This window comes from Serinus canaria, chromosome 22, assembly GCF_022539315.1.
Source record: "Serinus canaria isolate serCan28SL12 chromosome 22, serCan2020, whole genome shotgun sequence".
NCBI lineage: Eukaryota > Metazoa > Chordata > Aves > Passeriformes > Fringillidae > Serinus > Serinus canaria.
The window spans coordinates 3,493,065-3,562,187 of NC_066335.1; the positions used below are offsets into that span (position 1 = coordinate 3,493,065).

At 53.9% G+C, this 69,123-nt stretch overlaps 3 protein-coding genes across 3 annotated transcripts; all 3 read right to left on the reverse strand.

Moving 5' to 3' along the window:
- Positions 1-10,366: 10,366 nt before the first annotated feature.
- NKX3-1 (NK3 homeobox 1) lies at positions 10,367-14,644 on the reverse strand. Its single transcript, XM_030230511.2, has 2 exons — positions 14,353-14,644; positions 10,367-10,749 (listed from the first exon to the last, which is right to left on the reverse strand). Exons 1-2 carry the CDS (start codon positions 14,642-14,644, stop codon positions 10,367-10,369), a joined length of 675 nt encoding a protein of 224 aa, XP_030086371.2.
- Positions 14,645-17,609: 2,965 nt separating this feature from the next.
- Positions 17,610-19,608, reverse strand: NKX2-6 (NK2 homeobox 6). The gene is made up of 2 exons (XM_050983073.1): positions 19,503-19,608; positions 17,610-18,145 (listed from the first exon to the last, which is right to left on the reverse strand). Exons 1-2 carry the CDS (start codon positions 19,606-19,608, stop codon positions 17,610-17,612), a joined length of 642 nt encoding a protein of 213 aa, XP_050839030.1.
- Positions 19,609-31,781: 12,173 nt separating this feature from the next.
- On the reverse strand, positions 31,782-45,093 carry STC1 (stanniocalcin 1). The gene is made up of 4 exons (XM_009097700.4): positions 44,904-45,093; positions 41,669-41,811; positions 39,386-39,597; positions 31,782-32,904 (listed from the first exon to the last, which is right to left on the reverse strand). Exons 1-4 carry the CDS (start codon positions 45,019-45,021, stop codon positions 32,634-32,636), a joined length of 744 nt encoding a protein of 247 aa, XP_009095948.1. The 5' UTR covers positions 45,022-45,093; the 3' UTR covers positions 31,782-32,633.
- Positions 45,094-69,123: the final 24,030 nt, after the last annotated feature.

Here is a 69,123-nt window from a genome sequence, read left to right on the forward strand (position 1 = left end):
AGCAGTTCCACACCTGCAGGGCCCCGCTGAGAGCACTTTCCCTGCTCCCGGCGCGGCTCCAAGGAACCAAATCCCGTGGCCAAACACAAATGTTTTCATTCCCTTTGCGGCCGAGCGTGGCGGGATCGGCCGGGAGGGAGGGGAAGGAGCGGCCGGAAAACTTTTCCCGGCTGGAGCCCTCCAAGACAAACAGGGCAGGGAAGGGGGAGCCGAGAGGGGCGATGGTTGTTGGGGCGATGTTGGGGAGATGTTGGGGCGGTGTTGGGGAGATGTTGGGGCGGTGTTGGGGCGATCTTTGGACGATCTTTGGGCGATGTTGGGGCGATGTTGGGGCGATGTTGGGGCGGTGTTGGGGCGGTGTTGGGGCGATCTTTGGGTGATGTTTGAGCGGTGTTTGTGCTGCTGCTCCGCAGCCCGGAGAGAGCCGCGTGTTTGATCGGGTGGGAATTCGGGGCTGATACGGGATCCGGGAGTTAGGGGTGATCCGGGAGCGGGAGTTGGGCTGCTCCGGCCCGGGACTTCGGGGCTGATCCGGGACCGGGAGCGCCCCGGGATGGGCTGGAACGGCCGGGGGAGTGGGGAAGGGTCCCTAGAAATAGCCCTGGGAGTTCCTGCCCTCCCTGGGAATGGGATCTGGTCTTGGGAATGGGATCCGGTCTTGGGAATGGGATCCTGTCAGGGAATGGGATCCTGTCAGGGAATGGGAACCTGTCCTGGGAATGGGATCCTGTCCTGGGAATGGGAACCTGTCCTGGGAATGGGAACCTATCCTGGAAACGGGATCTAACCCTGGGAAAATGATCTGGTCCTGGGAATGGGATCCAACCCTGGGAATGGGATCTGGGAATGGGAAAGGGATCTGGAAATGGGAATCTGTCATAGGAATGGGATCCAGCCCTGGGAATGGGATCTGGGAGTGGGATCCTGTCCTACCACTGGGATCCTGTTCTGGGATCCCATCCTGTCATGGGAATGGAATCCATCCAGAAAATGGGATCCTGTCCTGGGAATGGGATCCCTTCTGGGAAAAGGGTCCAGTCCCATCCTGCTCAGCTCCTGCAGGAGGTGCCACCCGGCTGTGGCACTTGGTGGCACCGCTGTCCCCTCGGGGCCGGGCAGGCTGGGCCCTGGGAGCTAACGGGACACTTGGAACCAGGACAAATCCATGGTAAATGTCCTTGGAAAGGTTTTTGTGGGATTTGTTCATCCCAGACATCTCAGGAGCTCCTTGGAGCCACAGGATTCCCTGAGGGAAGGTCTGGGGGGGGCAGGATTCCCCAGGGCTGCTTCTGTCGGTCTGGGGGAAACAAGAGGGGGAGAGCAGGGAAAATGGAATAATGGCTGCAAGAACTCCAGGCTTGAGGGGTGGAAGGAGGAATCTTGGAATCTGGGAATGGAAGAGCCCTGATTTTACCCCTTCAGCACCACAGGCTCTGCAGGACAGGATCCCATTCCTAGGACAGGATCCCATTCCCAGGGAGGATCCCATTCTCAGGGCAGGATCCCATTCCCAGGACCAGATCCCATTCCCAGGGCTGGATCCCATTCCCAAGACCAGATCCCATTCCCAGGGCAGGATCCCATTCCCAGGGCTGGATCCCATTCCCAGGACAGGATCCCATTCCCAGGACCAGATCCCATTCCCAGGACTGGATCCCATTCCCAGGGCAGGATCCCATTCCCAGGGCTGGATCCCATTCCCAGGGCTGGATCCCATTCCCAGGGCTGGATCCCATTCCCAGGGCTGGATCCCATTCCCAGGACAGGATCCCGTTTCCCTTTCTCCTCCTTTGAGCTCCCACTCCAGCCTCTGGATTTCTGGGAGATCCCAACTCTTCCATGGCAAACCAAACTGGGAATACCTGGGAACATCCCCCTGGAATCTCTGGGTGGGAACCCAGGGCTGGAGGGGATGTCTGGACCCTGCTCTGAAGTTTTACCACCTTTATTATTTTTTGAACTCCAGCCTTCCCCAAAACCCCTGGATGAGATTTTTGGGACAGCCAAACCCGGCCCAGCTGCACTTTGCTGTTTGGGGCAGCAAAATTTGGGATGCAGCTGGATGAGGGAGCAGAGGGATGCTCAGCAGGATGATCCTGGCAGGGCCAATCCAGCAGGAAATCCCAAACCCAGCCCCGGCTGCGGGGCCAAATCCCTGAGGATCCTGCGTTGGAAATCCTGGAATCAGCGCTGGGAAAAGCCCTCGGTGGGAACAGAAGCGGGAGGATCCTCCCCCGCCTCCAGCGGCATCCAGCGGGAAATTCCCGGAGCCTCCCTGGTGTCCTTGCTGTCCCTGGCAGCTCCCGGGCCCGAGGGAGAGCCCGACTCCCCCGGGATCACCCAGGGCTGCAGCTCTGCCTGGCAGGGAGGGAAAAATGGGAATTTCAGGGGCAGGGATTGGATTGTGAAATCCCCAGGGCAGAGGGAAGGGTTGGGATCGGGGTGGGAAACAGCCCCGGCTCCTCAGGGGGGTCTGGGGGGAGAGAGAGCCGGGTCCTGGCTCCCAGCCTTCATTCCCAACCTTTTCTTTAATTTCCACCCCTTTTCCTTCATTTCCACCTTTTTTCCTGGATTTCCACCCCTTTTCCTTCATTTCCACCCTTTTTCCTTGATTTCTGTCTCTTTTCCTTGGTTCCCACCCCTGTTCCTTAATTTCTCCCCTTTTCCCTGGAATTCCACCCCTTTTCCTTGATTTCTGCCCCTTTTCCTTAATTTCTACATTTTTTCCCTAATTTTCACCCCTATTCCTTTATTTCCACCTCTTTCCTTGATTCCCAACCTTTTCCTTAATTTCCACCCCTTTTTCTTTCATTTCCACCCCTTTTCCTTAATTTCTACAATTTTCCCTTTATTTCCACAATATTTCCTTATTTTCCACCTCTTTTCCTTCATTTCCACCTCTTTCCTTGCTTTCCACCCCTTTTCCTCGCTTTCTGTCCCTTTTCCTTAAGTTCCACCTCTTTTTCCTTAATTCCCACCCCTTTTCCTTCATTTCTGCCCTTTTTCCTTAATTTCCACCCTTTTTTCCTTGATTTCTGCCCCTTTTTTAAAATTTCCACCCTTTTTCCTTCATTCCCACCCCTTTTCCTTGCTTTCCACCCCTCCCTGTCCCCATTCCCAGAGTATTCCCAGGTCCTTTTATCCCTCCCTTTCCCATTTTGGGATGAGGGACACCCACAAAACCCCAAACCCACCCCAGACCCTTCCCTTGGCTCCGAGCTCGGAACATTCCCACACAAATGCCCCAAACCCCTTTTCCCATAAAATTCCTTTACTCATCTCCCAACTTTCCCTCCTGGCAGCGACCACCACAAATTCCTGCTGGCTTTGGAAGCACCTCCAGGGATTTTTCCCAGGATTTCTCCCTGCTTTTTGCAGTTTTTTGGGAATTGAGGTGCCCAGGTTGTGACAGAAGAGGAGGAATTCCCCTGGGGTGTTTGCAGGGGTTTCCCATGGGAATGCCACCCCCCAAAGCTGCATTTCCCACCTCCCCAAGCCCCTTTTCTCCTTTTTCCCCTTTTTTCTTTGTGGAAATCTGCCTGGGTGATTGTTCCACTTGGATTTTCCCCTTCTTCCCTGAATCCCTTTGGCTTTGCTGCTTCCCAGGGTGGAGGAGGCCCCAGTGGATCCATGAGGAATTCCCAGGGGTAACAGGAGCTCCCACCACGGGAATGATCAGCCCTGGAAATCCCTGAGGGATCTGGAGAGCTCGAAATCCCCGTGGGATCCTGGAATGGGTTGGGTTGGAGAGACCCTAAAGCTCATCCCATTCCCATGGGACACTTTTCCCTGTCCCTGGGGCTCCTCCAGGCTTTGGGCACTTCCAGGGCTGGGGTGTCCTCGTGGCTCAGCTTCCCTCTCTCCTGGGAAACACCCCCACATCCCGGAGGGGTCATTCCCATTCCTGAGAGATTTCCTGCTCTTCTGGGGAATCATTCCCACATCCCAGAGGGGTCATTCCCATTCCTGAGAGATTTCCTGCTCTTCTGGGGAATCATTCCCACATCCCAGAGGGGTCATTCCCATTCCTGAGAGATTTCCTGCTCTTCTGGGGAATCATTCCCACATCCCAGAGGATTCATTCCTGAGAGATTCTCCATTCTTCTGGGAGAGCACCCCCACATCCCAAAGGATTCCTCCTCATTCCCAAGAGCTTTCCTGCTCTTCTTCTGGGAAAACACCCCAAAGGATTCCTCCTCATTCCTGAGAGCTTTCCCATTGTTCTCTTAGGAAAACATCCCTACATCCCAAAGGATTCCTCCTCATTCCTGAAAGTTTTCCTGCTCTTTCTTGGAGAACATCCCCACATCCCAAAGGATTTAATCCCATTCCCAAGAGCTTTCCTGCTCTTCTTCTGGGAAAGTATCCCAAAGGATTCCTCCTCATTCCTGAAAGCTTTTTCCCACTCTTCTCCTGGGAGAACATCCCCACATCCCAAAGGGTTCATTCCCATTCCCAAGAGCTTTCCCTCTCTCCCCTGGAGGATCCCCACATCCCAAAGGATCCATTCCCATTCCCAAGAGCTTTCCCTCCCTGCTGCAGCCCCGGGGGTGTCCCTGCCCTCCCCACCCCTCCCCAGCTCCATCCCAAACCCGTTCCCAGGGCTCTGCCAGCCCTCCAGCCGAGCCTTCCTTGGCTCCGGTCCCAGCGCTCCTGCCAGGAATGCGGCTCAGGCCCTGCAAAGGCTGCTCGGCAGCTCCATTGGCCGCAGGCAGCCTCCTCCCTCCCTCCGTCTGTCCGTCTGTCCGTCTGTCCGTCTGTCCGTCCCTCCCTCCCTCCCTCCTTCCTCCCTCCCTCCCTCCTTCCTCCCTCCCTCCGTCTGTCCCTCCCTCCCTCCCTCCGTCCCTCCGTCCGTCCATTCGTCCATCCTCCCTCCCTCCCTCCCTCCCTCCCTCCTTCTGTCTGTCCGTCCCTCCCTCCCTCCCTTTGTGTTTTTTGGGAGTTTTTGATCCCTTAAAGGAATGATTTGGCCCCGAGCAGGGCAGCGCTGTGTCAGCTCCATCCCCGGGATAACCCCCAGGATCAGGAGGGATTTAAAGGACATTTTCCCTTCCCACCTGGGCCCAAACGGGAATTCCGCTCCCTCAGGCCCGGCCCCCCGGCTCTGGAGTCAGCTGTGGGATTTTCCCGGTCCCCATCAATCAGGGGGATCTTTATCCTCTGGGAATGATCGATGCCTTCACATTCCCCAGGGATTTCCTTCTCCAACCGACCCTCCCTTTTTGTGTGTCCTGTTTTGTGCTTGGAGAATGAAGGGAAAGCTGGCTGGAAGTGGGATTTGTGTCCATGGGATGGTAGGGGAGGAGGGAGGGCAGGGCTGAGGCAGCCGGGGGGTTCCTCCCAGCAGAGCCGGGGCTGATCTGGGGCTGCTGCCCCATCCCCGCTCCAGCCGGGCTCATCCCGGAGTTCCCGGCAGGATCCCACCTGCGTTTGCTGTTTGCCCATCTCGGGGTGCAGCCGCATGGGGGAGCAGGGGGTGCTCAGAGGATCCAGCAGGAATTCCCAAACCCAGGCTGGGCCCGGGGCTGTCCTGGGACAAACCATCCCTGGGAGGAGCTCTGCCCATCCCCCGAGGGGTCTGCAGGGCTGCCCTGGGCTCCATCCCCTGCTCCCTTTCCCATTTCATTCCTGCTTTGGGGTTTTTTTGGTAATTTTGGGTTTTTTTCATTTACAGAATAGAAATTGAACCTGGGAGCAAGGCAGGGATTGGGGTTGATTTTCCATCTGGGAAGAGCAGCAGGAGGGAGGGAGGGAGGGTGGGGACAGCCGGGACCGAGGTCAGTCCCTCCCCACCCACCCCACAGTGAGGATTCCCAGGACAAATCCCTGAATTTATGGTCCTAAAAAAACCCAAACCTGCCCCAGTCTGGGATTGCAGCACTGTGGGAAGCAGGAGCAGAAATAACCAGGATGGGGCTTCCAAAACCCGGGATGGTGCTGGAATTGTGGGGTTTGGGGGTGGTCAGGAAAGAATTTCCCTTAGGAACTCCAAGTTTTGGGGAACAATCAGCTGGAAATGGGATCGGGGTGCTCAGGGATGATTTTGGCCCGGCTGGAGCAGGGGTGGGGCAGGGTTGGGTGCTGAGCACCTAAAGATGGGGATGGATGAGGATTTGGGGATGAGTCCTCACTCAAACCTCACTCCAGGGAGTTGTGTCCCGGTTTTGGTGCTGCTGGGGGTCACTCACAGCACGAGCAGGGATGGAAAGAACCTCAAACTTAGGATAAAAACCCCAAACCCGGGATAAAAACCCCAAACCCGGGACAGAAACCCTCGGCAGCCGCTCCTTCCTGGCCCAGCTCCTGCAGGTTTATTCCAGAGGGTCCCAGGGCGGAGGGAACGGGGCCAAAACCAAGGACAAAACCCGAGATTAAACCCCAGATAAACCCGAGATCAAACCCGAGATCAAACCCGAGATAAAACCCGAGATAAACGTGAGATAAACCCGAGATCAAACCCGAGATAAAACCCGAGATAAACCCGAGATGAAACCAGAGATAAACGTGAGATAAACCCGAGATCAAACCCGAGATAAAACCCGAGATAAACCCAGAACTGGGGGGTCTGGGACCTCCAGCACCGCCAGGAGATTTGGGCTTGGAGCCCCCGAGCAGGAGCAAAAATCGGCTGTGGCAGAGACCTTTCCCCCAAAGCCCCCAGGAAATCCAGCCTGGAGCTCATTTTTAGTTCAGGTCTCAATTTTAGTTTAGATTTTAATCTCGGTTTAGATCTCATTTTTAGTTCAGGTCTCATTTCCAATTTAAATCTCAATTTTTAGGTTAGATTTTATTTTCAGCTTAGATTTTTATCAGTTTAGGTCTCATTTTTATTTCCGATCCCATTTCCAGTTTAGATCTCATTTCCAGCTTAGTTCTAATTTCAGTTTAGATCTCTAGTTTAGCTTTATTTTCCATTTCCAGTTCAGATCTCATTTCCAGTTTAGGTCTCATTTCCAGTTTAATTCTAATTTCAGTTCAGATCTCATTTTAGTTTAGGTCTCATTTCCAGTTTAGTTCTAGTTTTCAGTTCAGATCTGCGATCTAGTTTAGATTGAATTTCCAGTCTAGATTTATTTCCCAGTTTAGATCTCATTCCCAGCAAAGATCTCATTTCCAGTTTAATCCCCTTTTCCCAGCCCAGTCCCTCCCAGTTTAACGCTCCCATCCCAGCCCGTGCGGTGCAGGATGCTCCGAGATGGTTTTAGCTTAAACTCGGTGTCCAAGCTGGGTTTAGTTTAAACTCGGTGTCCGTGCCTGTCCAAGCTGGGTTTAGTTTAAACTCGGTGTCCGTGCCTGTCCAAGCTGGGTTTAGTTTAAACTCGGTGTCCGTGCCTGTCCGAGCTGTTTTTGGTTTAAACTCGGTGTCCGAGACGGTTTTAGTTTAAACTCAGTGTCCGTGCCTGTCCGAGCTGGTTTTAGTTTAAACTCTGTGTCCGTGCCGGTTTTAGTTTAAATCCGGTGTCCGTGCCTGAGTGAACTGGGTTTAGCTTAAAACTCGGTGCCCGTGCCTGTCCGAGCTGGCTTTAGTTTAAACTCAGTGTCCGTGCCGGTTTTACCTTAAGCTCGGTGTCCGAGCCGGTTTTAGCCCAAGCTCGGTTTCCGAGCCCGTTCCAGCCACCCCGAGGCTCCGGGAGTGAAACCCGCTGGCTCTGGGCAGGCGGTGCCCGCGGGCTTTGGGCAGGAGGTGCCCGCGGGCTTTGGGCAGGCGGTGCCCGCGGGGTTTGGGCAGGCGGTGCCCGCGGGCTTGGGCAGGCGGTGCCCGCGGGGTTTGGGCAGGCGGTGCCCGCGGGGTTTGGGCAGGCGGTGCCCGCGGGCTTTGGGCAGGCGGTGCCCGCGGGCTTTGGGCAGGCGGTGCCCGAGGGGTTTGGGCAGGCGGTGCCCGCGGGGGAGACACGAAAGGATTTTTTTGAGGCGAATAAAGGGATTTTTGTTGTTGCCAGTGGATGAGAGCGGGTATGGGAACATTTTGCAACAGCGAGAGGAGATGTCCTTCCCTCTGTCCTTCCCTCTGTCCTTCCCTCTGCAGTCCGGGATCCTCGGGGGGTGCCCGGCACTGGCAGAAAAGTGGAGCTGGAGATAGGAAAAGTTACATTTCTCCAGAGTTTCTTTCCCGAAAGAGGCGATCCCCAGGCACGGCTCGGCCTCCGCAGCGCAGAAATTCCGATAGCGAGAGAGAAAAACTCCCCGCTCCTGAGCCCGGCTCTCCTCCACTCCCTGCCCTCCCCTCCCCTCCCTGCTCTTTTCCCCCTGGAATTTTTGCCTCCTCGGCCTGGCAGCTCAGAGGGTTCGGCAGATGAAAGAGAAATCCCAAAAAATCCGGTGGGAAAGGGGAAAATCCGGGCAGCTCCTTCCCGTTCTCTGCTGGCTGCGTTTTCCTGCTCCAGGAGGGAATGTTCAGTTTCATGGCAAGAGCAGGAATCACAGGAACGCTCCTGGAGCTTCCCAGGGAAGAAACCTCGGTGGATTTTAACCCCAGGAGATTAAATCTGCACCAGCAGAGTTTGCTGAGTTACTCCAGCTGAGAAAATGCATTTCCAGCTGGGAAAAATTCCATTAAAATTCATTTAAGGAAGAATTCCTTTAAGGAAATATTCCTTCGTATCCAAATTTAAGGATATTTTCCATCTAAAAAAAGGAAACAATAAATGAAAGCTCCCTTTCTTGTGGAATTGATGAGACTTTAAGTATAATTAGTTCTTGACATTTTGAATTTTTGCTGTTCTGGAAGTGCAAATGGGAAATTCCCCCTAAAAATGACTCCTTGGGATCAAGCTGTGGCTGTTGCGGTGTCCCAGCGCTGGGAATTGGGCGGATCCATGGAATCCCGGGGCTGGAAAAGCCCAACCGGCCCCCCCAGCTCGCAGCCGCGGCCGGGATTTGCTGCTGTGCCAGTCCCGGGAGCGCTCGGCAGGGCCAAACCCGGATATGCAAAGCGCGTCTGTCACTGCCCCATTGTCCCTCAGGGTGGCACCGGGGCACCTCCGGCTGGGGAAGGGAGCTGGGCACTTCCAGGGATGGGGCAGCCACGGATTCCCCGGGAATTCCCAGAGCGCTGCAACCCAACACTGAATTAACTGATATTTAATTTGGGTTGGTTTTGGTTATTTCAGAGTTAGTGGCCAGAGCTGCCACTGAAATCCCATCCCTAATCTGCTTCAGGAAGAGCAACACAGCGTTAAACCACACCAAATTTAGGGAAAAAATTACATTTTCCACCTAAAAATGAGGTTTCTACCAGGAGAGGCTCCAGGAATTGATGCAGCACAAGCAGGGCAAGCAAAGCCAGGTGATCTCAGCTCCAGCCTGGATTTGAGCACTTCCAGGGATGGGGCACCCATGGATTCTCTGGGAATTCCCAGAGCGCTGCAATCCAACACTGAATTAACTGATATGAAAAGTTTGGTTTTTCTTTGGTTATTTCAGTGTTAGTGGCCAGAGAGTTTGTGCTGCCACTGAAAATCCCACCCCTAACTGCTTCAGGAAGAGCAACACAGAGTTAAACCACACCAAATTTAAGGAAAAAAATTACATTTTCCACCTAAAAATGAAGTTTCTACCACGAGGGGCTCCAACTCCATCCAGGCCAGCTTTGGGCACTTCCAGGGATGGGGCAGCCACGGATTCCCTGGGAATTCCCAGAGCACTGCAATCCAACACTGAATTAATTGTTATTAACATTTTGGGCTGTTTCTTTGGTTATTTCAGTGTTAGTGAGGAGCAAACTTTGAGCTGCCAGCACTGCCAATCCCTCTGCTCTGAAATTAAGGAAAAACTGGATATTTTCCTCCCAAAAACCAGGAGAGGCTCCAAGAATTTCCCAGGGCAGGCAAGGCCAGGTGATCTCAGCTCCAGCCTGGATTTGAGCACTTCCAGGGATGGGGCAGCCATGAATTCCCTGGGAATTCCCAGAGCACTGCAACCAAAAACCCAATTAATTGATATTAAATTTTGGGCTGTTTCTTTGGTTATTTCAGTGTTAGTGAGGAGACAATTTCACGCTGCCATTTACAAAATGCTGTTACCTTCCCTCTGGATTTATGAAAAACCAGATTTTTCCACCTAAAAAAGCCATTTCTACCAGGAGGGGCTCCAGGAATTGACACAGCACAAGGAGGGCAGGCAAGGCCAGGTGATCTCAGCTCCAGCCTGGATTTGGGCACTTCCAGGGATGGAGCAGCCACGGATTCCCTGGGAATTCCCAGAGCACTGCAATCCAACACTGAATTAATTGTTATTAACATTTTGGGCTGTTTCTTTGGTTATTTCAGTGTTAGTGATGAGACAATTCCACGCTGCCACTACGAAACGCTGTCCCTGCAATCCCTCCCCTCTGGATTTTTGGGAAAACCACCTAAAAAAGCCATTTCTACCAGGAGGGGCTCCAGGAATTGACGTAGTAGAGGCAGGGCAGGTAGGGCCAGGCACCCCTGAGTGCCAGCAGCGACATTCCCGGGAATTCTGGCGCTTCCTGGCGCGAGTCCAAGCGGCTCATGCCGGCCACCACCTGTTTCCTCTTGGTCTTGTACCTCCTGTTCTGGAACCAGATCTTCACCTGGGTCTCGGTGAGCTGCAGGTGCCGCGCCAGGTGAGCTCTCTCCGGGGCTGACAGGTATTTCTGGTGGCTGAATTTGCGCTCCAGTTCGATCACCTGGCTGTGCGAGAAGGCGGCTCGGGAGCGCCTGCCCGGCCGGGGGGGCGGCGGGGCCGCGGCGGGGCCGCGCTCGGCCGGGAACGGCTCCGGCGGCGCCTCTGGGCAGGGAAAAACGGGAAAGAACCGCTGGGAAAATCCGCGTTTGGACACGAATCCCCACCTGGACACGAATCCCAACTGGGAGAAAAATTCCTGCCTGGACACAGATCCCCGCCTGGACACAAATCCCAACTTGGAAAAAATCCCCTGGACACAAATCCCAACCTGGACACAAATTCCCACCTTGGAGAAAAATCCCCACTCGCACAAAAATCCCCACTTGGACACAAATCCCCACCTGGACACAAATTCCTGCCTGGACACAAATCCCTACTTGGACAAAATATTCCCATTCAGAAAAAATTTCTCACTCGCAAAAAAAATTCCCACTGGGACAAAATATTCCCACTTGGATAAAAATCCCACCTGGACACAAATCCCCGCCTGGACACAAATTCCCACCTTGGAGAAAAATCTCCACTCGGACAAAAATTCCCACTTGGACAAAAATTCCTGCCTGGACACAATTCCTGCTGACACAATTCCTGCCTGACAATATTCCACCGAAAAAAGTTCTACTCGGAAAAAAATCCACGGACAAAAATTCCACTGTCCTGGACACAAATCCCTACTGGACAAAATATTCCCCGAAATTCTCCTCGGAAAAAATTCCCACTGGGACAAAATATTCCCACTTGGATAAAAATCCACCTGGACACAAATCCCCGCCTGGACACAAATCCCAACTTGGAAAAAATCCCCTGGACACAAATCCCAACCTGGACACAAATTCCCACTTTGGAGAAAAATCCCCACTCGGACACAAATCCCCACTTGGAAAAAAATTCCCACTCAGGAAAAAAGTTCCCACCTGGACAAAAATCCCAACTTGGACAAAAATTCCTACTTGGACACAAATTCCCACTTGGACAAAAATTCCCACTTGGACAAAAATCCCTACTGGACACAAATTCCCACCTGGACAAAAATTCCCACTCAGAAAAAAAGTTCCCACCTGGACAAAAATTCCCACTTGGACACAAATCCCCATCCAAGACAAAAATTCCTGCCAGGACAAAAATTCCCACTAGGAAAAAATCCCCACCTGGACAAAAATGTCTCCTTGGACAAAATATTCCCATTCAGAAAAAAAAGTTCCCACTCGGAAAAAAAATTCCCACCGGGACAAAATATTCCCAATTGCACAAAAATCCCTCCTGGACAAAAATCCCCAACTTGGACAAAAATTCCCAACTTGAACAAAAATTCTCACTTGGACAAAAATTCCCACTCGGGAAAAAAAAAAAAAAAAATCCCTCCAAAACCACTTGGTTTTCCTCCTTTCAGAGAGGAAAAAAATCCTATTTTCTATTCCCATTTTCCATTCCCTTTTTCCATTCCCATTTCCCATATTTCCTACGTTTTACTGTAATGGTGTGAGAGTCACTGTGGGGAGTTTTCTCTTCCTAAATCACAGGTTTGAATTCATATCCTCCAGAATTCCATGGGAACAGGGAACCAAGAGGTGGATGGAAATAGGGACAGGAATAGAACAGAATAGAATAAAATCATCAAAAATGGAGATTTTCCAGTGCTGGAATAGGAACAGGAACAGGAACAGGAACAGGAATAGGAATAGGAATAGGAATAGGAATTGGGTAGGATAGGAATAATATCCCCAGATAAAATATGATAGGCTGGAATAATATTCCCAAATAAAATAGGATAGGATGGAATATTATTCCCAAATAAAATAGGATAAGATGGAATAATATCCTCAAATAAAATAGGATAGGGTGGAATAATATCCTCAAATTAAATAGGATAGGATGGAATGGAATAAAACCCCAGGATAGGGTAGGATAGGATGGGATAGGATAGGATAAAATCCCCAAATTCAATCGGCTAGGATGGAATAATATTCCCAAATAAAACAGGATAGGATGGAATAATATTCCCAAATAAAATAGGATAGGATGGAATAATATCCCCAAATTCAACAGGATAGGATGGAATGGAATAAAATCCCAGGATAGGGTAGGGTAGGATAGGATAATTCCCCCAAAGGGATGTTTTCCAGTGCTGGTGGAGGTTTCCCTAAATCCCAAAGTTCTGTTATTATGTCCAAAATGGCATCAAAGGAATTTTTTTTACAGGATTCATATCAAGCCCTGCTTTGGAATATCTTCCCTGTGGGAAAACCAGGATTCCCAAAGGAGATAAATCCTCAGGCTGCTCAGTTCTGGGGCAGAGCAGGGAATGAATTCCTGCCTTTTCCATCCCAGAACTCCGGGGCAATGCCAGAGGTTTTAGGGCACTTTTAACCCTTTACATCTCAAACTTCAGACCTGGCCTGGGATCTCCAGTTATTTCCCGAGGGATCACCAGAGCCAGCAGCCAGGAAGGTGCTGAGCTCCAGGGAAGTCTCACCCACAGCAGCTGAAACCCTCAGATAATTTATTTCTGGAGTTTAATCCCTTCTGGAGCATTATCCCAATGGAATCAGCCAATTCTTTTGGCTTTTGGCCATTTCTCCCTTCATTTTCTTCAGGTGTGAACAGAAGCTCAAGAAAAACCCGAGGGATTGCATTCCTAATTTTGTGAATCCTGGTTGTCTCTGGAATCCCAGAGCTTTTATGTCGGAATTTCTGTGGATAGAACTGGGCTGGAAAGCCAAAATTCCCCCGGCAGGGCTGTGGGAGCAAGGGCCGGCGCTGGAGAATTCCAGAAGGATCTGGGGCTGTTCGAGCTCGGCCTGGGGTGTTCGGGCAGGCAAAGGCTGAGTCCCCTCTCAGAGATCTTGTCCCAAAGTCCCGTGTCCCACTGGGATTTTGGGGTGCTGCTGTTCCCCCCCTGCCCAAGGTGCCTTTTCTGGGATCTGTGTTAAAGGGAATTTTTTCCCAAGCTTTTGTGGAAATGCACCAAATTGGGGTTTTTAGCAGCGTTTCAGGCAGATTTGGAGCCTGGAGCCCTTTGGGGCAGCGGGGAAAGGCTCTCCCTCAGTCTCTGAACTCCTCACTCTCCTCTGCTCCAACTCCGACATTGCAGGAGTTCAATCCGAGAGTGGCTCCAGCAGCTGGGTCTGGATCCTGAGCCACTCCCTGATCCATCCCTGATCCATCCCTGATCCAGCCCTGATCCAGCCCTGATCCAGCCCTGATCCAGGCACAACCATCCCTGATCCATCCCTGATCTATTCCCTGATCCACTCCCTGACCTGTGCTCAGCCTTTCGTGATCCATTCCTGATCCATCTCTGATCCAAGTACAGCCATTCCCGATCCATTCCTGATCCATCTCTGATCCATTCCCTGTCCCAAGCACAGCCATTCCTGATCCATTCCTGATCCATTCCCTGATCCATTCCTGATCAATCCCTGATCCATTCCTGATCAATCCCTGATCCATTCCCTGATCCATTCCCTGATCCATTCCCTGATCCATTCCCTGATCCATTCCCTGATCCATTCCTGATCCATTCCCTGATCCATTCCTGATCCATTCCCTGATCCATTCCTGATCCATTCCCTGATCCATTCCTGATCAATCCCTGATCCATTCCTGATCAATCCCTGATCCATTCCCTGACCCAAGCACAGCCATCCCCGCTCCATCCCCGCTCCATGCCCGCCCCAGCGCTCCCCTCCGCCGCTCCCCCGTTACCTGTCTCGGGTCCCTGGGCTGTCCCCGCGGCTCCGGGGGGATGGGGACCCCCGGGGAACCCTCCCGGGCCCCGGCTGGCCCCGCTGCTCTCCTCGCTGGCCGCTCCCAGCTCCGCATTCCCTCTGCTGCCGGCCCTCTGGGGCTCGTCGCAGAGGATGTCCTGGATGAGGAAGGACGTGCGGGGCCGTGCGGGGCCGGCCCGGGGCTGCGGGGCCGGCCCGGGGGTGCCGCTCATGGCCGGGGGGGTGCGGGCCGAGCTCTGCCGCCGTCCCGGCCGCGCCCCGCCGCTCATGCCCTGCTCCTCCCGCTGCCCGGCGCTCGCTGCCTCCCCGCCCGGGCCGGGCCCGCATTTATCCGGCCCGGGCCAAACCTCCCGGGGCTGATTGGAGCGCCTGGCGCGGTCTACGCCCTCCGGCCGCCGCTCGGCTCCCGCCGGGCTCGGGGCGCTGCCCTCCCCTCCCGCTCGGGGCGTCCCTCCCGCGGATCTGGGGGTCACAGCCGCCCCCTGCGCCTCCCTCGCTTTCCCTGCTCACAGATCCCCCCCGGAGCTGAGGACGAGGACGTGGATTTTGGGATCAAATGGGTTCAGACTGGGTTTTTTTGGGACAGCATCCTTGGAGGATGATCTGCATCCACCGCCCCGGTCCCAGCTCTGCTTCCCTCGCTTATGGGAATGGTTTCCACCCCTGAGCTCTTTTTGGGAAAACGCTGCTTCCAGGGGGAAAAGCAGAGAAATAAAAGGGTTGGGTGGTTTTTAGATTTATTTTGAGGGTTTTCCTCAAACGCCTCCCCTCTGATGCACTCCGAGCGTGCTGGAAAGCGGGGAAAGGTCAAAGCTTTGCAAAGCCGCTCCAAGGAGAGCTCGGGGGTGGTTTAAAAGCCGGGGAGAGCAGCTCCAGGGGCAAATCCTGGCGTGGAAAAGGCTGAAAGTTCAAACCTGAACCTCAGACCAATCCCTCAATTCATTTAGGAAGCCGGGACACCTTTAACAGCAACGTCTCGGTCACCCAAAAGGAGCAAATCCTTCCCAAATCCAAGGAGCACCACGAGGGGAGCCGCCTGCTGGAGCGGATTCTGTCCTGAGGCTCCGACTGAATTGTGGCTGTTCTTGCAGAGTTTCTGCTTGGAAAACGACCCCAACAGCCTCGGGACCTCCCAGACGTGGGGAACAGGGGATTAAAAATTCACCTTGAGCCATCCCACGGCAAATCCACTCCTGGGGAAGGTCCCGTGGGAGCTCTGGAGATGCTCACGAGCAGAGCCCCTGGGAACTGCGGGCAGCTCCTGTTTAAATAAATCTCCAAATATGAATTTATCAGTGACCCCCTCCGGCTCTGCTGCCTCCAAGCCCCTTTTCCTGCTGGAATATCAGCACCGATGCCTTCTTTCATTCCCAAACCCAACCCCTTCAGGCGGGCCTGGGTTTTTTTTTTACCATTAAAAAGGGAAACAAAAGATTTCCCTCAAATCCCCTGAGGACTTTGTTGATTTTACGGGAGGTGTTTGGTTACAGCCGCCCGAAGCCGCCAGCGGTTGTGCAAACGTGCCCCAAACTTGGCTTTTCCAGCCCTTTTTCCTTCTGCAGCCTCTGGTTTGGGAATTATCCCCCCGAGCTCCGGAGCTCCAAGAGCTCAGCCTGGGTTGAGGCAGAGAAAGGGAATTTGGGAAGAGTTATGGAAGAGTTGGGAATGTCCTAAGCCGGGAGGGACCCGCAGGGATCATCGAGTCCCAATCCCGGCCCTGCCCTGGGCAATCCCAACGATCCCACCCCGTCCCTGGGGGCTTTCCCGCAGCTCCTCCAGCTCTCACCATTCCCATTTCCAGGCTCTTTTTCCTGAGGGAAGCCATTTCCTTCCTGATTTCTGCCTTTATTTGGGGGAATTTCCTGGGATTTGTGGCTGGATCTCCAGGGAAACTCCCGGTGTTGTTGGGGATTTCAGGCGAGCCCGAGCACTGCGACCCCGGGGCTTCTCCCAGGGCAGGGAAAAGGGAATTCCCTGTGGAAATGCAGGGAAAAGGAATTCCCTGGGGAACTGCAGGGAAAAGGAATTCCCTGGGGAACTGCAGAGGAAAGGCATTCCCTGTGGAACTGCAGGGAAGAGGAATTCCCTGTGTAACTGCAGGGAAAAAAACCCTGTGGAACTGCAGGGGAAAGGGAATTCCCTGTGGAACTGCAGGGAAAAGGAATTCCCTGTGGAACTGCAGAGGAAAGGAATTCCCTGTGGAACTGCAGGGAAAAAAACCCTGTGGAACTGCAGGGGAAAGGGAATTCCCTGTGGTATTCAAGGGAAAAGAGAATTTCCTGTAGAATTGAAGGGAGAAGGGATTTCCCTGTGGAATTGCAGTGAAAATTAATTCCCTGTGAAATTGCAGGGAGAAGGGATTTTCCTGTGGAACTGCTGGGAAAGGAATTCCCCGTGGAACTGCAGGGAAAAGGACCTTGTGGAATTCCCAAACTTAGGCTCCAAGGTGATTTTTGCCTGGATTATTAGGGTTTGATTTGATTTTGATTTTTCTTTGGCTCAGGTTTGGATGCTCAGGTGCAAATTGCAGACGGCAAAATTCAAAACACAAAGTGAGAAATGACAAGAGAGGGAAACCACAATTTCACCGATTAGTTTTTACTTGCAAATAATAATAACAGTGACAATAATATTAATAATAAAGGCAGAAATCCATACCTGTGCTGGGACTTATTAAGAAAAACAAACCAGAAATAAATCTAGAAATTACAGGAACACAAAGCATTAAATATTGTCAATAATAATAATAATAAAAAGCACAGGGATGTGCACAGCCCCTGTTTTCCCGTTATCCTGAGGAAGGAAAAGTCCTGGTGACATCCCGGGGGAGCAAATCCCTCTGGAGCTAGAGCAGCCAGACTCCAAATTATTGTTTAATAATAAATAATTTATAATTGCTGCGTGCCAAAAGTCACTGTGGGGCTGTGGGGCAGCGTTCCCCTCCCTCTCTCTTTCCAGGGATTGCTCCGCTGTCCGGGCCGGCAGAAATCCCTTGGATGCGGCTGCTGAAATCCTTTGGGCTGGCAGGAATCCTTTGGGATGCGGCTGCTGAAATCCTTTGGGCTGGCAGGAATCCTTTGGGATGCGGCTGCTGAAATCCTTTGGGCTGGCAGGAATCCTTTGGGATGTGGCTGCTGAAATCCTTTGGGCGGGCAGGAATCTTTGGGATGCGGCTGCTGCCCGACCAGGGCTCGGCTCTGGAGCATCGGGAGCTTTCCCGGTGCCTCTCCCCCCTCACCTCCGGCTCCCGGCGCTGATTCCCGCGGGCAGAGCCGGGCGCTGGCGCTGGGCACGGCCGGGGGTGGCACCCGGCGACACCGCGGGGTACCCGCACCCCGCCCCGCAAGCGCCGCCGCCGTGGCAGGAGCTGTAGGGAAAAGGGCCGGGAATTCCCCAGGGAGCCGGGAAGGGCCGGGAGCCCCCCGGGCAGGGTTTGCCATCCCGCACCAGCACCGGCACCGCCACCGTGCGCGGGGGCAGCGCGGGCACGGCGGGCGCCGGGCAGCGCTCCTGCCGCTGCCGCTTGCTCTTGTAGCGCCGGTTCTGGAACCAGATCTTCACCTGCGTGGGGCTGAGCTGCAGCAGCCGCGCCAGCTGCTCCCGCTCGGGCCCGGACAGGTATTTCTGCCGCTGGAAGCGCCGCTCCAGCTCCAGCACCTGAGCCTGCGAGAACAGAACGCGCGGCTTCCGCCGCTGCCGCTGCCCCGGCGCCCGCCGCGGCTCCCCGCCATCCTCCTCGGCCTCAAAGCTCGGGGCGAGCAGAGATTTTCCTGCGGCAGGGAGAAAAACAAAGCAAAGTCAGACCCCAATCGGGCTCCGTTCCCAGCCGGAGGGAGGGATCAAATGGGGAATGGCATCCCTTGGGAATAGGCTGGAGTATGGCTGACGGTTCAGAAAGTAAAGGTTGATACTCGGTAAATTTAATATGAATTTTCCCGTGATATTTATTGAGAACTCAATAAAATTCCTCCCCCCCTTTTTTTAAAAATTAAGCTGTCACACGAATTCTGGATAAAATCTTTTTTCCCCCCCTCCTAATGACGCCTCTGATGTTTTGGGGCTGCCCCCGTTGTCCGAGGGACACAAAGAAAGGTTCGAACATTCCAGAGCCCAAATCCCCTTCCCCACCATCCTGCTGGGGAACCCCGACCTCCGGCAGGATCTGCCTCCAGCTCCAGGAAAGGGGAATCCCACATTTCTCTGAATTTCGTCAAAACAAAACCCCCGAAGGAGCTGGGAGCGGAGGAGGGAAAATCGTTAAATCTGGGGGGGTTTCCTGGTTTTGGGGGATTTCTGATTTGCTGGGAATTTGTGCGGCAGAGGAGCAGCCGGGATCAGATCCGGCTCGGGCTGGGATCCGCTGGGATACCCCGGCAGGGAATTCGGGAGTTCCAGGGGGTGCTGAAGGCTCTGGAAGGGCTGGAGGGGACAGAATCCTGCCGGGGCTCCCCTCTCCCTCTCCCCGTCCCAGTCTGCCCAGTGCTCCCGCTCTGTCCCCACTGGTTCCCCCGCTCTGCCTCCGCCGGGCGTTCGGGAAAAGGGAGCAGAGGAAAATTTGGGGATTTTAGCTTCGGGGAGAAGCGGGACAGCCGCGACCCCCCTCGGGGATCCTCTACGCTCCCGGGGCCGGGCGTGTCCCTAGCGGAGCGCGACACGGAGGTGACATCGAAAAACGGTGGCGATGGGCGACTTCGAGCAGGAAAAACCCCAAATCCAGCCCCCAGCTCCATCCAGCCCCGGACGGTCCCGTTTCCCCGAGGGCAGCCGGAGCTGCGGGGATGCGCGGGGGGATGCGCGGGGGATGCGCGGGGGATGCGCGGAGGATGCGCGGAGGATGAGCGGGGGATGCGCGGGGGATGCGCGGGGGATGCGCGGGGGATGGGCGGCGGCGCCGGGGCGCACCGAGATGCCCGAAAACGCCTTAAACTACCGTAAAAAAAAAACCAAACCAGGGGGTAAAAAAGAGGGGGATAAAGCTAAAAGGGAGGAAAAAGGGGAACCACCGGGACCGGCGGGTGCGAGGATGTAACGCTGCTCTGAGGATCCGCGCCGGGGGAACGAGAGCGGCTCCGCGGGGTCCCCCCGACGCTTCCTCCGCCCTTTCCGCGGGGTCCCGCGGGCACTTACGCGGCCGCGGCTCGTCCTGCCCGGCTTCGGCCGCGGGGGCTGCGCGGGGCCCCCCGGGAGCCTCCAGGTTGAGGATATCCCTCACCGAGAAGGGCGTGGGCAGCATCTCCGGGCGCGGGGGACACGGGGGGCACCGGGCGCTGCCAGCCCCGCTCCCGGCTCCGGCCCTGCGCGGGGCACCCCCCGCCCGGGGGGTCCCCGGGGCTCCGGGGAAGGAGGGGAAGGAAGAGAAGGAGGGGAAGGAGGAGAAGGAGGGGCAGTGCCGGGGGGCTCTCCCTGCCGCCCGGGGTGCTCCGGCTCCCCATGCACTGCCCCTGAGCCCGAGGAAGGAGCAGCCCCTTCCCTTCCCTGCGTGTTTCCAAAACAAGGGAAGCGGCAAGGAGCGGAGGGTGGGGGGCAGGGGGTGCCGGGCTTTGGGCTGAGCCGCAATAAAACAAATCGAGTCCATTTGAGCTCCATTAAGGTCACATTAGCGAGCGGCTCCGGCAGATAAGCGCTGATAAGGAGCGCAGACCACCAAGCTCCTGCGGGAGGGGAGGGGACGCTGGGACAGGGACGTGGGACAGCTTCGGGCTGTCACCTCCCAGCTCCCTCCCAGTTTGTCCCAGTTCCTCCCAGGGCTTCCTCGGCTCAGCCGGCAGAGCCTCACCAGGGCATGGAGAGGGGTCGGGGGACCCCCATGAATTTGGGCACCGGGGTCGTGTCCTGGCACCCCGTGGGACAGCGGGGGGGTCCTGGGGAGCCCCTCGGGCCGGGGGGTGATGCTGCGCCTTATCTGAGCGCAGGGAGCGGCGATTTCAATTAAAATTCCAGCCGGGCTCGGCCGGGTGTTCGCTGACAGCCCTGACAGAGCCGGGCCGGGCTGGGCCGGTGCCTCCGGCCCCGAGGGAAGCGGCCCGCGAGGGGAGGCTGGATAAATAAACGGCCCCGAGCAGGCAGGGAAGTGAGGGGCTGCAGCAGGAGGGAAAATAAATCCCGTGGCTCGGGGAGAAAAGCGCTCGGAGCCCCCACGGGTGGGTTCGAATTCCTGGGGAGCACCCGGGCTCCTTCCCAGCCCCTGCGTTTGGCTCCGGGTGCTTTCACAGCCCTGCTGCTCATGGGGATGTGAAGGATTCTCATCTGAAGGATTTTCCAGCCTTTCTGTGATCCCACCATCCCCATTTTCCAGTGCCAAGTGGGAATTTTGGCTGGACACCCCGTGGGAATCACTGAGCTCACCTCCTCGGGTTCTCAGGCTCAGGGCTCAGCATCCCCTCAGCAATTCCTGAATCCCTTTGGTGAGGGAAGCCCAGGCCCTGCTCGCTGATTTCTTTCCTCTTACACTCTCCTCTGAGATGCCCCCCCCCCTTTTTTTTTCCCCTCTTTTTGCCATTTTTTGCCATTTTGGGCAATTTTGGGGCCATTTTTGTGTTATTGCACTTGCAGCCCACCCCCCAAAATTCCCATTCCCACAGAGGAGCGAGGCTGCAGCTCCCTGACCCAACCCGGGCTCCTCAGGCTGGATCCTCCCCCGTGCCATCCCTTGCCTCAGTTTCCCCGCTCCCCAAGCCCAGCCCCGTGTCCCGCTCGCCCCCAGCCCTTTCCCGGTGCCCGGGGGACCCACGGCCGGGTCTGGCCGCTTTGTTGAGGGCTGCGAGCAAACAGGGCTCGTTTTACACCTCGGCGCCGCGGTGAAATGCTTGGCTGCGATCGAGACGAGCAGGAAGGAATTGGGGGAAGTGGCTCCATCCGCCCCTGGTGACTCCGGGATTAATGGGCGGGCGGGGTTTGGCTCTGGGCACCCGCAGAAGGACGAGCACCGCGGGGCTGAGGGATGGGAAATCCGGGATTTTCACCCGGATCGGTGTCCCGGGATGGCTTTGGGGCAGCGTGGCCGCCCCCATCCCGCTCCGTGTGCATCCCACAGGTCCCAGCCAGCCCTCCCTGGCTGGCAGGCGGCCTCTGCAGCATCCAGAGGCTTGGATGAGGCTCCTAAATCACCTCACAGGTGCTGCCCGGCCAAAACCTGCTGCTGAGCCTTCCTGCAGCTCTTTTGGGGTTTTCCCAGTGGCATCCAGGAGGGACCAGGGGCTCTTTCCAAGGGGCTCAGGCCATTCCAAAGGGGCTCAGGCTCTTCCCAGGGGGCTTAGGCCATTCCCAAGGGGCTCAAGACCCTTCCCAGGGGACTCTGACCATTCCCAAATGCCATCCAGGAGGAACCAGACCCTTCCCAATGGGCTCAGACCATTCCCAAGTGCCGTCCAGGAGAGCTCAGACCTTTCCCAGGGTGGTCAGACCCTTCTCAAGTGACATCCAGAGGGGATCAGACCCTTCCCAAGTGGCTCAGACCAATCCCAAGTTCCATCCAGGATGAACCAGACCCTTCCCAAGGGGCTCAGGCCATTCCCAGGAATCTCAGGCCCTTCCCAAGTGCCATCCAGGGGGAATCAGACCCTTCCCAAGGGATTCAGACCCTTCCCAGGGGGGTTCATGCCATTCCTAAGTGTCATCCAGGAGGAATCAGACCCTTCCCAACGTGCTCAGGCCCTCCCCATGTGCCATCCAGGGGGGATCAGAACATTCCCAGGGATCTCAGACCCTTCCCAGGGGTCTCAGACCCTTCCCAGGGGTCTCAGGCCCTTCCCAAGTGCCATCCAGGGGGGATCAGAACATTCCCAGGGGTCTCAGGCCCTTCCCAAAGGGCTCAAACCCTTTCCAAGAGTCTCAGGCCCTTCCCAAGTGCTTCCCAAAGCTCTGGGCCCGAGTTTGGGCAGGGACGCGCCCCGGGAGCTCCTGGGAGGATCCACGGCCGGCGCCCCTCGATCGCGGCTCGCCGGGGCGCGGGGCTGATCCGGTTACGGCTGTGCCGGGCAGTGACTCCTCTCTCTAACCAGGTTAGGTGGAACAGGGAGAAAACCGCTCCGGGCTGGGGCGGGAGCGTTCCCATGGCAGCGGCACCGGCGGCTGCAGCCGTGTCGGGTTTCGGAGCTATCGCCGCGGTGCATCGGGAGCTGCGGCGGCGGGAGAGCATCCGAAAGCTCTGGAAACCCGAACCCGCCTCTCAGGAGAGCCAACACCCCCCCAGCGCCTCCGTCCTGCCGCATTTTGGATTGTCAGCGGTCAGGAGTGAGGGAATAATGGGAATATTGACAGTGGGAATCAGGGGGACAGGGGACTGCGAGCACAGAGCTGTGCATCCGCACCTCCGAGGGGTTTGAGGATGCTCTGGCGCAGCTGAAATTCAGCCTGAAAGGGTTTTCTACATCCTCTGCTCCCTCCCAGCTGCTTTCTGTCCTTTTCCATCAGCAAAATGAAAGAAAGAGTGGAGAGGATGGGGGCGGGAAGGAGCTGCAGGGGGGTGAGGGGAGGAGATTCCCTCCCCAGGGCTTTCTAATAAACATCAGTGGGGGACAAGAAGAAAAAAATCTTCCATTTCAGAATCCATGGGATAAAAATATGAGACTTCAGCGGATTTTCATGGGGAACCCGCTCTGTGCCTCTGGGGTGGAGCTGGGTGTCAGGACATCCTGATGAACCCCAGACTGGGCCAGCCTCTCATCTCCTGTGGCCATTTCATCTCTTTTTTTCCCCAATTTTTCCATTTTTTGCACTTGCCCAGGGCTCTCCATCACTGCTCTGTTATTCCCACTTTTGAACTCATTATTCCTGGGTTTTTTAGGACCTGTTGGAAACAGGAGGATGAAGGGGGACACAGAGTTTCTCAGCCGCTGCTCCTGGCATTTCTGCTCCCAGTGGAAATTTTCGGTGCCAGGACTTTGGGATGGACTCAAAGAGCAGAGCTCTGGCTGGACTCGTGAGCCAGCAGTGCCCTCTGCTTGGCCAGCCGGGATCTGCAGCTTCGCTTCTGTTCCCAATCCCCAAAACTGGGCTTTGGGAAGGTGGGAAAATCCCCCTGTGCTCCTGCAGCCCCCGGGTAAAGAGCGGCGGGACAGGGACGGCTGCCAGCAGGAGTTGCTGATTTTTGGGGCTTTGCTGTCTCAAAGGAGATAAAATCCAGCGGTGTTCAAAGTGCTCCGAGTTCTTTTCAAAGGGATTTTTTCCCGTGAAGCCTCGTGAATGATTCGGGTCGGGGCTGGCGGTGGGAGCGGGGTGAGGGAGGGAAGGAACCGGGAGATGCCGGAGGGGAGCGGGGAGGCCCCGGGGCTGCGGGGGCGCGGAGCCGTCGGTCAGCAGGTGGCACAAGAGGCGTGAAAAAAACCCAAAACAAACCTAAAAAACCCAAAAACAACAACAACAACAAACCGGGATAAAGATCTCCTGGAAAAAAAAAAAAAAAAAAACAAAAAAAACCCACCAAACCAAACAAAAAAAAAACAGGGATAAAAACTCGGAGTGCTTCATCCTGGAACAGGCACGGGTCCCTTCCAGCCTCGCCCGCATCTCCCGGAAATTCCCGGCGGGATAACGGCTCGGAGCATCCCAAACTGACTGTGGGAAGGCAGAGTTCTCCCCCCTCAGGGGGTGGGGTAGGCCTGGGATGGAATTCCCAGAGAATTTCCCCATCCCTGCGAGTGTCCCAGGCCAGGCTGGACAGGGCTGGGAGTCACCTGGGACAGGGGGAGGTGGCCCTGCCCATGGCAGGGGGACACTGGGTGGGCTCTCAGGTCCCTTCCGAGCCCAACTTTTCCAGAATTCCACGATTTTGGGATTTCAAAGCCATGGCAGAAGTGCTGGGATTTGCCTCCAGCTGTGCAACTCTGGCCACATCTGTTGGGTTTGGGCTTTGTTTTGCTTTTGGGTTTGGTTTTTTTTTTTAATCAGGAGATTTATTTAGATTGAGGAAAGATCCCTTGGATTCTGGCCTAAAAATGTAACTGAAAATATCTGGATTAAATAAACCCCAAAACCCAGAATTGCTTCATTTTTGTTTCTCTGCTGTCACCCCACGCTAAATTCCCAGGCATGGCCCGGCTTACATCCAACCCCAGAATTCCAGGGCAGGGGAAATGCCTCAGGAGCTCCTGACTCTTTGTGCCTCTCCCACTTCAAATCCATCACTGGGCTGAGAGAGCTCGGAGGCTGCTGGAGGTCACCCCAAAAAGGCCAGGAATTGAATTGAAATAAAAAATATTGAAAAACCCTGGTGAAAGGTGAGGCCCTGAGGAGAAGCCGGGATCTTCCAAAGGCTGCCAGGAGCAAGAGGCTCCTCGACACCACAAGGGAGAGATCTGGGTCTGCCCAGGGCGGGAAACGCCCCCAGGAGGGGCAGAAATTAAACCCAAGGCCAGAGACGGACAGAAATTCATCAAAAGATCAGGGATGGCTGGGAGAGCTTGAGCATCCCAGGAACCCCAGACTGGGAATGTCACTCCAGTCCCAGGTGGAGGTGGAGGAGCCAAAACCTTAACCCATAACCCCAACCTTAAACCATGACCTTAAACCTAACCCTAACCCTAACCCTGACCATGACTTTAACCTTAACCTTAGCCCTAACCCTAAGCCATGAGTTTAACCTCAACCCTAACCCTAAACTATAACCCTAACCCTAACCCTAACCCTTAACCTTAGCCCTAACCCTAAGCCATGAGTTTAACCTCAATCCTAAACCTAAACCATGATTGTAACCGTAACCCTAACCATAAACCATGACCCTAACCCTAAACCCAATCCTAAACCATGACTTTAACCCTAACACTAACCCTAACCCTAATCCTAAACCATGACCTTAACCCTAATCCTAACCTTAACCCTGACCCTAAATCCTAACCCATAACCCTAACTCTAAACCATGACCTTAAACCTAACCCTAACCCTAACCCTAAGCCACAAGTTTAACCTCGGACCTAACCCTAAACCATGATCATAACCCTAAATCTAACCCTAAACCTAATCCTACACCATGACTTTAACCCTAACACTAACCCTAAACCATGACCTAACTCTAAACCATGACCTTGACCCTAATCCAAACCTTAACCTTAACCCTGACCCTAAACCCTAACCCATAACCCTAACCCATAACCTTAACCCTACCCCTACCCCTGACCCCAAACCCTAACCCTAACCCTTTTCCCTTTAACTAGCCGTGACCAGTTTGGTTTTTCAGGACACAAAGATTCCATCTGGAGCAGGGAAAGGTTGGAGAGGGAAACGGGGGCAGAGGAATTGGGATCATCCTCAAGGGCCACAATCCACCTTATCCTGGACTTTGACTCCGCCTAAAAATGGGAATCAAAGAGGGAAAACAAAAAAACTCCGTCAGTGTGGAAATCTGCCATCCCCCCAGGAGCTCATACTGGTTTTACTGGTTTTTCCAGCTGCTCCTGGAATAAAACTCCTGGGTTACTCCCAGGTATTTTGTGCCTGAGGATCCTGGTTGGATCCGGGGGGTCACAGAAAACCTCTCTGATGTTCTTTCCAACGGATTTTGGCTTTTTGGGGAGGAAAAGTCTGTGGAAATCCAGTTTTGTGTGCTGAGGAAGGGCTGGCTCCTCGGAAAAGGTGGAAGTTTATGGGGAAAAGTGACTTTTTGGGAGTCTGGAAGCAGGGAATCCTCCCTGGGATCTGCCCAGGAACACGGCAGGGTTGGAACTGGAGGATCTGGTACCATCCAACCCAACCCATTCCATGGCTCCACGGTTTTCAGGGATTCCAAACATCCCATGGGTTGGAGGATCTGGTCCTTTCCAACCCAACCCATTCCATGGCTCCACGGTTTTCAGGGATTCCCATCATCCCATGGGTTGGAGGATCTGGTCCTTTCCAACTTAACTCAAAGCATTCCATCCACGGTTTCCCAGGATTTCCAGCCCCACCACCCCATGGGTTGGAGGATCTGGTCCCATCCAACCCAACCCAACCCATTCCATGGTTTCATGGTTTTCAGGATTCCCAGCCCCATCGTCCCATGGGTTGGAAGATCTGGAGGATCTGGTCCTTCCCAATCCAATCCGATCCAATCCAATCCAATCCAATCCAATCCAATCCAATCCAATCCAATCCAATCCAATCCAATCCAATCCAATCCAATCCACCCAACTCAATCCAACCATTCCATGGCTCCATGGTTTTCTGGGATTCCCAGCCCCATCATCCCATGGGTTGGAAGATCTGGTCCCATCCAACCCAACCCAACCCAACCCAGCCATTCCATGGCTCCCAGGTTTTCGGGGATTTCCTGCCCCATCATCCTCTTAATCCCTCAGATTAATTTTTGGCCACTGCTTTCCACTGAAATTGATGAAAATACATCCAAATCTCAGGGTCCTGAGAATTCCCTGGCCAAATCCTCATCCCTCTGCATTTCTCCTGCCTTTTCCTCTGTTCCTCACCCATCCGAGCTCTCCCAATGGGAATCATGGGAATCACCTCTGGATCCAGGCGATTCGAGCTTTGATTTCTATTTTTAACAACTCCACTGCTTTTATTTTTTTATTTTTTATTATTCCTTCCATCTTCCTGCTTGGAGTGGCTGAATCACAGCAGCAAAGACAATATCCCTCCTTTCTTTGGGAGTTTTTCTTGTCCTTCATTTCTGCGGGAGTTTTTCTTGTCCTTTATTTCTTTGAGAGTTTTTCTTGTCCTTCATTTCTGTGGGAGTTTTTCTTGTCCTTCATTTCTGCGGGAGTTTTTCTTGTCCTTTATTTCTTTGAGAGTTTTTCTTGTCCTTCATTTCTGTGGGAGTTTTTCTTGTCCTTCATTTCTGTGGGAGTTTTTCCCCCCTGCTTTTCTGTTTTTCTCAGTTCCTGGGAGGCAGGAAGGGAAGTCTGGTCCCGAATTTCATTCCCAGCCCTTTGGAAGTGTCGGGGATCCCACTCCTCCCTCCCTCTCTCACTCCCAAAGCTGGCAGGAAGGGTGAGGACTGGGAAAATCTGAATTGCTTTTCCCTTTGTTTCGTCACAAAACTGCAGAAACCTCCACGGACAAGAAAAGAACATCCAGTCAATCCTTTGGATCCTGGCCAAATCAAATTCCTGGGGTTTTTCCAGGGGAAAATCAACCAGGATTTTAAAACTTCCGGAGCTCTCTGTCACCATCGAGCCCAGATTTCCTTTTCCAGGGCTTTTTTCTTTGTCACCAAGACAAAATTTCCTTTTCCAGGGAGCTTCTCTACATTATCCAGCGTAAATTCCCTTTTCTAGCACAATTTTCTTCATCCCCGAGCCAAAATTTCCTTTTCCAGGATGATTTTCCTCCCCGTTTTTCCACCACAGAAAAAGTCCCCTTTTATTTGGGAATTCAGCTCCCTCCACTACCAGCACCAACCTAAATTTTATTCCCAAATCTTAAAAACTCATCAAAATTCTGGAATATTGTCAAGGTTGGGAGCTCCAGGTGGAAGAGTCTGAAGGAATTCCCAATGGTGCCAATAATTATAATATTAATATATAAATATGAATTATAAATAATTAATTTATTTAAAATACTTATTTTAGTCACCTTATTAATTTAATTTTATGACTGATTATGCAATGACAATAATGATAATTATTATAATGAAAAATAAAATTATTACTATTATTAATATTAATATTATATTAATAGTGATATTAATAATAATAATAATAATAATAATAATAATAATAATAATAATAATAATATAATAATAATAATAATAATATAATAATAATAATAATAATAGTGCAGCAACACTAATAGTGCAGGGAGTGGCACGAGTTCAGCTTTAAGGTTCTTCCAATCCAAACCTTTCCATGAATTTAGGGAGAGAAATCTTTTAACAATCCTCTTCTATTCCCAATATTTATTCTTACATTCTCGTGCAATGGGAAAATGATATTTTAAACTTTGCAGCAGCTTTTGGAGCAGAGTTGGAATTACGATCCCACTTTCCCTCTGCTGATTATTAAATGTATTTTGATCTTCCAGTGGAAATCTGAGATTTCCTGACTGGATAAAATGCACATGGAATTCCAGCTTCCAGGTGTTTTATTTCCCTGCAGGGGCGTTGCAGCTGCATTCATTAAAAAGTGCTTCTGCCTTAATAAGCTGGGTGAAAAAAATGCAATTTCCACGCCAGGCCATAAACAGCCAGAGGAGACAGCACAGCTCTGATGCTCAATCCAAGGGAAAAAAAATTAAATAAATTTATTTTAAATGATATTAAATGTATATTATATTCATTTTTATTTTTAAATGCATAAAATAATTCTAAATAATTTTAAAATTTTATTTTTAAATAAATTAAAATTTTTATCCTGCTGCCATCAACAGCCCAATAAAGACTCAGACACCAAAACCCTTTAAATTTGATTTTTTATTTCATTGCAGAAGAAAATCCAACGTAGGCCTCATTACGTTATGCATCTTTAATTATAAAAATAAGCAAAGAAAATAACTTGCCTCTCTCTCCTCGCTATGATATGTTTCAAATAACCTTTATATGAACACACGGAGCTTTACAAATGTCACGGAAACAATAAATAAGGACATATACCAGATATGCTCACTGTTTATTCCAGTACTCAGCAAAAAAACCCAAACCCAACACCCCCCCAAAACCCCCAAACTCTCTCCCTTTTCCCTTTTCTAGGTCTCTTTAAATTATAAATACAAAGAATGCAAATTTCAAATGGCACAAAAACGTCTAAAGTGCAAACAAACCACGAGACTCATGCAAACCTTCCCAGAGAGCCCCTCCCCGCCCCGAGAGAAGAAAAATCCTTTTGTGAGACCAAAACCACGAAGCAGAGATGAACTCGGGGGTGAAATTGCTGGACCCTGTGGTGGGGATCTCTCCCACCCAAATCCAAACCTTTCCCCCCTTCCCGAGGGAGGGGCAGAGCTCCCAAACCCCCTCGGGGGAGCGGGGAGAGCTGGGAGTGCCCTGCTGGGTGAGGGATCCCAAATCCCTCCCTGCTCCAGCACAGGGACCAAAGCGGCCTCAGAGCAGCTCAAACATTGGGAATTGTGGCTCTTTGGGACGGGGGTGGCACAGGGGGAGCTCCCTGGGCTGTTTCCAGGGATGATGCCCTGGGCCACCACAGCCAACCCCACCAGGGGCAGTCATCTCCCTGCTCCTCTTCCCGCCCTCATGCCAGAGGCAAAGTTGGAATCGCTGCTGGAAAGGGAAATTTCATGCTGGCACCCCAAAAAAAGATGGGACTGGGAGGCCCAGGGCTCCTCCCCAGCCCCAAATTTGCTTTAGGCACCTTCTGGGGTCACAGAGAAATGGGTGGGTGGAGAAGCCACTTTCCATGAGGAACGTCCCTGCCCAGGTGTCCTTGGAGCTCCTGGGAGCTTTGGGATCCCACAGTGGGAGCTCTGGAGCGCTCCCAGGTGGGGCTGGACCACTGCCCCGAGGCAGGGAGAGACTTTTTGTGCCCAATTCCCAAATAAAAGCACGGACTGGAGGCACAAACCCCAGCAGAATTCCCTGGCCCCCAACAGCCGCGGGGTGGGAAGTCAGGGATGCACTCCTGGGATCAATTCCTAACTATAATCCCAATTTTAGGGTCGGGATGTTCCAGAAGCTTTTGGTTTTCACCTCTCAGAGCTTCTTTGTGTCGGCCTCTCAATCCCTGCCTGATTCCGGAAGGAGCAGCTTTGCATCTTCCTTGCCCTGCCTGGCTCTGTTTGGAGTATCCCAAAAAAAATCACAAATTCTGACCCTCCACCGATGTCAGCAATATTTTTGTTGCTGCTTCCAATTCCCTGCCAGCACTTCTACATTTCGTGAAGACAGCGACATCTGAAACGCTGCCACTGCATCTGGTTTTGATATTTTAGCAGCAAGTTCTGGTTTAAAGGCTTTGTGGTTTCCCAAACAACACAAAAAAAAAAATTAAAATAATATTGCTTCAGGTTTCCATAAGAAAAAGAGATCCCTCCTTGATCAGCTCTCCAACGCTCCCAGGCAGAGTCACCCACGCTGCAGGGACTCCGAGGCGTGGATTTGGGGTTGGCCTGGTGGGTCCCACAGCACAGAGGGCATTGGGTGGGTCCCACACCATGAGGGGAATTTGGTGGGTCCCACAGCACAAAGAACATTGGGTGGGTCCCACACCATGAGGGGAATTTGGTGGGTCCCACAGCACAAAGAACATTGGGTGGGTCCCACAGCACAAAGAACATTGGGTGGATCCCACACCCAATGTTCTACCCACAGAGGGCATTGGGTAGATCCCACACCATGAGGGGAATTTGGTGGGTCCCACACCATGAAGGGAATTGGGTGGGTCCCACAACACAAAGGGCATTGGGTGGATTCCCACCATGAAGGACTTTGGATGAGTCCCACACCATGAAGGACATTGGGTGGGTCCCACAGCACAGAGGGCATTGGGTGGATCCCCACCATGAATGGCATTTGGAGGATCCCATGCCACAAAGGACATTGGGTGGATCCCCACCATGAAGGGAGTTTGGTGGATCCCACAGCATAAAGGGCATTTTTGGGTACCACACCATGAAGAGCATTGGGTGGATCCCCACCATGAAGAGAATTAGCTGGATCCCACAAAACAAACAGCATTTTGGGGTGGATCCCACACTACAAAGCGCATTGGGTGGATCCCACACCACAAAGAGCATTTGGTGGATCCCCACCATGAATGGCATTTTTGGGTGGGTCCCACACCACAAAGGGCATTTTTGGGTGGGTCCCACAGCACAAAGGGCATTTTGAGTGGGTCCCACACCACCTTTGAGCATTTTGGGGCTCACCAGGGCCTGGCTGTGCTGGGGAGCTGCTTTGGGGTCTCCAGCTCTGCTCCTGTTCCCAGAGCCTGCTGAAGAGGAGGAGGAGGGTGGAGGAAAGGCAGCTCCCAGAGGGTTCATGGTGTCCTCAGCTTTCCTGCTGCAGCCTGAGAGAATGACGGATTTTCCCTGCCTCTGCCCAGAAATCCTGACGGGAATTTTGCCCCGTGAGATTCCCAAAGGATCTGACAATTCCAGAATTCCCAGCAGCTCTGCCCTGGGTCTAAGTGCATTTCCTGGCAGCCCTGTGGGGACAGGGCTGACCAGCCTGAGCTTGGGTTTTTATGGAGTTTGCCTCAATTTCAGCTCTGAAAGGCTGTTCCTGGTCCTGCAATTCCCATCCTAAACCTTTCCCCTCTTCCTTTCTTAAAAGGCCACAGAGTGGAATGTGAACTCCTGACTATGACAGGGGTGCTTCCAGGAAAAAGAAAGCAATAATAATAATAATAATAATAATAATAATAATAATAATAATAATAATAATAATAATAATAATAATAATAATAATGGTGATGAAAGAGCTGACTTACAAAACTCAGTTTAGGCAATAAAGTTATTCTGTCCTGCTCCTTTGAAGCAGGCTCTGGTGGAGTTTATGTACAGTACAGACAGATTTTAGCACTATTTATACCACAGTTAGAGCAAGGCCTTTAATACTCTAATCTTAAGACAGGCTTTGTTTCTGTTAGGCTTGGTTTAAAGCTTCAGGCAGTTAAATACAGTACAGAGATGTGAGCTTTGAAATACAACACACAATTATGGGACCTCCTGACCAGCTCCAGCCACAGCCTCTTTCCAGGGTGGAACACGTCCCTCTCCTGCTTTGGGCTTTGTGGGGTGCTTTGAGCTCGTTTTGCACCAGCTCTGCTGACTAAACCACGCAGCGAGTTTGGTAAATCCTGACTTAAACGTGTTCACAGCGCTCTGCTGGGAGGGTTAGGACTGAGGGTGACACTACAGGACCAGGAAGGTGACATCCATGTTCGTCCATGGCCAGCACGGATTCATGACGTGAATCCCACGGGTGGTTTTGGGGTGTGGGGGAGTTTTTAGTGCATCTTTTGTCACCTGCAGGAGAGGACCAGCTCCTCCCCTCGGTGCCCAACCTCCAGGCCCGGGCGCTGTCAGCACAACGGTTTGGGACAAAACTCAGCCTCCAAACGCTGGGAGTTTGGTGCCTGAAGGCCCAACCACTGTAGGGATCTGCTAAAGACAAAGATTTTTGGGGATAACAGATTTTTTTGAGGGGAAGAGAAGAGACAGAGCCGTCTGGCTGGCGGGAAAGCCGCGACACCGAACACAGACCCATGCAGGAGTGTTGTTGGAGAGGAACAGAGAAGATGAACTAACTAAACGAGCCCTAAGGAACTAAACCCAGCTCCTGGGGGTTAAAACACCGACAGTCCACTGGCTTTGGGTGCAGCACTCCTAGAGCAGAGCCCTCGGCTTTGGTCGTGCTCGGCCCGCCCCGCCCGCTCAGGCGCGCTCGGCGGAGCCGCGCTTGGCGTGGGCGGGCGTGGAGCCCTCACCTCGCAGGTTCCTGAGGAGCAGCTTCAGCTTCTGGGGCTCCGAGAGCCTCCTGCGCAGCAGCTCGGCGCGGGGGTGGCCCTGGGCGCAGTGGTCGCTCTGCAGCAGGTGGAACAGGCTGGCCATGTTGGGCCCCAGCTTCTCCATCAGGCTCTCCTTGATGGTGCTCACCGTGTCCTCGTCGCACTCCAGCAGGCTCCTCACCAGCTTGTTGTAATACCTGCAGCAGAGGGACCTGGTCAGCCCACGGCCTCACCCAGCCAGCTGACAAAAGCTGCAAGATCAGGGTTTTGAACTCAGCCAGAGCGTGTTGGGAATTGATTTCTGACGATGTTCTGGTGGAATTTTTAAGGTTGGGAAAGGCCTCCCAAGGTCAAGTCCAACCCTGTTGTCGCTGCACCCAAACTGGGAGAGGAGCAGGCAGCTCTGTGGAGGTTAAACTGATGGGCTGAGGGGCTCAGCAGCCCTCAGAGGGGGACATGGGGACACTTGGGCAGGGCTGGCCAAGCCCTGGAGCCTCTCCCGAGGCACAGCAGCTCCTCCCCCAGCCCAGCGGAGGATGTTGTGACACGCAGAGGAACAAAAGCAGCAGGATTTCCCAGCTCCGAGGTGAGGCTGGGGGCTCCCAGCGCACCCACTCCACACCCTGGGCATGGAGGTGCTGTGCCCCTGGCACAGGGAAGGAACACCATGGCCAAAATTCTGATTTAATTGCCCTAAACCAGCAGCTGCCTCAGCTCTGGGAGGTGAGGGGTGAGCACGGTGGGTTTGGAGTGATCCTGGTGGATCGGGGAGGTAAAACAAGGAGCTGAGAGATTAAGAGTGGGTTAAAGGTGTGATTTGCTCTCTGCTAAACACCCGAGTTCCTGGAGCTTTGGGGAGGAAAATAATCCATGTCAGCAACACCAGATCCTGCCGGGATCCCAGCCTGGCCTGGCCTCTGCTCCGAGGCAGAGCCACGGCTGCCCCATCCCCGGGGCACCATTCCCTTTGTCCCTCTTGTCCCTTTCCCTGCACAGCCCTCACAAGGACCAGAAGGGGGAGAAGCAGCCCAGCCCAAGCCTGGCAGATCCCTGGGAGAGACCTTTAGCACACACAATCCACTGTCACTTCCATTCCCTTTGTCCCTCTTGTCCCTTTCCCTGTCAAGGACCAGAAGGGGGAGAAGCAGCCCAGCCCAAGCCTGGCAGACCCCTGCTTTCCCTGGGGACAGCTCCTTGGGACAATCCGTGCTCGCTCCCAGCCCGCCATGCACGGAACCCCTCCCCTGTTCCCCTGCCTCCTCTCCAGCTGCATTTCCCTCCCAGCAGCCCTGGGCACAAACTCCTTGTCCAAGGAGCAGCCAGGTGTGGTGGCAGCTCCTGAGAGAGACAGAAGCTGGATGAGTTTTCCCAGCATTGGCCTGGGAAGCTTTGGGGAGCTGGAGATAAAAATGTTGGGGAGCTGGAGATAAAAATGTTGGGGAGCTGGAGATAAAAACAACCTGCAGGTGTTGTTTCTCTAATATCTCATACAATAATAATTGTTTAGAAATGGGTGTATAACAATCATAAGGTTGTTATAAATGGTTTATAAGTTGTTAATTAGCCAATGGTGATGGTGTTTTAATTAAAGGACCCATCAGGTCTGCCTGTAGTGAACCAGGCTATAAGGAGCAATGGGTTTCTCAATAAATTGAATTTTCTCTCAGTGAGTGCCTTGGGAGTCCAGGTCACTTTTTGCCCAGGCCTGACTCGGATGCTGACAGCACAGGGGTGCTGCCCTGCACTCCCAGCCCTGCTGAGAATTCCCCCAAGGAATGCTCCCCCAGGAGCAGGGCAGGGACAGCACCTGGCACCCCCCTGTGCCAGGGAACATCTTCCCAGGGAGACAAAGCAGGGAAAAAGGGCAGCAGTCCCACACTGCCTGGGATTCCTGCCTGAAAGGACCTCGGGGAATTATTTTAAGCACTTTAAGGTCACGGTGACATTTTTCCAGTGGAGCAGAGAGGAGAACAGCCTGCAGGTGGAGGAGGGGAAGGAAGAGGGAAATGAGAGTTCCCATTCAAAATCCTTTCCCAACTCTCAGCCCCGGCCTTTGGAGCAGCCAGGGGAGGTCAGGTGAGGTCAAAGCCCGAGCTGCACAAAAGGACCAGGCTCTGGCTCGCTCTGAGCCCGGCTCAGCAGGGCTGGGGGCGAGGTCTGAAGCGGAGATGAGCAAAGCTGAGCCAGCCACAGACCCGGCTTAAAGCAGGGCCAGACACAGAGCCTGTCCAGCGCCGTGCCTTCCACTCTGGGACCCTTCCCAGAGCCCTCAGAGAGGGCTGTGAGCAGAGATTGCCCCGGGAGGAGATGGCAGGAGGATGCGATGACCTTTAAGGACTTCCCCTGGGGCAGGGCCAAGTGGCACATTCTGATCCCGGGGCTGGGAAAGCAGGATGCTCCGGGAGCCCTCAGCCTCACCTCGGAGCTGGGAAATCCTGCTGCTTTTGTTCCTCTGCGTGTCACAATATCCTCCGCTGGGCTGGGGGAGGAGCTGCTGTGCCTCGGGAGAGGCTCCAGGGCTTGGCCAGCCCTGCCCAAGTGTCCCCATGTCCCCCTCTGAGGGCTGCTGAGCTCCTCAGCCCATCAGTTTAACCTCCACAGAGCTGCCTGCTCCTCTCCCAGTCCTCCAGAAATCCTTTTTCAAGGGTTCCAATTTTCCCCCCCAAATTTGCTTGTTTCATTTTCACTCCCCCCAGTGTAATTTTGCCTTTTCAATTTTGCCATTTTCTGGATACACAAGAAAAAATAACCCCATCTACAAGAGAGTTTTCTGCAGTAGGAAATGGAAATGGATCCATGATAGGAAATAGGGAATGGATCTCCATGATCCTGGTGAGTCCCTTCCAGCTCTGGATATCCGGGGATTCTCTGAATCATTTCTGCTGGTTGATGCAACATAAAATGTATAAATCACCTGCACACCTGTCCTGGGACAGGTCTGGAGGTTTGGGATGTTCCTGGGTCCAGCCAAGGCCACCCCAGCAGGACCCAGAGCTCTGTTTGCACTCCAGTCCCAGAGTTATTGACTCCAACAGCTCCAAAAGGTCCCTTTTATCCCAGTCACAAGACTCAGCACTGATTGTTCCAGGACTGGGAGACAGAAATCCCTGCCCTGCAGCGTGACTGCAGCAGCCCTGGAGCCCCCGGTGTCCCTTGTCCTTGGAGGATGGGGACAGGGCAGTCCTGCTCAGGGACAGGCAACAGAGTGACACTGCTGTCCCTGCAGGGACAGGGGACAGGGCAGTCCTGCTCAGGAGAGGGGGACAGGCAGCAGAGTGACACTGCTGTCCCTGCAGGGACAGGGGACAGGGGACAGGGCAGTCCTGCTCAGGGACAGGCAGCAGAGTGACACTGCTGTCCCTGCAGGGACAGGGGACAGGGGACAGGGGACAGGGGACAGGGCAGTCCTGCTCAGGGACAGGCAACAGGGTGACATTGCTGTCCCTGAAGGGACAGGGGACAGGGCAGTCCTGCTCAGGAGAGGGGGACAGGCAGCAGAGTGACACTGCTGTCCCTGCAGGGACAGGGGACAGGGGACAGGGGACAGGGGACAGGGGACAGGGGACAGGGCAGTCCTGCTCAGGGACAGGCAACAGGGTGACACTGCTGTCCCTGCAGGGACAGGGGACAGGGCAGTCCTGCTCAGGGACAGGCAGCAGGGTGACATTGCTGTCCTGCAGGGACAGGGGACAGGGCAGTCCTGCTCAGGGGAAGGTGCCAGGTGTGACACTGCTGTCCCTGCAGGGACAAAGGACAGCCCCAAAGCAGAGCAGGGAGAGCCCCAGGCTTGCCCAGGTTTGATGCTGGCACAATGCCAGTGCCCCGTGACCATCCATTCTCCCTGGTGCCTGCTGTGGGATGGCACCAGAAGCAAAGCCAAGGTCTGACCTCTTCAACCCTCCAGAACCACGAGGAAGTTCCCCTGGGAGCTCTCTGCTTTTCACCCCCTGTGTTCCCAGAGGTGCATCCATCTCCTCAATATTCAGATTTCAGCACTGGTTGGTTTGACCACAAACTCCAGAAAAACCTCCCTTCTTTTCACAGCAGGGCACCAGAGATGAAGAGCACGGGGTTGGCACAGGGGGGCTGTACAGGATCGGGGTGCTGCCTCCATGCTTAAATGGTTAATGGTGTTAACCATTACATGTTGTTAAATGGTTAAATGGTGAGCTCTGTCTCACCCCTGGAAAATCAAGGGTTTATCCCAAGCCTGATCCTCCCCTGCAATATCCTGGATCTGTAATCCCATTGGTCCAAATCTGATTCTGCACCCAGTTTGAATCTCCCTGTTAAACTGGGTGAGGGAGACCACAGAGGCTCTCCTGGCACTTATTTCTCTTCATCTTTTCTTTCTAAGAAAAAAGGGTGAATTGTGGTGTTCCATGTTAGTTAAATGGTGTGCTCTGTCTCAGCCCTGGTTATCCCAAGCCTGATCCTCCCCTGCAGTATCCTGGATCTGTAACCCCACTGGCCCAAGGTTTATCCCGTGCACTCTGAATGTCCCTGCTAAGCTCTGGGGGGAGACCACAGACTCGCTCTTGGCCCTTCTCTCCCTGAGCTCTCCCTCTCTCCCTCTTCCCCTTTCTCCCTCACAAACCACGCTGCTCCTGGGGGTGGGACCCCAAATAATTAGCACCCCATCTAATTAGCACCCCCAGAAGCTGTGTGGAGTCTCCTTGCCTGCCTGCTGCTACCAGTGAGCACACAGCTGAGGGGGCTCCCCAGGGACCCCAAACAAACTGCAACAGCTCCTTCCATTCTCCTGGCTTCAGGAGCAGAGTGCTGACCTGGAGGACAAGGGCTCTGGAGGAGGAGGGCTCTGGAGCACAAGGATTCTGGAGGATGAGGGTTCTGGAGGAAGAGGGTTCTGGAGGACCAGGGTTCTGGAGCACAAGGATTCTGGAGGACCAGGGTTCTCCAGGACAAGGGTTCTGGAGGACAAGGGCTCTGGAGCACAAGGGTTCTGGAGGACCAGGATTGGGGAGCACAAGGATTCTGGAGGACAAGAGTTCTGGAGGACCAGGGCTCTGGAGGACAAGGATTCTGGAGGACAAGGATTCTGGAGGACCAGGACTCTGAAGGACAAGGATTCTGGAGGACCAGGGCTCTGGAGGACAAGGATTCTGAAGGACAAGGATTCTGGAGCACAATTGTTCTGGAGGACGAGGGCTCTGGAGGACAAGGATTCTGGAGGACCAGGGCTCTGGAGGACAAGGATTCTGGAGGACGAGGGCTCTGGAGGACGAGGGCTCTGGAGGACAAGGATTCTGGAGGACCAGGGCTCTGGAAGATGAGGGTTCATTTCCCAGGTGCCATGTGAGCCCAGGAAGGGGATGGTTGTGAACACGGTCAAGTCAGGATTTACCAAACTCTGCATGGTGCAGTCACCAGGAGCTGGCACCACGGTGCAGAATGAGCTCCAAGCACCCCACAGACCCCAAAGCAGGAGAGGGACAGAGCCACCTGGGGAGAGGCTCTGGCTGGAGCTGCTCAGGAGGTCCCACAATCATCTGGAGAAGGGAGTGATGGCAATGGATGGGCAAGGCCAGGCTGGAGCAACCTGGGATGGAGAAGGTGTCCCTGTCCTTGGGGGGTGGGATGAGATGGGCTTGAAGGTCCCTTCCCACCCAAACCATTCCATGATTCCCTGAGCAGCTCAATGTGCCAGAAATCCAAATTAATCAGCCTGGTTGGGATCATTGACCGTTATAGTGCACCCAAACAAAAAAAAAATTAACATTTAAACAAGCTCCAGGCTTTGGAGTAAGGGACTCTGGATAATTTTATGATTCTCCTTGGGAAATGTTTTAAATGTATTTCCCAAAAGGAGAAATAAATGTCTTTGCCCAGAAAGGGAAATATGTGTATTTCCCAAAATGAAAATCAAGTTTCTTTTTCCAAAGAGGGAAATAAATGTATTTCCCAAAAAGGGAATTATGTGAGTTCCCCAAAATGGAAAACAAATGTATTTTTCCAAATAGGAAAACAAAGGAATTTTCCCAAAAGGGGAAATAAATGCATTTTCCCCAACAGTGGAAATAAATGCATTTTCCCACAATGGGAAATGAATATTTTTTCCCAGAAAGGAAAATGTGTGTATTTCCCAAAATACAACAACAAGTGTATTTTCCTGAAAAGGAAAATAAACGAATTTTCCCAAAAAGGGAAATAAATGAATTTTCCCAAAAAGGGAAATAAATATATTTTCCCAGAAAGACACAGGTGCGTGCGTATTTCCCAAAATGAACAACAAGTGTATTTTCCCAAAAGGGGAAATAAATGAATTTTCTCAGAATGGGAAATAAGTGTATTTCCCAAAAGGAACAAGTGTATTTTCCCAAAAAGGAAAATAAATGAATTTTCCCGAAAAGGAAAAATAAATGAATTTTCCCAAAAAGGAAAACAAATGAATTTTCCCAAAAAGGAAGATACATGTATTTTCCAAAAAGGGAAATAAATGCATTTCCCAAAAAGGGGAGCAAAGGAATTTTCCCAAAAAGGGAGATAAATGTATTTCCCAAGCAGAGCAGGGAGAAGGCTGCCCAAGCCGAGCAGGGTGTGCAGGGGCAGGGAGCTTTCCTGGGCTGGGATGTCCCAGGAGCTGCCCGGGTTTATCCCCCATCCCCGGTGCTTCCTGCCCCTCCCGTTCCCGTTCCCGTTCCCGTTCCCGTTCCCTACCGGTTGGAGAAGTGGTTTGGGAGCTGCACCACCTCGGTGATGGCCTCGGGGTTGCGGCGGGCGATGCCGCACAGGTCCAGCTTGCTGTAGCACTCCTCCTGCACCTCGGAGATCATCCTCTGGAAGGTGGAGCACCTGCGGATGGCCAGGAACACCTTGGATGTCACGCCGTTGGCGATGCACTTCAGGCTCTCCTTCACGAAAGCTTTTCCCTGCACACGGGAAGGGAAGGGAAGGGAAGGCGCCTTCAGCGAATGCCGGGAATCCGATCACAACCAGGGCAGGCTCCCGGTGCTACGGGGATCTCGGCTTTGATTGTGGGAAGAGAAAGGGCCAAAGCAAAGGGGCAGCGGGAATGGGGATGGGGCAGCGGGAATGGGGATGGGGCTGGGGATGGTAATGGGGCAGGGAATGGGGATGGGGATGGGGATGAGAAGGGGAATGGGAATGAGAATGGGAATGGGGATGGGGATGGTGATGGGGGGATGGGAATGGGGATGGTGATGGTGATGGGGATGGGAATGGGAATGGGAATGGGGATGGGGATGGTGATGGTGATGGGGATGGGGATGGGAATGGGAATGGGGATGGGGATGGGAATGGGGATGGGAATGAGAAGCGGAATGAGAAGGGGATGGGTCTGGTAATGGGGCAGGGAATGGGATGGGAATGAGAACGGGAATGGGAATGGGAATGGGAATGGGAATGGGAATGGGAATGGGAATGGGAATGGTGATGGTGGATGGGGATGGGAATGGGGATGGTAATGGGAATGGGAATGAGAAGGGGAATGAGAAGGGGATGGGTCTGGTAATGGGGCAGGGAATGGGGATGGGGATGGGAATGGGAATGGTGATGGGAATGGGAAGGGGATGAGGCTGGTAATGGTGCAGGGAATGGGGATGGGAATGAGAAGGGGAATAGGAATGGGGATGGGAATGGGGCAGGGAATGGTGTAGGAAATGGGGCAGGAGCGTTTCCATCGAGGATGCTGCAGAGTTGGTGCTGGGGCTGCTCAGCAGCCATGGCCCCGATGGCCCAGGTGGAGCAGCACCATTCAGGGGGTCAGGAGCCCATTTTTATCCTGGTTTTTGTCCCTTTGGGTTGGTTCCTGTTTGGATCCTTCATGTGCATGAAGGTTTCAGGCCTTGATTGGCCATGACAGCTCTGCCCAGGCTGGCTCTGGTGCACTTCACTGAGGTCAGTTATGGTACCTTGAGCATGGATTTCTTACAGCGACCCTTCTAACCCCTTTTACAATAAAATTACCAAACTAACAGCACGTGCTCAATGATCTATCGACTATTTTACAACAGTTTCTAACTTATTTTCAACAGACTCCAAAGGACGGCGAAGTGTTGCGGGTACTCCACCAGGCCTGGCTGTGCTAATTACCCTCCTGCAATTACAGACAGGCAGGGAATGGGATTGGAATGCTCCCAATTACTGCAGAGCTGTCCCTCTCAGCGCTTGGGATGCTCTGAACTCCCATTCCCAAAGGATTGAGGCAGTGGGAATCTTCAGCCTGGAAGTGCCAGGAGCAGAGATGGAGCAGCTCTGCCCCACAGATCAATTTAACACCAATTTAATGCCAGCAGTTTAACACTCCTGGTTGAGACCTCAAGAGCCTTTGTGAGCTTTTCAATCTGTCCTTCGGAGCTGGAGCACAGGAAATCGGGGGCTCTGTGAATTTTGGGAGGAAAGACAGAGGGAAAAGGATTTTGGCAGAGCACAGCCCTCCAATATTGTCCCGTTTATTCTCCCCGCAGCCCAAATTTGGCCGCGCATTCCCAGACCCGAACATTTCCAAGTCAAAGCCCAGCCCTGTGCCAGGTCACACAGTCAGGAGATTTATTTTGTTAGAAGAACATTTCTATTTCCTCCTGGAGAGGAAACCTTGCTCTCCACCCCACGGAACCCTCCGTGCCAAGTCCTCACCCGGAGCAGGGAGCGGGTGGAAAAAGAGCCCTGGAGGACGCGCTTGGAGCCAAAAATGGGGGCTGAGAGGAGCAGCAGAAAGGGCTGCAGGGAGGGGAGGGTTAATCCTGCCCAAAGCACAGCTTAAATTAAGGCAGGCATTGAGCGGAGCTCTTAGCACGTGCTTTAGAGCCCGCAGGACTTGTCCGGGGCATGAAAAGGCTCCCGTTTATTCTCGGCCGGGTTTTATTTTCGGCCGGGATTTATTCTTGGCCGGGTTTGATTCTGGTCGGGTTTGATTCATTCTCGGCCCCGTTTGATTCCCGGCCGGGTTTTATTCCCGTGCCCTCTGTGCCCGGGCCGTACCTGAGTGTCGAATTTGGCAGCGCTGTAGAGGAAGGATTTGCAGATGTCGTACATCCCGTCCGTGTCGCACGTGGAGTTCTCCAGGCAGGCGAAGGCTCCGCAGCCCACCTGGAGGGCACTGTTCAGGCACCGAACCACCTCGGCTGCGGGAGACAGGGGCACAGGAACATCAGCACTCCGAGAGCGAGCCCAGCCCGGGGCCAAATCCTGCCCAGCCCGGGGCCAAATCCTGCCCAGCCCGGGGCCAAATCCTGCCCAGCCCGGGGCCAAATCCTGCCCAGCCCGCGGCCAAATCCTGCCCAATCCCCAGCCAAATCCTGCCCAGCCCGGGCCAAATCCTGCCCAGCACCGGGGCCAAATCCTGCCCAGCCCCCGGCCAAATCCTGCCCAGCCCCCGGCCAAATCCTGCCCAGCACCGCGGCCAAATCCTGCCCAATCCCCGGCCAAATCCTGCCCAGCACCTCAGCCAAATCCTGCCCAGCCTGGGGGCAAGTCCTGCCCAGCACTGCAGGCCAAATCCTGCCCAGCCCTGGGCCAAATCCTGCCCAGCCTGGGGCCAAGTCCTGCCCAGCCTGGGACCAAATCCTGCCCAGCCCCTCGGCCAAATCCTGCCCAGCCCCCGGCCAAATCCTGCCCAGCACCGGGGCCAAATCCTGCCCAGCACCTCGGCCAAATCCTGCCCAGCCCCCGGCCAAATCCTGCCCAGCACCGCGGCCAAATCCTGCCCAATCCCCGGCCAAATCCTGCCCAGCACCTCAGCCAAATCCTGCCCAGCCTGGGGGCAAGTCCTGCCCAGCACTGCAGCCAAATCCTGCCCAGCCCTGGGCCAAATCCTGCCCAGCCCCTGGCCAGGCTCAGAGCTTCTCTGATACCCCAGAATTTGACTGGGAGAAGAAATGGAGCAGCTGGAGAAGAGAAGGCTCCAGCTTGACCTCAGAGCCCCTTGTGGTGCAGAAAAGCAGATTATAAAAAAGTGAGAGAGCGACTTTTCATGTGCACAGTGCTAGAACGGCTGGGATTGGTTTTAAGCTAAAAGAGGAGAGATTTTGGTCAGATATTAGGGAGAAAATCCTTCCTTGGAGGGCAGTGAGGCCCTGGGACAGGGTGCCCAGAGATGTTGTGGATTCCTCATCCCTGGAAGTGTCCCAGGCTAAGTTGGAGCACCCTGGGATAGTGGAATGTGTTCCTGCCCATGGCGGGGAATGGAATGAGCTCTAACGTCCCTTTCCAGGATTCCATAATTCTATAAATCTATAATTCTACAATTCCATGATTCTACAATTCCAGGATTCTCTGAAGACACCACCAGCACCCCACAGAACAGAAGTTCCAGCTACCAAAGCCCCCGAGGGTCACACACGGATTAAAAGAGGCAGCACCTCACACTCCTCGCTGAGATGGGGACCCAAATGTCCATCCCAACCCAATTCTCTCTCCAGGCATTTGCACCTTCACCCCAAGTCCCTCTGAAGAAGGAGCAGGGATGAGGATGGGCCGTGGAAAGCTCTGGGTGCTGAGGTCTCTTCCTTGGGGAGCAGCCTTGGCTCACAAAACCGCTGGAAAATGAGATGGAAGCGTCGGCAAACGCCAGCAAATTGGAAATTGCACTGGTTGGGAGGCATCGGTGCTTTTCTAAAACGCCTGAATTGCCTAGAAAGAAGATTTGAGCTCGAGAGTCAATTCTCAGCACCCAGAAGGACTCGATCCGGCAGCTCGGCGCTAAAGCTGCCCTGGGAGCTCGCAGGCACAGCCAAAAAAGGTCATTTTGCTGAAGATTCGGGAGGGGAAGGGAAATTCGGGCAGAGAAAGTTCAGGTAACGCCGCTCCGGGGATGGTTAAACCCCGGGGGCAGCGGGGCGGCTGAGCACGAGGGTATCGGTGTCAGCCCGGCTTTCTCAGAGCAGATCCAGTGCGTTTTAACAATGAATCAGCAGAATTGCCACATGATTGCCCTGGAATTAGCCGGGATTAACCTTTCTGGGCGAGCCCAACATCTGTCCCCTCCCGCGCCCGGGCAAGGCACGTTCATCGCCTCCCCAGCTCATGTTACCAGGCATTCTTGGGGAAGAAATGCCCAGCCAGGGTCCCCATCCAGCCCCGAGGTGTGGGAAAAGTGAGCCTTTGCTGCCAGACAACACACCTTATTACATCTAAGTTCCACCCTGAAGAGAATTCTTTATAACAGAGATTTTTCCCGAAAAAAAACCCCAATAAAGAAGAAATAATATTAAAAAAAAATCCCCCCAGTTAACCCCTCTCCGTTCCGCGCTCCTGCTGACGTGCCTGAAGGGAGGAATACTCGGTAATTCATCCCCTCCCCGGTTCATAACCTCCCGCAGCACGAGCCAGCCCCATAATTAGCTTTCCACAGGTTCCAATTAGAACTTCGCTCGCAGCGGACTCCGGGTGCGCCGAGCTCCGATTGTCTCAGGCACCGGGCGAGAGGGAGACCCCGCGTTTCCACAGCAACCAAATACAAAAGCAAATGGAGCAAACACCCCGCTCCAACGCCGCAGAGCCCTGCGGATCTAAAATAAGGCAGCTGCTAATGAGCTCCCAATCGGAGCCTTAATATCTGCGGTACAGTAGAGGCGGATTTTTAATTCCCATTGTTCCAGACAATGTCTCCAAGTTATCTAAGCGGCAAAGTCCTCACATCCAGGGCTCGCTCGACAAAGCAATTTTTTTATTTCCCCCTTCATTGTGGGAGCAAGTTTGGCAAATGTCACCGATGTATTTTTGCAGCTGCCCGAGAGCCATCGGTTGGTGACAAGGGGACACTTTCTGGGCTGTGCATTCTTCCGAGCGGCGGCTCGGGCTGCCCCTCTTTGAGCAGATGTTCCAGAACAATGGGGCAGTCCCAGCGCCGCCGATCTCATCAACTTCCTAAAAAGCAAGGGTTTAACCCCAGAGCAGCGCTGAGCCGGGAGGGGAGAGGGGTGCATGCAAGCAGGAAAATCAAAATGCTCAAAAGTGCGCGGAACTCCTCGGGGAGCTGCGGGAGGAGGGGAGAGCCCGGATCGCATCCTCGCAGCGCTCCCGGCTCCGCCAGGAGGTTCCTGCTCCGGCTCTGCACCAGCAGCTCCTGCCAGCCCTGCAAGGAACATTTGTGCCGCCAGCCGGTAAGTTTATAAGGGGAAAAAAAAGAAAAAGAAGAAGAAAAATCAGCAGCAGAGGAAGGTGAGACAGTTTAAGGCACCGGGGCTGCGGCTCCGGGCCCGGCTCGTGGCGTTACCTGAGTTCTGCGCTGCCACCCGCGCTTTCCTGGGGCTCACAGAGTCATTCTGCTCAGCTTCGTAGGATGCGGATGCACTGATCAGCAGCAGCAGGAGAAAACCAGACTTTAGGAGCATTCTTTGACAAGTTTCCGCTAAGTGTGGGGTTGGGTTGGTTTTTTTTTTCTTTTTTTTTTTTTTTTTTTTTGGTGGTTGATTTTTTTTTTTTTTTTGGATGTGTGCGCCTCTCCTCTTCCACTCCGGCTTGAGCGAAGATGTGGAGCTGGATACGCGCTCGCAGGAGGGAGGGAAGGAAGGAGGGAGGATCCTGGCGAGCCCGGGGATGAGCGCAGGGATGTGCGGAGGATCCGGGTGGCCCCTCTGGCTGCTGCTCGCTGGGGGACCGGGAGCTGCGAGGGTTTTATAGCCGCCCTTATCGGTCCCCCCCGGGCTGCGGAGCCAATCGGTGGCGCTGGGCAGAGCCAGGGGAGGACTGGACTCATTCAAGCCCCACAAAACTGCAACTTCACAGGAAGAATATTTTCCAGCCCATTAAAAGTACCTGCCAAAGAACAATGAGCGAAAAGTTCATCCTTGGAGGAGCGGTGGGAAAGGGAGGGGATGGGGGGGGGGACGCTTCCTATGGATCACGGAGCTCGAGGAAATGACAGCGCCGTCCCAAAGCGCCCCCACCCCAAAAGAAAATCACCTGCCCTCGAGGAAAAGCTGCTCCCATCCGTCCCAGAGGGATCCCGGGGCTGGGGCGGCTCTGAGGGGCTCGGGGGTGGGGATGGGGCTGGCAGGGATCCCTCGCTCCTGCCCCGGCTCTCACCTTTCCCTGCCCGTGCCTCCCTCCTGCCCCAGCACGTGCGAGCCCCGGGACTCAGCCCTGCGCTCACGTAGGCACATGCAAATCCCTCCCTGCCCCAAACCTCGCCTCAGCCTCCCTGGCTCCCCTCACCTGCGCCCTTCCCCCCTGAAATCACCCAGCCCAGCGCCCCAACCCCCAATTTTGAGGTGTTTCGTGGTTTTCCTCGCCCCCCCTCTCCCTGCTCCAAACTCAATCCTGTTTTTCAGATTTCATAACGGGAGGAGGCACCCTAATGCCTGATTCCATCTCGCGTCTAATGGGCACGTAACGAGGATTAACACGCTGCAGGATTGATTATCCCCGAGCCCAGAGACGATTTAAAGCTCGGGGTGTTCCAGGGATGAAAGTGCAGCAGAGCTCTTGAGCCTCAGAGCTGAAAGGAAATCGGGAAAGGTGAGTGCAGAAAGATTTCCTGATAAAAAGTCACAAGTTCCTGCAGTTTAGAATAAACCCAAGGATTTAAAGATCAGCTCTGGCCCATCTGAGCTGAGATTATTTGGATCAGGAGCACGTTTGGAGCTCATTGTCTGAGAAGGGGAAGGACTCTCAGCTCAGTGGTGCCAGGCAAGGAATCCCAGCTTGGATAATCCATGGATCCATCTAGGGACAGAATTCCCATTTGAGGAACCCGTTGCACAAATCCCATTCAAAAGGAGGTGCAAAACCCCCCATTTGGGACACTGAGTCGAGTTTATGGCAGCTGAATTTAAAATAAGGAAGAATTTAAAGAGAAGGAGGAGAAACTCTTTCCATGGGGCTCCAGAAGCTGTGCCTGGAGCTTCACCCCATTCCTGCCTTTTTGGCCCTGGGAAAATGGGATCGCCCTGGATCCTGCCCAGCCCTGTCTCCACTCTCTCCAGGAAGGCGCTGCCAGCCCAGCTCGGGCAGCGCTGCCCCGTTCCCGGTGCTGTCGGCTCCCTTTGGAACGGGAACAGGAGCGGGGCTGTGCTGCTGCCCGGGGCTGCCAGGAACAGCTGTGCCAGATGTTCCCAGCGCACGCCAAAAGCCCTGAAACAGGAGGGTTTCGGGTTTCGGCTCCGGTTTGGGAAACAGAGCCAAATTCATTAAATAAAGAAAAAAAAAAAATCAAGAGAAAGAAGCAGCAGCCCCACAAAGCGTTGTGGTTTCTCCACTTCAGAGCCCTGGTCCAGTTTGGAAGCGAGAATAATCCCAGAGGGTTTGATCCTGATTAAATCAAAAGTAACTCTGGCAACCACTTCAATGGGGGCTGACTCACGGATCCAGTGCCCTCTCCTCTCCTCTCCTCTCCTCTCCTCTCCTCTCCTCTCCTCTCCTCTCCTCTCCTCTCCTCTCCTCTCCTCTCCTCTCCTCTCCTCTCTCTCCTCTCCTCACCTCTCCTACTCCTCTCCCTCCTCTCCTCTCCTCTCCTCTCCTCTCCTCTCCTCTCCTCTCCTCTCCTCTCCTCTCCTCTCCTCTCCTCTCCTCTCCTCTCCTCTCCTCTCCTCTCCTCTCCTCTCCTCTCCTCTCCTCTCCTCTCCTCTCCTCTCCTCCTTTCCCACACCATTGGATTGCAGACTCCCAGCTCGATCCCTCCACCCCAATTTGAACATTCCCACTTGGCTTTTTTGGATTTTTTGGCTGTTTTGGCTTTTTTAACCTTTTTGGATTTTTGAGGCTGCAGACCCGGCCAGGCTGGCCTGGCCCTCCCCAGGAGCCCGTCCTCACCCAGGGGAGCCCAGGTGTGGGGAGGAATTAAGGGCCCCCTGAGATTATTCCAGCCCATTTTCTGTTCTGGTTTTCCCAGGGCTCTGCTCCTTCAGGGCCACATTTGATCTCTGTGCCTGCTCCTGTTTTCATTGCAGCAGGAGCAGGAGGTGAGGGAGGCTCAGCTTGGTGCTGTGGGCACGGTGACCCCATGGGTGCTGCTGGATCAGGACACAAATACCCAAACACCAGGGCAACTCTGGGGAGGCTCCAAAAAGACCCCGGGGAGGCAGAACTTTGATTATTTTGCTTTAAAAGAGCGGGGGGATGATGTCAGGAGTGAGGGACCCGCCCTGAGCCGCTGTCACATTTGGCAGGGGACTCGTACAAGCAAATTTCTGCCCAGGACCTCGGAGTCCTGCGCTACCAGAGCACATTTGCATTTTTTCTTTTGCATATTGAAGGCAACAAGGGCTCAAAATTCCCTGGAAACTTCCACTCTGCCCTTGCTGTGGGATTTCCGAGGAGTTGGGTGGCAGAGGAGTTTGGCTTCCATCCTGTACCAAGTTTTGAGGGAAAAAATGAACAGCCAGCGATGGAACCACTGCCCCAAAATCAGTGCTTGGCTCATTCAAGGGCCAGGCCCTTCAAAACTGTTGTTAGAAGGTGGAGGGGTACAAGAACACCCATTGTGGGATAAGGTTTTCCCTAAAAACCTTCCTTCCTCCCTGTCTCAGGTGACAGCTGCTTTGCAGCCTGGGGAGCTCATTAGAAAAACCCAAGAACCAAAATAAAAAGTTTCCCTGTTTGCTCCTGAGAGCTTGGCACAGCCTGCTGGAAGATTTTCCCCGTGGCTTCCCTTCGAGGTGAAATGCTGGAGGGTTTCTTTTCCTGCCTGCTGCGTGGAAAGAGAAAAAAGAAAGGCACTGTTAGCCCTGGGAGAATCACCCCCTTCTTTCCACTCCCATTCACAGCCCCTATTAAATTGCACAGCCCGGCCTTTTGTGCCGCTGTTCCCCTATTCCCAAGGTGTTAAGATTTTTATCCAACCTCCCTCAAAAAAAAAAAAAAAATCCAGCGGGACAAGAGAAGAAACGAAGAAAAAGAGAAAGGGGGACCTGAAGTCAGTGACCCCCCCTCCCCCCCGGCTTTCTGCTCAGCTGCTCCCGGCTGGGAACGGCTGCGAGGGCGGCCCCCCTTCCCTCCATTGTGTAACTGGATCCCTTCCCACCTTTATCCCCCCGTTCCCAGCCGGGACCCCTCCGCTCTCCGCGCTCCGGAGGGACGTGAGCAACTGCACAGCCCCGGGAGCGAGCGGCGCTGCCCGGCCCGGCATGGCCCGGCCCGGCATGGCCCGGCCCGGCACGGCACGTCCTGCCCGCGGCTGCTGCCAGCGGCCAGCGCTCCTGATCCTTCCCTTCCCAGCAAACCAGCGTTCCTGATCCTTCCCAACAGCCAGCATTCCCTGATCCTTCCCAACAACCAGCATTCCCTGATCCTTCCCTTCTCACCGAACCAGCGCTCCTGATCCTTCCCTTCCCATCAATCGAGCATTCCCTGATCCTTCCCAGCAAACTAGCGCCCCCTTCCCTTCCCTTCCCTTCCCTTCCCGTCCCTTCCCTTCCCTTCCCTTCCCTTCCCTTCCCTTCCTTCCCTTCCCTTCCCTTCCCCTTCCCGTATCCCTATCCCTTTCCCTATCCCTATCGCCTTCCCTCCCGTTCCCCTGTTCATCGCTATCAGAGGGGTGAAGCACTTGTACCCGGTCCACATTTCCCTAGATCCCTAATCCCTTAGCCCTTCCCATACGGCCTACATCCCATTCCCTTCCCTTCCCATTCCCTTCCCTTCCTCTTCCCTTCCCTTGCCCTTCCCTTCCCTTTCCTCTACACCCTTGCCCTTCCCATGCACTTCCCTAAGCACCGCCTTCCCTCCATTCCCGATCTCCTTTTCCCCCAGAACCAAACGCTCCTCCTTCCCCATCCCCCTCCCCCACTGCCCCCGGTCCGGCGGCCCCACCTGGGGGTCACCCCGCCCGTTCCCCCTTCCAAAGCCCAAGGGGGGCGGCTGTGTGGACACAAACCGCGGGGATCCCGAGGGGCTGTCCCGGTGCTTTGGCCGGGAAGATGATCCCATTCCAGCCCCTTTCCACCAGCCCGGGCTGCTCCGGGTCCCCTCCAGGCTTCCAAGGGTCGGGGATCCACAACTTCTCCGGGCTGGCGAGGAGCAGGACCCGTGTCCAGCAGGGCGAGGCGATTCCTGCTCGCTGCGATTTGAAGGTGTTCCCAACCCCACGGGAAGCACTCCAGGATTTCCAGGCATCAAACCTGGCTGTGTGGAGGCCCTGGCCCCCGGCCAGCCGCCCTCGCAGCCCGCCGGACCAGCTCCCCAGCAGGTGCACATTAAGCCCGACCACAGAATTCCATCCCCTCCTCCTCCCCGCCATGGCTCCGGCGCGTCCCCGCACGCTGCCGGGATGCGATTCCCTATCCCGGGGCTGGGAGCCGGCAGCAGCTGCAATTACCCGGCAGGAGAACAGCAAAGTAAGGGAGAGGCCGAGCAGAACCTTTTAATTTGCTTAGCCCAGGTGAACAACCCCGGCTGAGCAGGGCCAGGGGTGTCAGAACTTGTTCCAAGAGGCAGGATGCAATTTTGGAGTTACCTGGGAGTCTGCCCCGACAGAACCACTTGGATCTGGCCACAGGCTCCACAAACCTGGCAGAAAACTGCTGCAGATCTGATTATTACAGGGATTTCATATCTCAGCTTTGTGTGCAGGAAGTCAGGGTGGGTTTGGCTGTGTCACAGAGAAGCTGCGATTGTTTAATGCCCAATGTGAGGTGACAATTATTGACAGGACAATTGTTTAATGCCCAATGTGAGGTGACAATTATTGACAGGACAATTGTTTAATGCCCGATGTGAGGTGGCAGTTATTGACAGGAGGAGGGGAAATGGCCTCAAGCTCTGCCAGAGGAGGGTCAGGCTGGACATCAGCAGGAATTTCCTCCTGGAAAGGGCTGTTAAATGTAGGAAATGCCCCGGGAGGTTTGGAGTCCCCATCCCTGGAGGTGTCCAGCTGGATGTGGCTCTCTCAGAGCTCTGGGCTGTGTCAGTCACAGTTTGGACTCGATGATCGTGGAGGGCTTTTCCAGCTTTAATGATTCTGTGAACTTTTGTCTTCTGCTGAGCTTGAATTGGCAACGTAAACGAAGGCAAAGTAAAGGATTTCTCATGTTATTGTGATTGGTTTGCATTGCACAATTTGATTTTTTTAAATAACAGGAATCCCATGTTTCAGTCTCTTTCTGCTGGGCTTGCTCTGCGTCTTGTAGCTGCAGTGTCTGATGAAAAGTGATTGCTAATAATAACCTGGAATTACTCGTAATCCCAGGCTGGAAATCCCACTGCCTGCTGCAATGGGATTTTGATTCAAACCAAATGTGCCTCGTGGATGAGACATCAAGAACTTCCAGCACTCAGCTCCTGCTACGCCAGGCCCTGGAAATGCTCTGAAACGGGAAAAGTCCTTCAAAGGCACTGCTGGAAGCTTTGCTCTGCACCGAGCCAGCGTGGGGATCGCTGCCCCGGCCTGGGTTTGTCCCTGGAAAACGGACTCCGAGGGGTTTTAATGCTTCCCTGCAGCAGGTGGAGGGGGCAGCCCCATTCTCATTCCCAGCCCCATTCCCATTCTTATCCCCATTCACATTCCCATTACCATTCCTATTCCCAGCCCCATTCCCATTCCCAGCCCCATTCCCATTCTTATCCCCATTCCCATTCCCATTCCCATTCCCATTCCCATTCCCATTCCCATTCCCATTCCCAATCCCATTCCTATCCCCATTCCCATTCCCTCATCCCCTGTGCCATTCTCAGCCCCATTCCCCCATTCCCATCCCCATCCCCATCCCATCCCCTCCCCAATCCCCATCCCATCCATCCACCATCCCCATCCCCATCCCCATTCCCATTCCCATTCCCATTCCCATTCCCATTCCCATTCCCATTCCCTCATTCCCTGCCCTCTTCCCAGCTCCATTCCCAGCCCGAGGGCAGTGTCCAAGGGAGGAACAGGACCAGGATGTGCCCTGTGGAGGTGGGAAGTGGCATTTCCAGGGGGGAAGAGCCTTTGGAAGTCACCCCACACCCAGCCAAGGACAGAGCTGCTCACTCGGGGAAAAAGCAGCAAAAAGGATTAAAAGAGGAAGGAAGGCCCCCAAAATCTCTGAGCTGTGGGATGGGAATCCTAGCAGCTCCAAAATCTCCAGCAGGGAGATCCCAACCCCAAATCTGAGGGCTCTGGGGGAGCCTTTTCTCCAGGGACTCCCCCGTGCACAGGGGACTCCCCCCGAGGAGTTTCCAGCCGGGAGAAGCCCCTGAAATCCCGGAATTCCCCTCCTGCTCCCGAGCCTGACCACTCCGGCAAATTAACTCGAGGCTTCTTGCAAAGGCGTGCCCGGGGCAGGGAGCGGATCCCTCAGCGGGCAGCGGAGGAGCTCAGCAGGACAAGGATCCCCCGGGAATACGGAGGTCGCGCCTCCCCCGCGGCCGGAGCAGCAGCCCCGGGGCGGATTTGGGGCGGATTTGGCGGAGCTGGAGCGGCCCGGCCGCGCTGACAGCTGCGGGATTGGTGACATTCCCAAAGGTTAAAATAAACCCGGCCGCTCCCGCCGGCTGCCGGGCAGCGCTCTGCGGGATCCACCGGCGCGGGAGCAGGAACTGCCTGCCCTGGGAGCGGCTGGGGGGGCTGGAACGGGGGTGGGAACGGGGATGGGAATGGGGATGGGGATGGAATTGGGGATGGGGATGGAATTGGGGATGGGGATGGGAATGGGAATGGGAATGGGAATGGGAATGGGAATGGGGCAGGAAGTGGGGCAGGGAATGGGAATGGGAATGAGAGCAGGAATAGGAATGGGGACGGGGCTGGGAATGGGGATGGGGATGAGAATGGGAATGAGAAGGGGAATGGGGACGGGGCTGGGAATGGGGATGGGAATGAGGCAAGAATTGGGGCTGGAACGGGACTGGGAATGGGAAGAGGGAAGGGACTGGAATGGGGCAGGGAGTGGGGCTGGAAATGAGGATGGGAATGGGAATGGGAATAGGAATGGGAATGGGGGAATGGGCATGGGAATGGGAATGGGGGGTGGGGCTGGGAATGGGGATGGGGCTGGGGATGGGGATGGGGATGGGGATGGGAATGGGAATGGGAATGGGAATGGGAATGGGAATGGGAATGGGAATGGGGATGGGGATGGGAATGGGGCTGGGGATGGGGATGGGGATGGGGCTGGGGATGGGGATGGGGATGGGAATGGGGATGGGGATGGGGATGGGGATGGGGATGGGGATGGGAATGGGGATGGAAATGGGAATGGGGCTGCTCCCCCACCTGCTGCAGGGAAGGATCAAACAGCCTCCTAGTGTTTGCTGCTGTGGGAGCTGTGGAAGGATCCTCGGGAGGAGCTGGCTCCTCCCCACAGGCAGGGAAGAGCTTTCCCAGGTGGGGAATGAGGCAGGGACCAGGCAGGATTCGGGATTTCCATCAGCAGAGCAGCTCTTTAAAAATAAACTTTTAAAAAGAGGGAAATAAATTTAAAAAAAGAGAGAGTAACACAGCAGCCTCCTCAGTCCACTCCTGAGAAAGTCCCTTCAGACTTTTCCAGCCTTGCTGGGATTTGTTTGCCAAGGAGGTCAATTTGTGGGTTTTGATTTTATTGAAGTAACAACTCACAGATCCTAAGGCTGGTATATTAAATACTCTGGGTGCTGTGCTGACAAAAAGCTGTTTAAGATGAGAATCCTTCTACCCCTGTGACTTTTCAGAAGATGGAAAGATAATTTCCAGGGAATATTAATTGCCAAGGCCTAAACAGCAGTGAGGTGAGAGGGGCTGAGTGGGAAGGGCACAACAGAAAGAGATCAGAGGAAAAGGGGAAACTCCCCTGGGCACCACGGCCTGTGCAGGAGGGGCATGGAACCCCAGAGCTGCACAGGCTGAACATCCCTGGGATTCATTTGATCTCCTGGACTTTGGGATAACCTGGGAGCTTCTGGTCCCAGCCCCCACCCCGACATCTCCCCATGTGCCACCTGCAGGAGCACAGACTGGGGGTGGTAGAGGAGAGCCAGGGAAGTTTTTGTATTTCCCTGTTTCCACATCAGCAATTCAGCCGCTCTCCTCCCTCCAGGGCTCTGGAGGATGGTGAAATTATAAAATCCTGGACTGGTTTGGGTGGGAAAAGCCCCTCCAGCCCCCCCTCTGTCACGGCAGGGACATTTCCACTGTCCCAGGTTTCACAGGGCTGCCCTCAGGAGAACAAATGTCAGATTGTGGATTTTCCTGACCTAGAGATGGGGAACTGAGAGGAGTTTGAAAATTTTATTTTAGTTTTGTGTGAAGGGTGAGGCAACACAAACCCCCTGAACCGTCCCGGGATGGATTCAGCCGCCACAATTCCAAATTCCCTGGAAAACATTGGGATTGGCCGTTTGTGGCTCACCCTGGAGGCAGAGGCGGCAGCAGCCACCCGCCTTGTCCCTGCCAGGCCGGAGCAGGTGACACTGTCCCTGCCGGTGTCACCCGCAGGGTCCTGTCTGTCACACAGCCCCGTGTCACCCACAGTGTGTCACACAGCCCCGTGTCACCCACAGTGTCCTGTCTGTCACACAGCCCCGTGTCACCCACAGTGTCCTGTCTGTCACACAGCCCCCTGTCACCTGCAGTTTGTCGGACTGCCCAGCACCCCTGCTGGTTGGGGTGGTGGAGGCAGTCCGGGTGAAATGGTCTCGCTGAAGTGGGGATCTGTCAGAACCCAGGACATCCCTCTGTCTGTCCTGGAGGGCTCCAGCCCTTGCCTGGGGCTCAGAGACCCTGGCACAGAGCCCAGGACCCCTCTGCCTTTGATTCTGACCCATGGAGCAAATCACCACCTTAGGTGAGGAATTACAAGTCAAGAGAGTTTGAGTAGAATAATGGTTAGTTTGTCACGGGGTGAAAAGGAGATTTTTGGGGTTTTTAGAATGGAGGTTAGGGGTCCCAAGATGGAGGAATTTGGGTGTGTTTTGTCCTTCTTCCAAGCCTCCATGTTCTGGGTGGTGGTGGCACTTTGGGTTGGTTTAAGGTAGGAACACACTGTCTAACACAGGTGACAGGCATTGGGAAGTTATTGAAAATAAAGCACACGTGGGTTTTAGTATAAAAGACAACATGGCCCTGAGGGCATCAGTGTGTCTTGGTTTGGAAAGCCAGGAGCCTGCTGAGGAAGGCAGGAGCCTCCCCTGAAATGGAGACTGCAAACCCTCCCCACCCCTCTGAATTGCTGTGAATTTTAAATTAAGGGGCTCTCAGACAAAAATATGGGAACAGGAAATAACAGTTCTTTAATAGGGAAGGGAAAAAATTAATAAAAGGATAAAATAAAACAATGCAATGCACTGGAACAACCCTGACAGATCAGAACTCACCCTGACACCCTGTGGGTCAGGGGGGTGGCACCAGTCCGGTTGGAAAAGTGGCTGCAGCCCCTGAGGTGTCAGGGGTGGTTCTGTGGAGCAGGGGGTCCTGTAGGGAAAGGGTGGAGTCTTCCTCCAGCCATGGAAGGAGAAGCAGCTGCTGCTCCTCTGGGGAATCCAGTGGGAAGTCGTGCTGGGGTGTCAGAATCTCCAGATTCTATCCAGGTAGGAATGTTTGGCTCCTCCCCCTGGGCAGAGCTCTGTGGTGTTCCAGGATCTCCAGATTCTATCCAGGTAGGAATGCTTGGCTCCTCCCTCTGGGCAGAGCTCTGTGGTATTCCAGGATCTCCAGATTCTATCCAGGTAGGAATGTTTGGCTCCTCCCTGTGGGTGGAGCTGTGCTGGTATTCCAGAACCTCCAGATTCTATCCAGGTAGGAATGTTTGGCTCCTCCCTCTGGGTGGAGCTGTGCTGGTGTTCCAGAACCTCCAGATTCTATCCAGGTAGGAATGTTTGGCTCCTCCCTGTGGGTGGAGCTGTGCTGGTGTTCCAGATGTTCCAGAACCTCCAGATTCTATCCAGGTAGGAATGTTTGGCTCCTCCCTCTGGGTGGAGCCGTGCTGGTGTTCCAGAACCTCCAGATTCTATCCAGGTAGGAATGTTTGGCTCCTCCCCCTGGGCAGAGCTCTGTGGTATTCCAGGATCTCCAGATTCTATCCAGGTAGGAATGTTTGGCTCCTCCCCCTGGGCAGAGCTGTGTGGTATTCCAGGATCTCCAGATTCTATCCAGGTAGGAATGTTTGGCTCCTCCCCCTGGGCAGAGCTCTGTGGTATTCCAGGATCTCCAGATTCTATCCAGGTAGGAATGCTTGGCTCCTCCCCCTGGGCAGAGCTCTGTGGTATTCCAGGATCTCCAGATTCTATCCAGGTAGGAATGTTTGGCTCCTCCCCCTGGGCAGAGCTCTGTGGTGTTCCAGGATCTCCAGATTCTATCCAGGTAGGAATGTTTGGCTCCTCCCCCTGGGCAGAGCTCTGTGGTGTTCCAGGATCTCCAGATTCTATCCAGGTAGGAATGCTTGGCTCCTCCCCCTGGGCTCACATCTCCCAATGGGATGCTGCAGTTCCTATCAGCCCTGCAGGGACATTCCAGAGCTGTTATCCGCAGGTGTCCCCTGGAGGGAGGGGTGGCTGTGATCACTCAGGGACAGAGAGAAGGGGAATTGCCCACTGACACCAGACAATGCCCCAAGATGGGAATAGAACACATCCTGCCCTGCACTCTGGAACAGTGTGCCTCTGCTGGACAGACCTCGGCAGGCCAGGGAAAGAATGTTCTAGATAACAACAAAATAAACCACCTTGAAAAGCACGGCTGAGGAGCTCTGACTCCTTCTTCGACTGCCGGGCTGGGAACAGAGACTTTTTACCCAACTCGGGGTCATCCTGACCAGCAGAAATTCCAAGAGTGGTCCTGTAGAAACCATCTGGTAGCTCTGGTCCTCTGGAAAACCAGTGGGGAAGGGTGGCCATTCCTCTGGGAATGCAGTGGAAAGACACTTGTTGTGTCCCAAAGCCCAGAGTATATCCAGGTGGGGATGCTTAGCTCCTCCCCTGGGCGGAGCATCTCCCACGGGGCTGATGCCGTTCTGAGTCGTGATTGGTCCTTGATTGCCCGTTAAACAGAAATGGCTCCTGCAGGGGGTTATCTCTGAGTCACAGGGTAAGGCATTGATGGGCCCATTAGCAGGAGACAAGGAAAAAACGATGGCACCCCTGGTGTCAGCAGCTCTTGAGGATGGGAACAGAATGCATCTTTATATTGGAACCTGGGACAGAAAGTGAGGATCGTCCCTCACAGCTCTGAGCTCCATGCTCAGTGTCAGCTCCTGCTCTCCCCTTGGGGCAGACACAGCAATTCCTCTCCAGGATTTCAGCTTTTCCATTTCCCTCCCTCTGTACCCCTGCAGTTCTTTAGGTGTAACTCTGAGCCCCACACCCAGTGTCAGCTCCTGCTCTCCCCTTGGGGCAGACACAGCAATTCCTCTCCAGGCCTGCAGCCAAGGACACCTCACTGCCTCAGGGCCCAGAGATGGGAACAAAAGGGACTTGGGGCAGCAAATCTGGGGTCAATGACTTCATGACCTGCAGCTGGAATTGGAACATGAACCCCAGAATGCAAATGGGCCAAACTTATCAAAGTGTGAAACCTGTGACCATCATCCATTTTTGGGTGCATCCCTGGGCGGCTTTGTCTGCCCTGAATGTCCCTGAAGGCCCTTCAATAAATAGAAATGCTTTAATTAATGAATTAATTCCCTTAATTTTGTCTGGCCTCTCAATTTTTGTCTTCCTCTGGCTGGGAACAGCCGGGAACAGCTCGTTCCCAACCCTGCTCTGCTCCCATCTGCTGCTCTGGGTGCTGCACCCTGAGCTCAGGGCCCCTCTGTGTTGTCTGGCTGAAATTCCAAGGGTTCCAAGTGGATTTATGTCTTTTTTATCCCCCCTTTTTCTCCCTGCTCCCTCCTTTTGATCCAAACTGAACTTAAAATAGAGGAGGGAAAGGTGAGCAGGAATCTCTGACAGCCTCATGAGGGAACTGGAGCAGGGAAAAGCTGATTTTTAACTTAGTCAGAAGGGCTGTTCCCATCCATTTATTAGGAAAAGAGGCAGGAAAAGTGTTCCCAAAGCAGCCAGAGGAGAGGTCTGGGGATGGGAGTGAAGGAAAGAACCTGAAATCCTGCGAGGGGATCAAACCAAAGGGAAAAGGATAAAGGACACTGGCAGGGACAAAGAATCTGAGCTGTCCTCTCCCTCCAAGGACATTTTCTGGGCTTCCCTAGGGAGTTTTGGACACTTTCTGGGCTTCCCGAGGGAATTTTCACCTCCAGCTGTTTTCTGACAGCTCCAGGGTTCACATCTTTTAAAGCAGGTTTTCTCTTTTCCGTGCCATTCCCCAAAAGCAGCAGGAGGGCAGATTTTCCAGAGCAGAGTTTCAAATACTCCAGTGGTGTTGAGGTGAATGGGTGAAGTTTTCAGGAGCCTGGAAAGGGAAAGGGAGAAGAGGTGGGACAAGAGCAGCAGCCACAGGATCCTGGAATGGTTTGGGTGGGAAGGTGGCGAGTCTCCACTTCTTTTTGCCGGGGCTGGGATTCAATCACGGGACAGAATTTCTTGTTGGGACTCAGATGTTTATCAGTTCTTATCTAAATTACAGCCTCACAAACCCTGAGCTCTGCAGCACTTGTCTCTAACAAGGTAAAAACGGAGCCCTGTCTCTCTCTCTCTCTCCAAGGCCTTTTAAGGATAAAATGTCCAGTAAAGAAATGACACCAAAATTATTTTTACTTTTAACCCAATAACCAACCACCCATGGCTGCAATGGGGACTTTTTATCCAATGACACAAAACCACCCAAAGCCAGGGAGGAGAGGGGGAAGGAGGAGAAGGAGAAGGAGAAGGGAGAAGGAGAGGGAGGAGAGAAGAGGAGAAGGAGGAAGAGGAAGAGGGGAAGAAGAAGGAGGAGGAGAAGAGAGGAGAAGGAGAGAGAAGAGGAGGAGAAGGAGAAGGAGAAGGAGAAGGAGAAGGAGAAGGAGAAGGAGAAGGGAGGAGAGGAGAAGGAGAAGGAGAAGGAGAAGGAGAAGAAGGACCAGACTCCACCCCAAAACCTCCATCTTATTTATATATATTACTGTATTCTAAAACTTTAAACTCTATATTTTCCACCCTGTGATGTCCCACACTTCTACCCAAACTCCACACCCACAATCCCAGTTCCAACATTCCATTTTGGAAGCTTCTCCAGGGCTTCAGGTCAATGCAGAGCTCTCCTGGGGGTCAGTGCCTGTCAGCACAGAGAGTCTCAAATTCTCCAGGGTTCCAACAGGAAGGGATCTTAAAACTCATCCAGTGCCACCCCCTGCCATGGGCAGGGATCTTCCACCATCCCAGGGCGCTCCAAACCCCATCCAGCCTGGCCTGGGACACTTCCAGGGAACTCCAGGATCCAGAATCTCCAGGAATTCACTTTTCAGCAGCTCCCTCTGGCCCAGCTGCAGGGAAACAGAGCCCTCTCCAAAGGGACAATCATTTCCATGGACAGGGACAGTGACACTGACTGGCTGTGCTGCATCCCTGGAAAACCACCCCCTGGGCTCCCAAATCCCAGATTTCTCTCCCATCAGACGGGAAGGGAAAGGAGAACAGCCCCACACTGGGGGTTCAGTGGGTGCCCTCAAGAATCAGCCTCTGCCAGGCCTCACACAAACTGGGAATTTGGTCCAGTCTGAGCCTCTGCTTTCCGAGGTTTGGTTGGGATTTGTGGTTTAGGACAGGAGGGGTTTGAATCCTTCCCTGCAGCAGGTGGAGGTGCCAGCTCCATTCCCTGCCCCAATTCCAGCCCCAATTCCTGCTCCAATCCCAGCCCCAATCCCAGCCCAAATTCCAGCCCCAGTCCCAGACCAAATTCCAGCCCCAATTCCTGCTCCAATCCCAGCCCCAATCCCAGCCCAAATTCCTGCTCCAATCTCAGCCCCAACCCAGCCCAAATTCCAGCCCCAGTCCCAGACCAAATCCCAGCCCCAATCCCTGACGAATTCCCTCATTCCCAGCCCCAATCCCTGCCCCAATCCCAGCCCCAATCCCTGCCCCATTCCTTGCCCTATCCCCAATCCCAGGCCCAATTCCTCTTCCAATCCCAGCCCCAATCCCTGCCGAATTCCCTCATTCCCAGCCCTAAGCCCTGCCCAAATCCCAGCCCCATTCCTAATCCCAATCCCTGCCCCATTCCCTCATTCCCAGCCCCATTCCCAGCCCCATTCCCTTCCTCATTCCCAGCCCCAATCCCAGCCCCAATCCCAGCCCCAATCCCATTCCCATTCCCTGCCCCATCCCCAAACCCTTTCTTTGTCCATCACAAACTCCTGAACACTAAGGGTCGTGGGTTTTTTTGTTTGTTTGTTTGTTGTTTTTGGGTTTTTTTTGTTTTTTTTTTTTTTTTTTCTGGGAAACTCCCCTGATTTAGCTCAGAGTTTTTATTTTAAGTAGAAGGAAATTCTGGAGATCTTTTATCCCCATGGAACTCTTGGGAACACCTTTGGGGTGTGAGATTGGTAGAAAACAACCCCAAAATCACTCAATTTAAACCCAAAGCACCTGCCCTGGATACCAGAGACCCCATGGAAGAAGAAATGGGAAGGGGGACATCCAATATCCCAGTTGTGGGAACAGCTTCCCCCGGGATTCCCAAGGTCTGTGGGAATCCAGCCTTTGTTAATCCCTGTGCTCCAGGAAATCCCCATTCCTGCCCCAGGAAGGAGCTGCTTCCTGCCAGCTGCCTTCCCACAGGGACTGGGGGCACCTCGGGGTCCTTGGACACCCCACGGAGCCTCCAGAGCTCCCTGACTGCTCCCTGCAGGTCTGAATATTCCAGAGCTGCCTGGAGAATAATTTGTGTCTCTGGGGATGTTTAAAACAGGCTGGACAAGGCCCGAGGGAGCTGGGAACCAACCTGTGCCAGAAAGGTTGGGCTGATGGCTTTGAGCACCCCTTTGTCCTCACTCTCCCCATTCCAGCTCCCCTGCTGGTGAATTGGTTTGGAAGTTCCTCCTCTCCCCCCAGGCAAACCCAGCCCTTCGCTGCAGAAACCCCTGGCAAGGCTTGGGGACCTCAGCTGCTGCAGCAGGGAACTATCAAAGGGAAATTATTATTATTATTGGGAATTATCAAACCACCAAATCCACCTCAAATCCAGGGAATTTGTCCCCAGTGGCAGCTCTGATCCCTCCAGGATCCTGACCCAACTGAATTGACTCTGACCCAAAGAATTGACTCTGGAAAGGTTCTGACAATCCCACAGCAGGAAATTCCTGATTTCCCAGCTCTTCCCATGGAGAACTCCTCATGGATGGGGATTTCCAGCTGTTATTTCCAGGGGTTTCAGAGCTGGGAACCTCCTGCTCACCAGAGAGAGAAAAGGGCCTGGAGTAATGACTGAAAATTGCTCAGATCTTTTCCAAAGAAAAATTTCCACTGGGAAATGCTTGCCAAGGTCTGGATGGGGGTAGCAAATATCTCCTGGAGCTGCAGGATGAAGGCTGGCTAATTAACAGCCCTTAATTGCTGCCTGGAAGAACTGTGGAACACAGAATCAGAAATGGAATTAAAGAGTCCAACTCACAGAAATGGTGGATTTTCCCCTCTGGGGCAGGTAGGATTTCGGGATCACGCTTGGAATAGCAGTGAGTGGGGGGAGGCAGGGAAATCAAGGCAGGAAGCTTTGGAGAATGCTCTGCTTCCAAAAATAGCCCCGAGTTTTGGTTATTTTAGGGTACAGAGCCACCAGGCAGCAAAATCTGCACAATCATCCCCTCCAGCCAGGGCCGGAGTCAGCGGCTTCCCGGGAGCTGAAGTGCAAATTTGGGCAAGGATGCGAGGAATGCCGAGCTGGGAAGCAGGGAAAGGCCCTGACCCAGGGGCAGAATCCCATTTAAATATCCCGAGGGACAGCGGGAACAGCCCGGGGCTGCTCCAAAGCCCCGGGAATATCCTGGGGCAGCTCTGATCCCTGGGAACAGCCTGGGGCAGCTCTGATCCCTCCAGGAATATCCTGGGGCAGCTCTGATCCCCAGGAATATCCTGGGGCAGCTCTGATTCCCCTGGAATATCCTGGGGCAGCTCTGATCCCTCCAGGAATATCCTGGGGCAGCTCTGATCCCTCCAGGAATATCCTGGGGCAGCTCTGATCCCCCAGGAATATCCTGGGGCAGCTCCAAACCCCCAGGAACCGCCCGGGGCAGCTCTGATCCTTCCAGGAACAGCCCGGGGCAGCTCCAAACCCCCAGGAATATCCTGGGGCAGCTCTGATCCCCCAGGAATATCCTGGGGCAGCTCTGATTCCCCCAGGAATATCCTGGGGCAGCTCTGATCCCTCCAGGAATATCCTGGGACAGCTCTGATCCCTCCAGGAACAGCCTGGGACAGCTCTGATCCCTGGAATACCTGGGGCAGCTCTGATCCCTGGGAATACCCTGGGGCAGCTCTGATCCCTGGGGATCCTCCCTGCCTGGAGTATTGGTCCTGCCCCATCCGTGCCCAAAGGGATTTGAGTTAAATCAGGTTAAATCAGCCCTTTTCTATCCAAGCTGCCAAACCTCCTGGAGCCCTTCGGTTTTCCAGAGGCTCCAGGAATAAAACAAAAAGAATAAAATTCAGGCTTGAAATCACCTGTGATGGATTTTTAGGGGTGAGATTCACAAGGGAATTTTCAGGAGCACCAGGAGGGAATCAGCAGCCTGAGAGCCTGGGGTAACTGGGATGGGCTGCAGGACACAGCTCGGGGTTCCATGGATCATGGGCAAACATTCCAGTGGCTGCTCCAAAGGATTTGTCCCATTCCTGCCTTCCCATTTCCCCCGGGGAGCTTTGGGGCTCAGCCCCCTCATCCGAGCTGTGAGCAGTGTCTGGGTTTGGACAGGCAGGGTCTGCTGGGGAGGGCAGGAACCTCCCCTGAAATGGAAAATGCAAACTCCTCCCTCTGAATTGTTATAAATTTGAAATTAATGGGCTCAGGGAAAGATCTGGGAGCAGGGATAACAGTTCCTTACTAGGGAAATTAAAAATACAAATACAATAGTACAAAAAAAGAAAACAAACCCTGCCAGAGTCAGAGCAGGCCCTGACCCCCTGTGTGTCAGGGTGGTGGCACAGTCCCATCCCAGGGTGGGGCTCAGGGTGGTGGCACAGTCCCATCCCAGGGTGGCACAGTCCCATCCCAGGGGGGCTCAGGGTGGTGGCACAGTCCCATCCCAGGGGGGCTCAGGGTGGTGGCACAGTCCCATCCCAGGGGGGCTCAGGGTGGTGGCACAGTCCCATCCCAGGGGGGCTCAGCCCTCCTGCAGTGCCAGCTGTGGTTCTGCTGGAGCAGGGATCCTGCACAAGGGGGGAGTTTTCCTCTGCAGCTCCAGGGCTGCTGGAGATGGGCCTGCTCTCCCTCTGGGAATGCAGGGCAGCAGAAAGCTGCTCCTCTGGGAATGCAGGGGGCAAAGGCTGCTGGGGTGTCCCAAAGCTCAGATTGGAGCCAGGGAGGAATGCTTGGCTCCTCCCCTGGGCGGAGCCTCTCCCATGGGATGCTGGAATTTGATCAGCCCTGCAGGGACACTCCCTGGCCATGGACAGGAGATAATTAATAATTAATGGCCCATGAACAGCAGAGATCTCCTGGAGGGGGATTGGGTGTGGGGGAGATAAAGAAAAAACTGCCCCAGGGACAGCAGAGAACTGCCCCAGCTCTGACAGGTGGGGACAGAACACAGCCCCAGCTACAGCTCCCAGCCTGAGACAGCAGAGCAGCACTTGGCCTGTGACCCCTGTCCCTGTCCCCTGTCCCTGTCTCTGTCCCTGTCCCCTGTCTGTCCCCTGTCCCCTGTCCCTGTCCTTTGTCCCCATGTCCTTTGTCCCCTGTCCCTGTCCCTGTCCCCTGTCCCTGTCCCACACCTCTGCCCCAAAGGCAGCCCTGATCCCTCCCCAATTTCCCTGCCCAGGAAAAGGCTCCTGCCTGGGGATTTTGGGAGGGTGGAACCCCTAAAACCACCTCAAACCAGGGCACAGGTGTGCCCAGCACCATGGAATGCTGCAAAATCTGTGGAATTCCATCCCCTGGCTGCCCACCCCCTGGTTGTTATGGGATCAGCCCCACAGGGCCAGAGGATGGCCAGGAATTCCCTTGGTTATCCCTCTGTTCTCAGAAAACACCTCCCAGCCTCCCTTTCCCGAGTCATTCAACACAAATCTATAATGAAATAAATCAAATAAGAGTTTATAGTGAAATAAATCAAATAAATCAAATAGGAGTTTTTAATGAAATAAAAAAAATAAATAAAATAGGAGTTTATAATCAAATAAATCAAATAAGAGTTTATAATGAAATAAATAAATGAAATAGGAGTTTATAATGAAATAAATCAAATAAGAGTTTATAGTGAAATAAATCAAATAAATCAAATAGGAGTTTATAATCAAATAAATCAAATAAGAGTTTATATTGAAATAAATCAAATAAATAAAATAGGAGTTTATAATCAAATAAATAAAATAGGAGTTTATAATCAAATAAATCAAATAAGAGTTTCCCAGCACAGTCATGGTGGGAAACAAGAAGCTCTGGAGCAGGCTGGGAATTTCTGGGTGAGAAAAGCCCAAAATCCAATTTTTTACATTTTTTTACATTTTCTGATGGAGCTGCCTTGAAGCCTCTTTGGGATGTGTCCGAGCCCAGACATTTGTCTGACAAATTCCTGGTGAGCAAAGCACACGAGGCTGGAACTCCAGCTATGTGCAAGGCTATTTATGTGTGTCCCTTTGCAAATTACTGCAGGTAAAGTCTCCTCTGAAAGAAATTCGGATTTTTAGGTGCCTGCAAGAAAATTCCCAACTCCCAAAAAGCCACTCAGCTCCCAGGTTCTGCTGGATAAATCCAGCCCTTCTCCTAGATTAACCTGAAAATGCATCTTCAGTGGATTTTGCCTCCAAGAGCTCATTTTTTTAACCAAAAAAGGCCTGAGCAGGAGGTGCTGCTTGGAGATTTCCAGGAAATGGAGGCATTCAGAACCTCACAATTAATCTCCCAGGCACAGCCCCCTGCTAATTAAGAGATTACAGAAGTGCACACGAAGCAGCTGCTGAAACACACCTCAGCTATGGGGTAGGGGCAGCACAAGTTCCTGCTGAACCCACAGGAAAATGGGATTTTCCTTGACTTTTGGAGGAAAAAGCTTCAGTTTCAGTTCAGCTTTCCCTTCAGTTTTCCCTCCTTGGTTTTGAAGAGGATAAACCCAACACGAGTTAATCTCAAGCACCAGTGGAAAGTTGGGGTGAACACAGGGGATTTTCACCTCCATCCCTCAATTTGCTCCTTTCATGACATCCCCCAGCTTTTTCCAAGGGGAAGTGTCTGTCCTCGATGGGCAGCTCCAATGGGAATGGGAACAATGGGACAAGGAGCCAGGACAGGCAGCCTGAAGCCAGCAAGAGGATCCAGATCCTTTCCAGAGGGGTCACCACAACCCCAGAGCCTCATTCCTGGCCCTTTCCATTGAATTGCTGCATCCCAGCCCTTCCAGGGCAGGAACAGCTCTTTGGGATCCCAGTTCCTGCTCTGCTTCCCCCCCACGCCCTCGTGCTGATCCCTGAGCATTTCAGCTTTTCCATTTCCCTCCCTCTGTACCCCTGCAGTTCTTTAGGTGTAACTCTGAGCCCCACACCCAGTGTCAGCTCCTGCTCTCCCCTTGGGGCAGACACAGCAATTCCTCTCCAGGCCTGCAGCCAAGGACACCTCACTGCCTCAGGGCCCAGAGATGGGAACAAAAGGGACTTGGGGCAGCAAATCTGGGGTCAATGACTTCATGACCTGCAGCTGGAATTGGAACATGAACCCCAGAATGCAAATGGGCCAAACTTATCAAAGTGTGAAACCCGTGACCATCATCCATTTTGGGTGGCCCTGGGTGGCTTTGACTGCCCTGAATGTCCCTGAAGGCCCTTCAATAAACAGAAATGCTTTTTATTCCCTTAATTTAGTCTGGCCTCTGTTTTCAGGTAGCCCCAAAGCCATCAGTGGCAGCTCTGCAGAGCTCCAGCTGCCTCACCCTTATCAACCCCAAGGGTGATGTGATCACAGCCTGGGGGTCTTTGCAGCCTCAGACATTTTCCTCTTGGAGCAGCTCTCCCAGAGGAGCTGTGGCTGCCCGTGGGATGCCCTGGAAAGGCTGAGCTGGAGCAGAGGCTGGGCAGAGCTAAAGAACAAAGCAGGGATTTATTGAAAGGATCTCCATGGATCCACCTTGGGCAGCACCAGAGCCCAGCCAGGGCTGCACCCAGGATGGACCAAAATGGTCCCAAAATGAACCCAAGATGAACCAAAATGGTCCCAAAATGGATTCAGGGTCTCTCAGTTTTATAAGTTTTGGTCCAAAAGCACATTGGAGTTCATTGTCCCATCCCAGCTCCAGCCCATCCAGTCCCACCCTTGTTTTTCTCTCTCCAGCCCACGGGGTTTGTGCTCCTGGGCTGAGATTTGCATCATTTGTCCTTTGTTGAGAACTGGTTACATGACAAAGGTCACGTAGACATGCTCTAGATAGCTGAGAAGTAGAAAAGTACTAAACTCAACTAATCTAAAGCTCACACCTGTGAAGATGCTGTGGCCTTGAGTAGAGCTGTAGTTTGATAACAAGATGAAGTAACTGAGAGCAAAGCGTGAGAAAAGAGAGATATAAGTCTTAAAGAGTGAGGGAGCAAGATAAAAATTGATGTTTATAATACAACCAATAGACTGCTTAGCTTACAGAATATGCATGAGCTTATTATTTGTTGTGCTTAAATGTCTGATGCTCTAATCAATAAACGAAGCTGGCTGAACTCTCATATTGAGCGTCCCAACTTCCCTCACTGTGACAGTCCTTGGTGCCCAGCTAGAGAAGGAATTGCTTTGTCTCCCTGCTCTGTGCACAGAGCTCACCATCCCATAATATGAAGCCCAGACCCACACACTAAAGCAGCACAGAATGTGAAAACCAGAAAAGCTCAAACCAGGCATCACCTGGATCCCTGGAAGTGCTGGATGGAGCTTGGAGCACCCTGGGATGGTGGAAAGTGTCCCTGCCCATGGCATGGGTGGCACTGGATGGGGTTTAAAATCCCTCCCAGCCCATTCCAGGATCCTGTGACAGGACCAGCCCCTCCCAGCAGCACTTGTGTCCCAAAGCAGCCAAAATCCTGTCCTGGGTCAGCAGAGCCGTGGGGAGCCACAGGCCACTGCTCCAGTTCAAAGCCTGTCCCGGGAGCAGGGCCAGGAACATCCCAAATTGAAAGCACACACTTGATAGGAGCACCCTGATCAGCTCCAGCTCCAGCTCTGCACATCTTGGCTGGTTAAAAAAATAAAATCTGTCCAGAGAGTCGGTGGGGCTCCTTCCTGAGGGCCCAGTTCAGCAGGTCACTCACCCCGGGTGTGCTCGGCTCCGGTGTCACTGCAACAACAGAACCTGCCATGGTTTGTGTTGGAAGGGACTCTAAAACTCATCCAGTCCCACCCCTGCATGGCAGGGACACCTCCCACTGTCCCAGGGGCTCCAGCCTGGCCTTGGGCTCTGCCAGGGATGGAGCAGCCACAGCTCCCTGAGAATTCCATCCCAGCCAGGAATTCCTTTCCACTATCCCACCTAACCCTGCTCTCTTACGCCTCAAAACTGAGATTATCCAGCAGGGCCTCAGTCCAGACTGTGCCACCAGCACCTGGGAGCCCGGGAGGGCCAGGGGGCCACCACAGAATTCCTAAAAATACAAGGAAAGACACAGAAAGTGCCCCATTCCTGGAAGTGCCCAGGCCAGGCTGGACGTGGCTTGGAGCCACCAGGGGCGGTGGGAGGTGTCCCTGCCACGGCAGGGGTGAGGTGGGATGAGCTTTAAGGTCCCTTCCCATCCAAACCGTTCCAGGACTTTCTGGAACTTTCCGGAGTTTCTCCGCGTGCAGCAGCGGGGGTTGAAGATCCCCCCGAGCTGCTCGCTCCCGGGGCACAGCAGCACCTCCAGCGGGGCTGGCAGCGCTCTCCCTTCCCAAAGCCCGGCTCCGGGCAGGGATCGGCGCTGGAACGAGCCCGTTCCTCCCAATAGATGGCAGCAATGCCTGGAGGAGACCGGCACGGCTCCAGCCCCGCTCCCGCCCGGCACGGGTGAGCCCTGGTCCCTGGAGCATCCCTGGGATGCAGCGAGGGCCGGGATGCGCTGCCCGGAGCCTTTGGAGCATCTCTGGGATGCAGCGAGGGTCGGATGCGCTGCCCGGAGCCTTTGGAGCATCCCTGGGATGCAGCGAGGATTTGGATGCCCTGCCCACAGCCCTCGGAACATCCCCGGGATGCGCTCCCCGCCTTTGGAGCATCCCCGGGATGCGCTCCCCGCCTTTGGAACATCCCCGGGATGCGCTCCCCGCCTTTGGAACATCCCCGGGATGCGCTCCCCGCCTTTGGAACATCCCCGGGATGCGCTCCCCGCCTTTGGAACATCCCCGGGATGCGCTCCCCGCCTTTGGAGCATCCCCGGGATGCGCTCCCCGCCTTTGGAACATCCCCGGGATGCGCTCCCCGCCTTTGGAACATCCCCGGGATGCGCTCCCCGCCTTTGGAGCATCCCCGGGATGCGCTCCCCGCGGCCTCTGGAGCATCCCCGAGATGGCAGCAGCCGCTCTTGGCGCTGCCCCGCTCCCTGCCCGGCTCTCCGTGCCCTGGCTCGGTCCTGCCCGGAGCGGGAGCAGCTCTGGGCTCTCTGGGAATCATCCCAGCCCAGCAGAGGACGATTGGTTTGGGTGTTCTCTGGGAGAGGTTTGGTTTGGTTTTGTTCGGTTTTGTTCGGTTTTGTTCCCCCGTGTCCCGAATCGAACCCTCCAGGACCTCATCACGCTTTTGGCAGCGGCCTCAGGAAGCAGGGCTGAATTGAGTTATTGTATTTCCTGGGCTTTCCCCCTGCTGTGGGGGTGTGAGCCCGCTGAAATCCCAATCCCGGCTCTCCCACTCCCCCAAAAGCCCTTTTCCCTTTGGAAAACGCCGTTTTGCTGATGATTTCGAATGGTTCAAAGCCCAGAATGGATAAACCCCAGCAGAAGGAGAGGGAAAAAGGGGAGATGGGAGGAGTTCCGACATGCTGGGAGCTGGGAATCCGGGAAAAGGAAAAAAACCAGCCAGAAGTGCCCTTCCAAAGCCAGGCCTCCTGCTTTGTGAACACATTTAAGTAATGTTAATTGCAGTGCACCGCGGGATAAAGAGGCATTTGTAATTGATTCATCCGTGTTGGCCATTTCCTAATTAAAGAGAAAAGAAACCCTAATTATCCCGCCTGTCCCAGTCATTAGGGAATGAGCAATTTTCCCTCTTTGCACGCTGGGCTCCCCTTTTCTCCCTGTTACATAAAACCCTCGGCACACACAGGGCCAGGCTCTGCTCCTTAGGCACGGCCCAGCAGCCTCGGGGGGAGCAGAGCTCAGCCCCAGCCCCAAACCCTGCCCAGATCACTGGGAGAGCCTTCCCAGCACCCCCTGGAAAATACGGCTGGAGAAAAAGGTGAATTTTGGGGATTGAATGGTGTTTTTGGGGGAGGTTTGATGTCCCTGGGTCTGTGAGCATCCCTGTGTGGGGGCAGGGCTGCAGAGCCCAGCCCCAAACCCTGCTCAGATCACTGGGGGAACCTTCCCAGCACCCCCT

What these genes read in the sequence shown, in the direction of transcription:
- NKX3-1 (XM_030230511.2), bottom strand. Translation starts at nt 14,644, where the DNA reads ATGAGCGGCGGGGCGCGGCCGGGACGGCGGCAGAGCTCGGCCCGCACC. An exon ending in AGCCCAGGGACCCGAGACAG is followed by an intron (nt 10,750 to 14,352) that starts GTAACGGGGGAG and finishes TTCCCTGCCCAG; the next exon opens with AGGCGCCGCCGGAGCCGTTC.
- NKX2-6 (XM_050983073.1), bottom strand. Translation starts at nt 19,608, where the DNA reads ATGCTGCCCACGCCCTTCTCGGTGAGGGATATCCTCAACCTGGAGGCT. An exon ending in GCAGGACGAGCCGCGGCCGC is followed by an intron (nt 18,146 to 19,502) that starts GTAAGTGCCCGC and finishes TCCCTGCCGCAG; the next exon opens with GAAAATCTCTGCTCGCCCCG.
- STC1 (XM_009097700.4), bottom strand. Translation starts at nt 45,021, where the DNA reads ATGCTCCTAAAGTCTGGTTTTCTCCTGCTGCTGCTGATCAGTGCATCC. An exon ending in GGTGGCAGCGCAGAACTCAG is followed by an intron (nt 41,812 to 44,903) that starts GTAACGCCACGA and finishes TGTCTCCCGCAG; the next exon opens with CCGAGGTGGTTCGGTGCCTG. An exon ending in CTGCCAAATTCGACACTCAG is followed by an intron (nt 39,598 to 41,668) that starts GTACGGCCCGGG and finishes TCCCGTGTGCAG; the next exon opens with GGAAAAGCTTTCGTGAAGGA.